General features: G+C 39.6%; 1 protein-coding gene and 1 long non-coding RNA gene across 4 annotated transcripts; both read left to right on the top strand.

The window, feature by feature from the left end:
* The first annotated feature begins 17,198 nt into the window (after positions 1 to 17,198).
* BLOS1 (GCN5L1 family protein) lies at positions 17,199 to 70,393 on the top strand. 3 transcript variants are annotated; one of them, XM_089987549.1, is made up of 4 exons: positions 17,199 to 17,650; positions 17,743 to 17,852; positions 42,981 to 43,186; positions 70,169 to 70,393. In XM_089987549.1, the coding sequence occupies exons 1-4, from the start codon at positions 17,607 to 17,609 to the stop codon at positions 70,253 to 70,255; spliced, it is 447 nt and encodes a 148-aa protein (XP_089843675.1). In that variant the 5' UTR covers positions 17,199 to 17,606; the 3' UTR covers positions 70,256 to 70,393. The 3 variants fall into 3 exon arrangements, with proteins under 3 accessions (XP_089843675.1, XP_089843676.1, XP_089843677.1); XM_089987550.1 differs by having other exon boundaries at positions 17,205 to 17,650; positions 70,166 to 70,393; XM_089987551.1 differs by having other exon boundaries at positions 17,207 to 17,654; positions 70,166 to 70,393.
* On the top strand, positions 44,080 to 62,095 carry LOC149816643 (uncharacterized). Its single transcript, XR_016427666.1, has 2 exons — positions 44,080 to 44,383; positions 61,478 to 62,095. It is a non-coding gene; the product is annotated as an uncharacterized LOC149816643 (long non-coding RNA).
* Positions 70,394 to 72,089: the final 1,696 nt, after the last annotated feature.

The raw sequence follows: 72,089 nt of genomic DNA, 5'->3' as shown, positions 1-72,089 counted from the left end.
GAAAGATAGAGTCCTGATTTTATTAGGACTTCAAGAAAGAGTCCTAATTCGACTGAGACTCTAGAATTTTGGCCAAAAACAAAGGATTTTGATAGGTTTTCTCAAAAACAGGTGAAAAGGGTAGTAAAAAGTAGAGTTCTAATCCGATTAGGACTCTGGAAAAAGAGTCCTGATCCAACTAGAATTCTAGAAAAAAAGTTCTGATTGGACTGGGATTCTGAATTTTTGGCTAAAAATGACGAGAATGAGCAAGTATATGACCACAGTTGGTTTAAAATCAGAATGGAGTTTTAAAAAAATTTAAAAAGATGAAAATACAGAGTCCTGATCCAACTAGGACTCTGAATTTTTTGAGATTTTTTATAAATAAAGGAATCCAGAAGTGACACCACCTGAATGGGTCTCATTTGAGAATTGAAATCAATTGAAATTGAGTTTAAAATGAATCTAGATTATTTTCTTGGGGGTTGGCAAATGGTAGAATGTCGATTCAAAACCCAGGTTTTGAAATTGACTTTGAAAGAAAAGTTTTAAAAGCTCGAATTTGAATTTAATATTTTAAAAACAAAAGTTCTGGATCTCGATAATGAGATGCAATGCCATGAAATGATATGTCGAATGCATGCAATGATATACAGTGACATATGAAATGTAAGCACTGGATGAGGGTGAAATTTTGGGGTGTTTACATGATGCTAACTATAGATCTGTATACTCCAATTGTATTTGAATGAACTAAGAAAGAGGTTATACAGGTCATAAATTTCAACATAGAAGGACGTGTGCAATATGAGAATATGCATAAATATCATGTTGTATGGGAGGGCGAAGAGCAACCAAAAAAGAAAGAAGACATGTTACGTACAATGTTGACAACAGAACAATTGAATGTATGTGCAAAATCTTTGAATTCAAAGGTATTTTATGTTGTCATGCATTAAAGACACTTAATCAAGAGAAGATACAAGAAATACATGAGTTATATATAATGTAAAGATGAACGAGACAAGCAAAGATTGAACTGCTAGATAGAAATAATGGCAGTCCATCTGGTGTTGATGAAAAGTACTACATAGCCATTCGTTACCAACAACTATGTAGGTCACTTATGCATGTTGCAGATTTAACATCAAAAAGCGAAGTAGCCTATGTATGTATGAGAAAAGTATCAAAAGAATTACTCAAAAAAGTGCAGTTAGATCAACATGAGTCTGTTACAGCTCATGAAGACCAATCTAAGAAAAGGGGATCGAACAGTATAGGTGAAATTCACATTTTCCCTGACTCTTATGACAAGTTGCACCGAAGCGTCAACATCATTTTCAACAAGTCAATAGTAAACCTTGTAGATTATGAAATATTTACCTAGCGAAGGGTATTAAAAGGAAACTTGCCTCTGATCGCAGTCTTTGGAGGACAAAGAGTACACTAGAATTAGTTTGCAAGAAAATGTGTAAGAAACAACCAACCCTTAAGCAACCAAGCCCTTCACATGAACATGTATGTAATATAGTATATTGCTTCCCATATAAATTATATTATGTGAAACTTATCAATATCTAATTTATGTAATTTTCAACATGCAATAATACCCTACAGACGTGCATTACAACGTTGAAACCTGTAATCCCTCCGACCTGTTTTAGTAGAACGATGACATGAGTTTGATAAGTCTTTTGGTATGTAACAATTTTGGGATGATGTTTGCATTTCTTGTTGAACTTAATATAGTGCCTGATATTGTTATGTTTAATGACAGGCTCAGTTCAATTCAAAAGTGAGCAACACAACACAGGAATTGCGTGTGGATTCTTCAGCTACAAAATACTTGTAGCATTTAACTTTCATTAGTATAAATCGTTGTAATGTTTTTAGCATTCTGTAATTCTTTGTTGTAAATTAATAATTCTTTGTTGTAATTTTATAATTCTTTGTTGTAATGTTATAATTCTTTGTTGTAATTCTACAATAGAAATCATACTACAAATATCATAAAATACATCCCTAAAAAATACATAATATCTCACAAATCGATATACAATAATTGTGCACAATATCTTACAAATCGATATACGGCAATTCAATATAATAACTTACTAATCGATATTAACAAACAAAACAATATCTCAACAATCGACACTAGAAAACACATAACATCTTACAAATCAATATACGGCAATTCAGCATAATATTATAAATCGATATTAACAAACAAAACAATAGCAACAAATCGATAATATATCGAGAAGCTTCATTCTAAAAAAAGGTGGATTGCAGATAAGGTTTCACCTTATTTCCTTGAGAGAAGAGAGGGTGTGCTGACAAAAACAGTAATCACACTGACATTAAGAAGCCAAAGATTGAACCACTGATGAACCTTTCCCTATTTCATCAATTAATGACCTAAAAGTGACTATTTCTAAGAAAGCTCGTAAGAATTTTCACTTCTCTTTGGCTTGATATCTTACAAATCGATTTACAACAATTCAGCATAATATCTTATAAATCGATATACGGCAAATCATCATAATATATTACAAATCGATATTAACAAACAAAACAATATCAACAAATCATCATTCGAAAACACATAATATCGGATAAATCAATATATCACAATTCAGTGTAACAGCTTACAAATCGATATTAACAAACAAAACAATATCTCACCAAATCGACACTAGAAAATACATAACATCTTACAAATCGATATACGATAATTCACTAATTATAGCTTACAAATCGATATTAACAAACAAAATAATATCTCACAAATAGACATTATATCGAGAAGCTTCATTCTAAAAAAGGTGGGTTGCGGAAAAGGTTTCACCTCATTAATTTTCTCAAGAAAAGAGAGGGTGTGCTGACAAAAACAGTAATCAGACTGACATTAAGAAGCCAAAGATTGAACCCGCTGATAAACCTTTTCCTATTTCATCAATTAATGACCTAAAAGTGACCATTTCTAAGAAAGCTCGTAAAAATTTTCACTTCTCTTTGGTTTGATATCTTACAAATCGATTTACAACAATTCAACATAATATCTTCTAAATCGATATACGATAAATCAACATAATATATTACAAATCAACATTATCAAACAAAACAATATCACCAAATCGTCATTCGAAAACACATAATATCTTACAAATCGATATATCGCAATTCAGCGCAATAGCTTACAAATTAATATTAACAAACAAAACAATATCTCACCAAATCGACACTAGAAAACACATAACATCTTACAAATCAATATACGACAATTCACTAGCTTACAAATCGATATTAACAAACAAAACAATGTCTCACAAATCGACACTATATTGGAAAGCTTCATTCTAAAAAAGGCGGGTTGCACATAAGGTTTCACCTCATTAATTTCCTCGAGAGAAAAGAGGGTGTGTTGACAAAAACAATAATCAGACTGACATTAAGAAGCCAAAGATTGAACCCATTGATGAACCTTTCCCTATTTCATCAATTAATGACCTAAAAGTGACAATTTCTAGGAAAGCCCATAAGAATTTTCACTTCTCTTTGGCTTGATATCTTACAAATCGATTTACAACAATTCAGCATAATATCTTCCAAATCGATATACGACAAATCAGCATAATATATTATAAATTGATATTAACAAATAAAACAATATCACCAATTTGACATTCGAAAACACATAATATCTTACAAATCGATATACCACAATTCAATGTAATAGCTTGCAAATCGATATTAACAAACAGAACAATATCTCACAAATCGACACTAGAAAACACATAATATCTTACAAGTCGATATACGACAATTCACCATAATAGCCTACTAATCAATATTAACAAACAAAACAATATCGCTCAAATCGACATTGTATCAGCATAATAGCTTACTAATCGATATTAACAAGTGTCAATTGCATAATTTTGTAAGATATTTCGATTTTTAAGATATTTGTATTATAATTTTGAAACATGTGCTTGTGCAATTGACATTGTTGCGATTTGCACGCTTGAAGTGGCAATTTGCGTATTCAACACACATGTGCCAGTGCGTAATATTGGTTTATAGATCAATATGAATTTTGAACAGTCTTACAAAATTTGTATACACTGTCTACAAAATCTGTTACAAATGTCTGTATACAAAAAAATTCTCTTGTTCAGGAAATAGAATGTCGAACAAAAAATTACTCTCTCTCTCTCTCTCTAAGCAGTAGAACGTAACCATTTTCACGTTATCCTTAAGAACAGGTAGACGTTTAAAATGATTTCCTCTTACTCCTGGGGCTTCGCATCTTTCGTTGCTTTCTAGGTATTCCTGCAGTTTGGGGTTGTGTATCCATCGCAATTAGAAAATCCATCAGTTTTTCACATAGTATCGTGCAGAATCCAGGAATATCATCCTGAAAAAATAAAAACCGATAGTCAGACCAATATAGAAATGTAGTCAACAATAATATAGGATAATAAAACATGTTTAAGTGTACAATATACAAAGTGAATTCTGGTACTCGTCCATAGTATATTGCTTCAATATACTTCATTACAAAGACGCCACAATCGACATTATTATTTTGTAAAAGAGCATCCTCGACGACGTGAATCCTCCACGGGCCAATGTCGACACCCAACATATCATTGAAAAATCCAACCTGTGGTTTATGCAAAAACAAATAAATTTTGGGCCACAGTAGAAGATATGGTAATCTTATAGATAGAAAATTACCAAATGCACAATGTCACGGTCTACACCAATGTTATAGTCCAAGGAGTTGTATAACCATATTTTTTGTTTTCGTACATCCAACACGTATAAGACCCAATGCTTTTCTGATTGCCACGATGTAGGAATCAAAATCTGAAAATCAAAGTTAAGAATCAACATAGAAATCAATATTAAGAATCAAAACAATGTCTTAAATCGATATTAGGATTCAACATATAAATCGATATTAAGAATAAAAAAAATATCTTAAATCGATATATAAATTTCTATTGATAGCTTAAAATAGATATTAAGAATCAACATATAAATCGATATTAATAATCAAAATAATATCTTAAATCGATATTAGGATCCAACATATAAATCGATATTAAGAATCAGAACAATATCTTAAATGGATATGTAAATTCCTATTGATAGCTTAAAATAGATATTAAGAATCAACATAGAAATCAATATTATGAATCAAAACAATATCTTAAATTGATTTAACATCTTGCAAATTGATATGGTCATAAACCTTTTCACTTGACGAGAAGTCTGCCATTTGGTCATCGTCACCCTAGTATTATAGTCCATCTAGAAATCCAATCACGTATGAAATTTGGTGGATGATATTTTGTTAAACGAAACAGTAATAATAGTAAGTTTAAAACACACGGGTATATTAGTAAATCAAAAAAGAAAATGAACATATAAGATAACCAATATACTATAAAATAAGGGGTGACGATGCGTATCGGCATGGATAATCCCTTGCTTTGAATATACATGATGAAATCGTGTATAGTCTGTTTACAACAAATATGCACTTGTTAATATACATGACCACGACATACGTAAATGTATAACAGATAGTGCTTTCATATATACAAAATTACTGATAGTGTGTCCTTCTGCAAATTCATCTCACATCCGGTCAATGTTCTCTTCGAGCATTTTGTTGAGTTTTTGGGCACCTTGTTTTGTGGATGTTGCACTGAAATTAGATGAATATTCAATAAAAGAACGGTTGCATTGTATTCAGTAAGTGAAATATAAACTACATAAAAAAAGATAAAGCAGGTTAAACCAATCGAATGTACCTTTTTTATGGACGGTCGACTAAATCGCAGCTTCCTTCTTCGACATCGATACAGTTTTTACGATGGCGGTGGTTAACTGAAACGTCAGGTTTTCTGTTCGTTGTTCACGAAGCTGGAAAATGAAACGTCACTTGTTCCTTCCTCTTAAAGGAAACGTCGTGTGTTCCTTGCGGAACACACTACCGAAGTTAATCATTTTACGTCATTTCACGTCCCACCCATTTTAAAAAATACCACCTCCAAAGATTATAATTAATTAATTAATTAAATTGTATATTAAATAAAAGACATTGTTTCATTTGCTAGTATCATCGGAATGACGTTAGTACGTGTAAATGAATGACATGTCGCTTAACATCAGCAGTGTGTCAGATGACATTTACCTAAATTCTAGACTCTAAACCCAAAACTAATTGTATGTGATGTTCCTTGCACTTAAAGGAAACACTACAAATAATAAACCCTAAACCAAAAATCCTTTAACGGTTGAGCAAACCTATAAACAAATCATGGTAACTTCATAATCACTCTACCCAGTAATCGCTATTACAAGAATCACTATACATAACAAACTCAAAACTAGTAATCGCTATATGATTTAGCAAACGTAAGTATAATTCATGGTAACTTTATAATCTCTATACTTATTAATCGCTATACTAAGTAATCGCTATCACATAAAACACTATAAATAATAAACCGTAAACCAGTAATCGCTATACGATTTAGCAAACGTAAGTACAAATCATGCCAACTTCAGAATCGCTATACTGACTTATCGCTATTATAAGAATTGCTATAAATAATAAATCCTAAACCAGTAATCACTATAGGAATTAGCTTCTTGTAAGTAGTAATCGCTAACTTCATAATCGCTATACTGAGTAATCATTATTACAAGATTCGTTACACATAATAAACTCAAAACTAGTAATCGTTATACGATTAACCAAACGTAAGTACAAATCATGGTAACTTCATAATCGCTATATAGAGTAATCACTATCACAGAAATCACTACAGAGTAAGCGCTATGACAGCAAACGTAAGGAAATAATTAAATAATTACACTTATTAATCGCTATCTGTGTCACACTTATTAAGGAAAAAATTATATAATTATAACAAAGAATGAATAAATTACAACATAGAATTATCGGGATACACAAATCACATAATATGTTTATTTACGACTTAGATGGACCAACAAATCATCGCTCTATTTTCCTTAATGGAGTCTCTTTATTTGGTGGCCTCTTCGTTTCCTTGATCTCATTAAACTCACTGGTAATCATCTCAACCAACGACCCAATTTATCTTTCCAAATTCTACACGTTCTTCTGTAACTCCTTATTCTCCCTCTCCATCATCGTGAACCTTCTATCGGATTATACATTCTTCTTTCGGAGCAGTGTTTGCTTCCTATCGTGTACTGCAACAAAGGGAATCACAGGAAGTGCCAAAGGGACACGAGGGACGTTATGTCTATGCTCGAAGACAACATGATCGGGGACAAGAACATCCTTACTTTCAGGTTGCTTCTTCTCAATGTGTCGATTTGGATGCATGGGTGTCCAATATTGTTTGAAATAGTTGGGGTCATATTGTTGTTCTTTATAATCATATGGTATGGTACAAACACCTCCTTTGTTCCAGTTATCCAATTGTTTCCTGAAGTATTTGTGTCAATTCACGTTCCTGCCCCACCACTATTCATTTTTCTTCTAAATAGCATAGGCTCTTTTGGTATCGACTGTCCCAAGCCAGCTTATAGGAGTACTTGACTGCCATGCTGCAACTCGGCTTCACATTTGCTAAAGAGCCAAATATCGCAAACAGACAGTCTTGCAGCCACATCAACAACCTTTTTGTTCTCGTCCTCCACATCTATATAGGGTCTCCAAAAAACCTGTGCATTCAAGATTGTGGTTTAGATATAGACATAATTATTCATGCAAAATGCTAAAATATGATAAAGATTTGTACTAAGGAAGACAAAATCCTAAAGCGATTATTATTAAAGAATACTAAACATTATAACGATTTATGCTAATGAAAGTTAGATGCTAAGGATATAACGATTTATACTAAAGAAGACAAAATCCTAAGGCGATTATTACTTAAGAATACTAAACATTATAACGATTTACGCTGATGAAAATTAGATGCTAAGGTGATAACGATTTGTACTAAGGAAGACAAAATCCTATGGCGATTATTACTTAAGAATACTAAACATTATAACGATTTAGGTTGATGAAAGTTAGATGCTAAGGAGATAACGATTTGTACAAAAGAAGACAAAATCCGAAAGCGATTATTACTTAAGAATGCTAAACATTATAACGATTTACGCTGATGAAAGTTAGATGCTAAGGAAATAACGATTTGTACAAAGGAATACAAAATCCTAAAGTGATTGTTAATTAAGAATGCTAAACATTACAACGATTTTAAATCATTTACCTTATTTAACTGCAGTCTATCTAAAATGAACTGAGCATTTTCCTCCTTGACATTTATTGAAGCCCATTGGTCGATTCTGAGAAAACCGCAAAGCGCAAAGCCACACAGAGGATGCAAGGCGAAAATATGCTCTCACGTCAGGGCCTACAAAATCAATATATTAGTAAGACTACAACCTTCAATGTGCTTAGTCCACAAGTACTAGATATTTAATAAACAAATACCTGAACAAATGACCAAAACCCGTCGATGATTTTCGTACCATTACTTGCATGGTAAAGATGATTGTACAAGTGTGCGAGCATAGCAGCACCCCATGCCCAGTTGTCGACTTCATCTAAGTCTTGCAGGAACTACAACCACAAGTAACTTATTCTCGAATCAGAACAATCGAAAAATAAAGTCCAAAAAAATAAAGAAGGAAGCCACACAACTCTTGGTCAGCTGCTTCAGATGCATATGCAGCGGACCGACCTTCCAATTTATTACAGAAAAAATGAACTTTCATCGTCGAGGAATTGCCTCCACCAAAAATACACTCACACCATTCCTCCATCGACATTCCTAGAAGGGTCGTGCACTTGTTCCTTGGGTTATAGTTTTAATCCCTTATTAGGACAACACTTCCATGGCACTTGAGACCCGTAATTCGTGTCATATTTTCTAGGGTCATGGTCATCTCAAAAACCCCAAACTAGAACATGTTAGTCTTATGGATTTACTTATTGATAAGGTGGGTCATGGTATTCCAGCAATTTTCAAAATAATGTTGGTCCAGAAGGTCGCCAAAGTGCATCATTCATAATCGGTCTTTCTGATATTCACTCAGTTTTTTGTACCACAACAGAACTACAGACCACTGACACAACCCTTTCAGTTTTTCACTTGTTGCTCTGTTTCTCTTCTAACCAACCTATAGCATAAAATATTAAATCACAATTAATCGCTACATAGTAATTGCTATCACAGTAATCGCTATACATAGTAATCACTATAAAAGTAATTGGTATACAGAGTAATCACTATTCATAGTAATCGCTATACAGAGTCATCACTATACATAATAATACATATAATAGTACATCACTACATTCAGTAGCGATGAACGTACCTTGGTCACACTTGTCTCCTCTTAATCCCCTCCTTTTCATACTATTTGTACTTCTTTCTTCCTTTGCTCTTTCACGTCCATCCTCTTTTTTTTTTCCCTTTCTCTTTCCTTCTCTTTTTCCTCCTGCTTCTTTCTTTCTCTTTCATTCTCTTACTCGTCCTTCTTATCCTTCCTTTGTCTTTCCTTCTCTTCCTCGTCCTCCTTCTTCTTTCTTTCTCTTTCCTTCTCTTCCTTGTCCTCCATCTTCTTCCTTCGCCTTTCCTTCTCTTCCTCGTCCTCCTTCTCCTTCCTTTGCCTTTCCTTCTCTTCCTTGTCCTCATTCTCCTTCCTTTGTCTTTTCTTCTCTTCCTCGTCCTCCTTCTCCTTCATTTGCATTTCCTTCTCTTCCTCATTCTGAATCTGCTTCCTTTGCTTTTCATCTTCCTTCTTCTTCAATTATCTTTGCTTCTCTTCTTTCTCCTCTTTCTTTTGAATCTGTCTTTGCTTATCTTCCTCCTCCTTCCTCTTCTTCAAATTCCTTCGCTTTTCTTCCACCTACTTATTCTTCCTTTGTTTTCCCCTCTCCTCCTCCTCCTTCTGCCTTCGCTTTCTTCGTCCTCCTTATTCTTCCATTGCTTTTCCCTCTCCTCCTTCTCCTTCTTATGCCTTCGCTTCTCTTCTTCCTTTGTCTTTTCCTCTTCTCCTCCTCCTTTTGCCTTCACTTCTCTTCCTCATTATTCTTTCTTTGCTTTTCCCTATCGTCCACCTCCTCCTTCTTTCGCCTCAATTTCCTTTGCTTTTTTGCTTTATCCTCCTCCTTCCTTTCCTTTTGCTTCTCTTTGTCATCATTCTTCTTCTTTTTCATCTGTACTTCTTCCTCATCATTCTTCGTTGGATCATCATCTTTAGTATCTGACGAATTGGCTTTGTTCTATACTTTACCAGCAATTGCTTCCTTTCTTTATCATTCTCAATCGTCAATATTTTATAGTACACTTCTAATTACTCATACAAAGCATACTATTTGATGATTTTGGTTGCAGATTTTCCCTTGAACGATGAAGTATTTCTTCTCTTACGAATGTAAGCCATTGGTAACCTGCACAACACAAAAACTCACTAAGACGGCAAAGGGTGCTCTGGGGAAGAAGACAAAGCGTTAGATTTTTTGTGGATCGTTTATGGGGTAATATTGCGAGGATCTCCTTTTATAGCAGAGGAGTTTAATGCTTATGGGACTCACCAAAGATTTTATAATAAAATAACATATACCTTTTAGCGGTTCACGTTTTAGGCGGATTACACAATGATGTCTTTATCGGCCACAAAGCGATATGAAAATTCCTGTTGATAGCTTATAAATCGATATACAAAATCACGATAGAAATCGATATTATGAATTAAAACAATATCTTAAATCAATATCATAAATCAACATAGAAATTGATATTTAGAATCAAAATAATATCTTAAATCAATATACAAAATCAAAACAATATCGTAAATCAATATTAAAATCAGCATAGAAATCGATACTAAGATTAAGAACAATATCTTAAATCGATTTGGAAATTCATATTGATATCTTAAACATTGATATTTAGAATCAAAATAATATCTTAAATTGATATTAAGAATATTATGCTGAATTGCCGTATCGATGATTAATATATTATGCAATATATATATATATATATATATATATATATATATATATATATATATATATTAATGTGTAAGTTATTAGGTATTTTCTAGTATCGATTTATAAGATGTTATACCATGTATTGTCCTATCGCGATCTTCACAATGACGTCTATGTCAGCCACAACTGAATGAAAATCGCAATTTGCATGAGTACAAATCGCGATACAAGTGCACAGACAAATCATTCTCTCATCTACCCTTCAAATTTATACATCATTATACACATCATTTAGGGTTTAGGTTTAATGTTTAGGATTTAGGTTTAGGGTTTAGTGTTAGGGTTTAGTAAGGTATGTCACAATTTGTAATATATTTTGCCATATGTACATCAATTTGTATGATTTTATGTGTTTTGTAGTATCGATTTGTAAGCTATTAGGCTGAACTTCAGTATCGATTTGTAATATATTATGTGATATGTATATCGATGTGTAAAATATTATGTGTTGTCTATTATCAATTTTGTTCACAAGGAAAGAGTTTTGGGATGAATTCTTTTTCATGAATCGTGAGCCACAAAAATAGAATTGTTAATATTTTTTTGCATCACCATTCATGAAAATGGCTTCATCCAAAAAGCACGTGAATTCTGTTTAATAATGTATCATTTACATGTACAAATCGTTATAATAGGTAACATTCACATGCATAAATTGTTGTCGCATCTAGCCTACAAAGCTATAATTTTGATACCGTAGGTAAATCGCCTTTGTCCAGTGCTTATACAACTAGTGAAAATCGATGTCTCATCAAGCCGCCACATATACAAATCGCTATACATATACTATAGTTAAATTGATTTGTACTTTACTAAGTCTAAGCATCATGTCGATTTGTGTACACATGCATAAAACCCAGCAAAATATAAAACCTTAGTATAAATATATATAAAACCCGCCCCGACTTGACCCAGTGTCCAGGTGTAAAACCCTAGTCTATTTAACCTGTCTTCCTGTTTTATGCGACAACGCAACTTCTTTTTCTTCTTTTTTCTCCTCCGCCTTCTTCTTCTTCTCATTCTTCAACATTTTCGTCAAACGCATATCTATCTTTTAGAGACTCCTATTTTTACAGAAGAGATCATCAAAACATCCATAGCATTTATCGTCAATTTTATTTCTTGCTGCAAAGCGATTCTATGTGCAACTGCGGATACATCCTCTTCAAGAAAATGAGCTTGTTAGTAATGACAGCCCACTACACCATTTTTCTTGGGTTGAGGCTGATAGAGACTCCAATAGTGGTGCACTCTTAAGAATATGCTTCACAAACTTTAGCTCAGACATTGAACCCTTGATGGAGCCGATAGGCTACATCATAAGTCGCTTTTATGTATTTATCTTCGATATACTTTATGACAAATACGTAAAAGAGATTTATGATGTAGCTCATCGGCTCTTCAAGGGGACAATGCCTAAGCTGAAGTTTGTGAAGCATATTCTCAGGGTGCACCATTGCTCAAGTCTTTATCAGCCTCAACCCGAGGGAAATGGTGCAGTGACATGCCATTACTAATGAGCTTGTTTTCTTGAAGAGGATGTATCTGTAGCTGCAAACAGAATCGCTTTGCAGTAGGAAATAAACTCGAAGATTAACGATACAGATGTTTTGGTGATCGCTTCTGTAAAAATAGGAGTTTCATAAAGACAGATATGTGTTTGACGGAAATGTCCTCCCATAAATAGTTTTTCACATTTCCGCACCTGGATTGCATTAAAAGCACATCACTATTTTGGACGTGGGTTTCATACTTGTGATGATATTTGTTTTCTTTCTTAATAATGGTCATGTATTGTATCTAAGTCAAACCATTGGTCATGATGTATTGTATCTAAATTCTAATATTTTTTGTATATGAATGTGGTTTTAAATCATGTGGATTTGTAGTTACAAAATTGCGCCGAGAACAATATGTGTTTGTAAAAGCAAATCGTGATAGCACGTGGCCTTCATACGTCATTGTGTAAATCACGGTGGTACGTGTCATTCACTTAGACAAAGCCCATTGTCTAAAAGACAGACGTCATTGTATAAATCGTGATGGCATAACGATTTACACAATGACATCTATGTCAGCCACATCTGAATAAAAATCGTGGTGCATGAGTACAGAGCGCATTTGTGCAAATCCTTTCAACCGTTTATCAAAATTTATGCAAAGCGATTCATTACTAGTAGATTGCTTTTACGATTTATAATTCACCGTTTCAGACATTTATTAACTCAACTGTATAAATCGCGATAGGAACAACTCGTAAAAGCAAATCAACAACATTTTCACTGTACACATTGCTAAACGATTGTTTGATTTTTATTTACGAATGTCGATCATTACAACGATTTGTTCAGTGACAACGGTTTAGTCCATTTGCCTTTGTTATAAAAATATTGTCGTAGCATCATACAAATCGATATGGAAATTCCTGTTGATAGCTTATAAATCGATATACAAAATCAGCATATAACTCGATATTTAGAATCATAACAATAACATATAAATCGATATTAAGAATCAAAACAATAAATTAAATTGATATCAAGAATCAACACAGAAATCGATATTAAGATTTAGAACAATATCTTAAATCGATTTGGAAATTCGTTTTAATATCTTAAAAATCGATATTTAGAATCAAAACAATATCTTAAATCGATATTAAGAATCAAAACAATATCTTAAATCGATATTAAGAATCAAAACATTTTCTTAAATCGATATGACAAATCCTATTGATATATTAAAAATCATTGTAATGTTTAGTTGATTTGCCTTTGTTACGAAAATATTGTCATAGTATAACGCAAATCGATGATCAAATATCATACAAATCGATATGAAAATTCCTGTTTATAGCTTATAAATCGATATACCGAATCGTCTTCATAATCGAGGGTTTAGTTTATTGGTTTTAGGGTTAGGGTTTAGGGTTTAAGGTTTAGGGTTTAATAATATATTAAGGGTTTATGGTTTAGCATTACAGTTTAGTAAGATATTAAGAGTTAGGGTTAAGGTTTAGTGTTTAGGGTTAGGGTTTAGTAAGATATTAAGGGTTTAGGATTTATGTTAAGGGTTTAGGGTTAGGGTTTAGTAAGTTATTAAGGGTTTAGGGTTTAGGTTAAGGGTCTAGGGTTATGGTTTAATAAGATATTAAGGGTTTAGGGTTCAGGTTAAGGGTTTAGGGTTTAGGGTTTAGTAATATATTAAGGGTTTATGGTTTAGCATTACAGTTTAGTAAGATATTAAGGGTTTAGGGTTAGGGTTTAATAATATATTAAGGGTTTAGGGTTTAAGTTTTAAGTTTTAAGGTTTATATTAAGGGTTTATGGTTTAGCATTACGATTTAGTAAGATATTAAGGGTTTAGGGTTAAGTTTTAGGGTTTAAGTTAAGGGTTTAGGGTTAGGGTTTAGGATTAGTAAGATATTAAGGGTTTAGGTTTAGGGTATAGGATTTAGGTTTTAGGGTTAGAGTTTAGGCATTAAGGGTTTTAGGGTTCCTGCTTTAAACGTACAAATCGATGTAGATATCACACCCTTAATAAGTATATATAGTTGTAACGTTTGGACTTCAACATTAAACATCATTGTATGATTTAACAAACTTGATTACAAATCTTGATAACTTTATAAATCATAAATCTCTACTGCATTAAATGTATAAATTGTTGTTGCTTTAAATGTGTAAATCATAAATCATAAATCGCCACAACGATTTGCCTTTGTTACAAAACTATGTCATTCATTTGTAAAAGAAACGTCGTTTCGCATCCCGCTCGTTGTCAAAAATCGATATGCCTTGTGAGACCTGGATTTCAGTTGTGATGTTTGCGATTTAAGCAATGACGTCTATATAAGCAACAACGATTTGCCTTTGTATAGAAAATATTGGAATAGTATAACGCAAATCGCGGTTATAGTAACATACTATCGATTTGCGAGATATTGTTTTATTTGTTAATATCGATTTGTAAGCTATTATGCTGAATTTTCATATCGATTTGTAATATATTATGCGATATGTATTTTGATTTGTAACATACTATGTGTTTGCTAGTGTCGATTTGTATGATACTTGTATTTAACATACTATTTACATTGTTGCACGATTGCGGTGGCGATGTGCATATTCAAATCACTGTTCATTTAGCGATTACAATTGAAATCGCTTCACAGCGTCGTAGATGTCATTAAATCGCGGTCTCTTGAATCACGATTGTCAACACACATATATAATAAGTCATTTCTTTTATTGGCACGATAAATATCAACTCGATGCATAGTATAGTGTGATGCAACTAACGATCATGACATATAACATGAAGAATGATGTGCATCTAGATTTAATTTTGCATGGTCGGCAAGAAGAAATCCTTTTGCCTCATAAATGCACGTAGTTTTCATTCTCCTCCTCCTTTTTGCTTTGCTTTACCTTCCCTTCGTCATCCTTCTTCTTCTTCTTCATCTTTAGTTCTTCCTCATCTTTCTTCGTTTCTTTTTCATCTTCAATATCTAAATGATCAGGCTTTGCATAATAAATATCCAACAATTTGTTTCTGTCCTTTTCATTCTCAATGTTTTTAACATAACCCTCACATATATCGAATCGGCGGATGATTTCTCCAAGAGTCATCCCCTCAAACGGAGAAGGCTTTCTTGTCTTACGAATTGTAGTCATTGCTAACCTGCACAACACATAAATTTAACTGCATCATTGTATGTTACAACCGCTTTCCCAAGTATATATTATTACAAATTATCACATTCGTTAAACAGTCACCAACATTACAAGCTGTCGTAATATTTGGCTTCATAAATAAACATTGTAGTACGATTTAACAAAATTAAGTACAAATCGAGATAACTTCATAATTACACATGGCTATTGCATCAAATGTAGAAATTGTTGCTGCTTTAAACGTATAAATCGTTATACAAATCACACCCTTCATAAGTACATATCGTTGTAACATTTTGGCTTCCTAAGTAAACATCGTAGTACAATTTAGCAAACTTAAGTACAAATCGCGGTAACTTCATAAATCATAAATACACATGACTACTGCTTCAATCATAAATACACATGTATTGAACATACAAAGCGCTCCTTCAAACGTACAAATTGTTGTAGAAATCGAACATTTCATAAGTACATATCGTTGTAAATCATAAATCGCTACTGCATTAAATGTATAAATCGTTGTTGCTTTAAATGTATAAATCATAAATCGTAAATCGCTACTGCTCGAAACGTATAAATCGTTGTTTCATCGAACAAATCGCTACTGTATTAAATGTATAACTATTTGTTAATTTCAAACTTACAAATCATTGTAGAAATTTAGCCTTCATAAATATATATCGTTGCCTTTCACGACTCTTGTTTCAGTATGAAAATAGATATTATTTAGCATGTATAGTACAACCACTTGTAAGATTTAGCATTCAGATTTACAAATCGATTTGTTTACATAACGAAAAGTTATACAAAACTCACCTTTTAGGATACAAGTTTTGCTAATCCGTCAGTGAAGAAATACACCTAGAAGGTAGATGCAGCAGACAATGACAAAGGGTGCTCCAGCGGTAGCAGACAATGACAAAGGGTGCTCCGATGACAACAAACGATAGCAAAGGGTGCATCGTCAAAAGTAGCTCATGTTACAACAAATGATGTGTCGTCAAAGGGTGATCCAGAACGTTTAAGGCGACATATTATGAGGAGCTCCTGTTAAAGCAGAGGAGTTTACTCCTTAGGGTGAAAACGATGATGATTTTAACCCTTTCTGGTGGAAGGATATTTTTGTTCTTTACTTAAAATATTATTTTATGGTGCTAATGGCGGGAAAGGGTACTTAAGTCTTTGCAAACTCTGACGGGAGGATATTTTTGTCCTTTACTCGAAACATCATTTCATAACGCTAATGACGGGAAAGGGTACTTAAGTCTTTGCAAACGCATCAGACTTCGATGCTAAGTGATGTAGACACACACGAGGAAACGAGCCTCACGTGCTTACATACGTGGCGCTCACTCAGACCCGAGAACACGTGCCTGCCTGTTCTTGGGGAGAACATATAACCTGCTTTGCACTTCTTTTAGATGAAAGACACATATTTGGGTTGGAGAGAGATATTTTTGAACGTTTGAAAGCGATTCTCCTGTTTTAAGGAAGAGGGGTTTCTGAACGTTTTTTTACTAGGTTTTTTTTTTTTTCAAGTATGAAAGGGCAAAATGAAGAAGCTTTCTCTTAGGGATGGCAGTGGATGGGGGAAAACGGAGCCATGCCCCGCTTCGGTTCATTTGGACCAACGACGGAGGACATAAAACGGGGATGAACGCAGGGAAGGAGGTTAAAATCAAAACCTGTACGGGGATGCAGGGTGGAATTATGAGACGGGGCGGGGGTTGAGACCTTATGCCCCGCCCCGCCCCGGTCCACTGCATATACCGGCTCCCTGGAACCGCTCTCGAGTTATACCGTGTCGCAGGATCCCCAAACTCGACAACTAGAAGGAGATCAATTTTCGATTCATGTTTGAGAAAGTGAAAGGGCAACGCATGACGAATCTGAACAAGTTGGTTGGTCGTAGCCTCCCGTGAGATTTCCGTTGGGGGTCTTGTCCTGATTGTGGATCGCTGATCAAGTGGGTATATTTTCTCTGTGCAGAATGAACCATCAGATGGAGATGGAGGCATCAAGAGGGAGTCTGGAGGCATCTCTTCTGCACCTGGTTCAAGATTACCATCACAACACCCATCTCATCCGTGAGAGCGCAGGTTGGCTTCTCTCTTTCGCTCACTCTGGCTGCTCAACTTGCTATCGTGCCTTCTTTCCATCCTTCCCTCCCTCAAGGGCATTCTTTGTTAAGGCCCAGCCCTTTAACAAGTTAGTGCAGTGACTGGTGTTCCCATTTTCCTAAGAAGAAATGGGAGTCACTAAGTCAACCAAATGCTTCCTTCTTATTCAATGCAAAGAGAACCAAGGTACCCATTATCCTGGTTGTGATTTTGACAAAAAGGGAACAATTATGATTCAGAAAACTAATGAAGGTAACAAATTGGTGTTGACAACCCCCTTACCATGTACCCTTTGTCCTCAAGGCTTAAATTCAAATGGCGGTTCTCCCAGGACCATGGTCTTCGTTAACAAGGAGAAACGCTTGTTTGGTCTTTCAATTTAGCATCAATCATCCCCTTTGATGTGCAGTTTGGATGTACCTTGTGTACCACTGAAAGTATTGCGATTCAGCTCTATCAAGGCAAATTGAGGTCAGCAAGACCTTTTGAACCTTTGGTTTCTTTTGAATGGAAAAAGAAATTGCTCTGCATTATTAGATCCACTTGGCACCAGTAGCAATTTTTAGGACGATTAACTTTGACTAATTGATAAACTAACTATTTAGTGACATGATGGCAGCGCACTGTTGCTTTAAAAAAAGTTATTGAGAGGTACTAATAACTGCTTAGTAGCAGGGGAGAATGTCTTGAGGCTTACTGTCATCTCAAGCTTCTTTTGAATTGAATGATCCACATGATCAATCATGGACAAGAATCCCTTTTCCAGTTTTCCCTTTTTACCATCTATCCATGCTGCAATCATACGATTTCATATAAATAGATATACTGCACTGCTATTCCCATGGGACTGCTAAACAAATTTATCATTCTACTTTTTATTGTTATTGAAATAGCTAATGATGTCTTTGGCCCTATGGTGGTGTTATAGGATTCTAGCAATATCTGCCTCTAGAAAACTAGAATCCTAAATCTTTGACAAAGCACCACTGTAACCCCCCAAAATTTCGACTTGTGATTTCGAAAACCTTATCGAAAAACCTTTCAAAGATTTAAAGTTTTAACTTTTAAAAACGACAGCGGAAGATATTTAGAAAGGAGCACAAGTCAACAATCCTGGGTACGTTAGCTGAAAATCATCATCATTCACATGTACAACAACTTAAAGGAATTGAAGAAATAAGACAATAAATTAAAAATCTGCAGTTTATTACAAAATGAGCATTTTGTTCCAAAGTTCAATAAATCTAAAGAAAACTCCAAAAAGACCCAGAGCCAAGCCGCCAGCAGAAAGAAGATAAATCTTGATCCATGTTGCACCACGCCATCGACCGCCAGTGAAGTCCTACTCCTCACCTGCCCATGAAATGGGTCAGTTTCATAACAAACCAGTAGGTGAACGAACAGGTAAGTAAAATGAAAATAAAACAGGACATTCATGAGATAAACAGTTATGATATTGAAGCTATCAATACAATTGTAATCTATTCTAACAAGTGTAATATGTACAAAGAGTTGTTAGTTGAAGCATTTCCAGCAGTGCAAGTCTCAATCATCTACAACTATTCATGAAGATATTCTTTAAGTTCTGATATTAACTGGCCTGTGGGTACGCACAGACGCGAAACGTAGAAACAGCCGAGACCGATCCGGGGGTTTATTATGTTAGGTGTTTTCATTAACCCGGATGGCTGACTGAGTCCGCTCCTAAGGGGACGGTCAGTGACCAAGAGAGTAAATCCCCAAAGGCATTCGTGGCCCATGGATGCATCAAACTGCTGCAGAAGTACCTGAGAGTTACCACCTAGGATAATTTATGGTAATCCCAATTCCCCTAACTCCGATGACTGGGGAAGCCGGGTCTTATGCCCGTGGGGTGGTTGTTAACAACCTGTCCATCGGAGTTTTTGTACCATCCATCCTCTCCCTTGATGAACCGTAAAGGTCGAATGGGTACGACGGGGGTTTCTTAACCGCCGCTCCATCCTACATGCTCTGGTCTATTAGACCCACTCGAGCATCTTGCCTGTGAAGGCGAAATGTCACCATTTATGTGATCTCAGCATTGTGCTAATTGCACGCATCGAGGTTGCTACAACCTCATCCTCCAACCATCGTAACCCACATGAGACGTACTTGTCTGAAAGTACGGTTGTACCTTCCTAGAGGTACGACTACGATGAGAGGGCAACATATAATGTTTTATGATTCTTTTGGTTCATACATGACATGTATTGCTCTTTTGAGCAATTGGCCTGTGGAGGCCGATAATATCACATCAAAACAATAAATTGTTGATTCCCACGTCAAGATACTCCATGACCTCACATAAAATTCATACCGTGCATGCCTTAAGGTTCGGTTACAATAGCAATTTCAGTGGTTTTCTCTCCATAAATGAGTCTATTCATAAAGTCTACCTTAAGTATGCAGTTCCAATAGAATAGGCATGCAGAACAGACAATCACGAGTTAAGTAATCCTACAGGTAAACAGGTATGCCAATTAAACTATTTGATTCTTTCTAGAATGAGTCTACCCAAAGAATTTACATTAAGCATGCAATTTCAAAAGGATCAAAAAGAGTAAAACTCTGACCGACCAATACTTCTTCAGATAAGCAGGTATGCAAAATAACTATTCTATCTCAGAAGTCTTATTTTATTTTGTTCATACAAACTCTTTGTGCGACTTTCCCCTACCTCGGGATGTCGTGCAGCTGCGTGCGTCTACGCGTGTAGATGATACGAGGCTCAGGCCGCGGAGCCAGAGCGGGGTTCGATACGATGTCTGCAAAAGTGTGAGTATTCAATTATGATAATTTAATTTAATGGTGCGACGGGAGCAAGGGTAGGATTAGGTGACCGGGGATTTCGGCCCCTTCCAGACAGAACAACAAAAGGCAGGGCCCTCGGCCCCTGCCTGACGAAAAGCAAGGGTAGGGGCCCCTGCCAAACAGGGTCACGCATGGCAGGGGCCTCGGTCCCTACCTGATGAACAGGGAATGGCAGGGCCTCGGCCCCTGCCTGACACCAAAAAGAATGGCAAGGGCCTTGTCCCTTGCCTGACGAAAATGGGGAAATGGCAGGGGCCCCAGCCCCTGCCTGACGAAAAGGGGGAATGGCACGGGCCCCAGCCCCTGCCAGAAGCACCTACAAATGGCAGGGGCCTCGACCCCTGCCTGGCGAAAATCACGGAGCCGCAGGGGTGTGTCCGGCCCCCTGCGTGCCGAGGATCAAGAGCAGCAGGGAGGATATTCCCTGCCCTCCCAGAAACCAAGAGGCGCCAGGGGCGAGCCCCTGCCTGCCGGGAAATAGGAAACGGCAGGGCATTGCCCCTGCCTACCGGAGATCGAGAGGCGGCAGGGGGCAAACCCCTGCCAGCGAGAGAGAGCTCGGGGGTGACAGGGGGCAACCGACCCCCTGTCGGATTCCCTATCACCCACAGAGGTGAGGGAGTGTCGCAGGGGCCTTTGGTGCCCTGCCGGCACTCCGGCGCACCCCCAGAGGGAAGAGGGGACGACAGGGGCCTCGCAGGCCACCTGTCGGCCCTCCGATAAGTACAGGAGAGGCGGGAGGGCGCGGCAGGGGCCGTGCGCCGCCTGTCGGCTTCCCAGCGAGGTGACAGAGAGGGGGGTGAGGAAGAGAAGAGGGAGGAGAAAAGGGTGGAAATGGCGTACCTGGGAGGCGGTGGCCGGCGTCGGCGGCGTGCGCAGCAGGGGAGAAGACCGGCGCGATGGGGGGCGAGGGCTGCGAGAGGGAGGCGTGACTCCCCTCGCCCTCCAACGTTTCTCTTAAAGGCACAGGGGGGCAACGAATGGGGAAACCCTTGGTGGGTTTCCCTAATCCGCCTGCAAGCGAATGGGAGGAGGTGCGACGCTCGGGAATGTTCGGGAGTGCTCGGGTTTTTAAAAATGGGGGTTTTACATCCTACCCCCCTTAAAAGAATTTCGTCCACGAAATATTTATTACCTTGAAGAATAAAAAATACAGGTCAGGATATTTTTCCCTGATATCGCTCTCAGGTTCCCAAGTACATTCGTCAATTCCATGATGTTGCCACCGAACATTTACAAAGGAAATGGTCTTTGACCTCAGCACTTGGTCACGACGGTCGACGATCTCCACTGGTCTTTCTTCGAATGTCAAGTCCCTTCTAATGTCCACGTCATCATAATGAATGATGTGCGATGGATCGTGAACGTATTTCCTCAACATGGATACGTGAAAAACATTATGGATCTGGGCTTACTAAGGAGGTAACACCACACGATAAGCTGCTTCTCCAATCCGTTCCAGGATTTCGAACGGTCCAACGTATCTAGGACTTAGCTTCCCCTTTTTCCCGAATCGAAATACGCTCTTTGTCGGAGATACCTTAATAAAAACCATCTCGCCAATATCGAAGGTAAGCTCTCTTCGGCGTCTATCTGCATAGCTTTTCTGCTGACTCTGAGCGGTACGGAGTCGTTCTCGAATCATCTGCACTTGTTGAGTATAGTGTTACAAAACTATAGGTGCTTCCAATCTTCGTTCGCCAACCTCGTCCCAGTAAACAGGTGATCGACATGGCCTCCTATACAAAGCTTCGTATGGAGCCATCCCGATGCTCGCATGATAGCTGTTGTTATACGCGAATTCCGCCAGACTGATATGGGAATCCCACTCTCCCTTCCAGTCCATCATACAGGCTCGAAGCATGTCTTCCAAGGTCTGAATCGTACGTTCCGACTGCCCGTCAGTCTGAGGGTGAAACACAGTGCTGAACTTTAACTTTGTGCCCAACGCCAACTGAAGTTGTCCCCAAAACCTTGAAGTGAATCTGGGATCACGATCAGAGATAATCGAGACTGAAACACCGTGCAATCTCACAATCTCTCTAACATAGAGATCAGCGAGACTATCCAACGATTGGTTGAGACAGATAGGTAGGAAGTGAGCAGACTTGGTGAGTCTATCGACGATCACCAAAATCGCGTCATGCTTTTTCTGCGTCCTCGGTAGACCGACTATAAAGTCCATGGTGACATCTTCCCACTTCCATAGAGGGATCTCTATCTGCTGCATGACCCCACCGGGTCTCTGGTGCTCGATCTTGATTTGCTGACACGTTAAACACTTCGAGACATACTCAGCCACGTCTTGCTTCATACCGTTCCACCAATAACTGCGTTGTAGGTCCTTGAACATCTTCGTGCCGCCAGGGTGAATGGTGTATCTAGACTTGTGGGCTTCTGCAAGAATTTCATCTCGAAGGACTGGGTCATTAGGAACCCAAAGACGCTCCTTCAACCATATACTTCCATCCTCCTTCGGACGAAAAGGTGTATCTGCTAGTATCGCTTGAGCCTTCAACTTCTCGTAGCGTGCATCTGTTCTCTGTCCATTGATGATCCTCGCTAGTAGCTCAGGTTGAGCAACAAGGTGGGATAAACCGATTGAACCTTGAGTGATAGCGAAAGGTTCCCAAGAGGCTAGGTCTTCGACCAACCTCCATCCAGCGAATAAGGCATTAATCGAAACTTCCGATGCTTTGCGGCTGAGGGCGTCAGCCACGACGTTCGCCTTTCCTGGGTGGTAGGAGAGGGTGAAGTCGTAATCCTTGAGGAATTCAAGCCAACGCCGTTGTCTCATGTTCAATTCTTTCTGCGAGAATAGATACTTAAGGCTCTTATGATCGGTGAATGCTTCAAACTGCTCCCCATAAAAGTAATGTCGCCATATCTTCAGTGCGAACACCACCGCAGCTAATTCTAAATCGTGAGTTGGGTAGTTCTTCTCGTGAATTTTAAGTTGTCGAGAGGCGTATGCGATCACTTTCCCATTCTGCATCAGCACGGCCCCTAGGCCTGACCCAGAGGCATCAATATAAATCACGAACCCGCCTTTACCCGAAGGTAAGGTCAAAATAGGAGCACTGGTAAGTCACTCCTTCAATAACTGAAAACTCGCCTCACACTTCTCGTCCCATATGAATTTAGCCTATTTCTTTAGCAACCTCGTCAGGGGTAACGCAATTTTAGAAAAATCCTGAATGAATCTTCTGTAGTAACCCGCTAGTCCAAGAAAACTCCTGATATCACGTGCGTTCTTTGGTTGCTGCCAACTAAGTACAACCTCAACCTTTGCAGGGTCCACGAACACTCCTTCCTTAGAAATAACGTGTCCCAGAAACATGACTTCCTCGAGCCAGAATTCACATTTAGAGAACTTGGCATACAAACGTCCCTTTCGCAAGGTCTCCAACATAATTGTTAGGTGCTCCCGATGTTTCTCTCGACTTTCTGAGTACACCAAGATGTCATCGATGAACACGATCATGAAGGTGTCCATAAATGGCTTGAATACACTATTCATTAAGTCCATGAAAGTTGCTTGAGCATTGGTCAGTCCGAACGGCATGACTGTGAACTTGTAATGACCGTATCTCGTCCGAAAAGCCGTCTTAGGAATATCATCATTCTTAATTCTGAGCTGATGGTATCCAGACCTAAGATCGTTTTTCGAGAAAACCTTAGCCTTCTGCAATTGATCAAACAAGTCTTCGATACGCGTCAATGGGTACTTGTTTTTTATCGTGGCCTGGTTGAGCATTCGATAGTCGATGCACAGACGCAAGGTCCCGTCCTTCTTCTTCACGAAGAGCACAAGAGCTCCCCAAGGAGAAACGCTGGGGCGAATGAATCCCTGATCCAACAACTCCTGCAACTGCTTCTTCAACTCCTCAAGCTCAGCTGGCGCCATTCTGTAGGGTGCTTTGGAGATTGGCGTCGTACCTGGTAGTAATTCAATATTGAATTCTACCTCTCGAGATGGTGGAAGTCCCGACAGCTCTTTAGGAAAAATGTCGGGATAACCGCGAACAACATCCAACTCACTGATGGGAATAGGCATTGGTTCTGATTGGATAACACTAACCAAAAAGGCACTGCATCCCTTCCGCAAGAAGTTCTGTGCCTTAAGCGCCGAGATCATCCGGCTTGCTCGAACAGGTCTGGGGATTCTGAATTCTACTCTCGAAGAGCCTGGAGGTGATAAAATGATCTTGCCATCACGGCAAAATATCTTGGCATGATACTTGTGCAACCAATCCATGCCTAGGATGACGTCAAATTTTGTCATCTCAAGCAGGATAGCACAAGCAGGATAGTGCCGCTCTGCCACAACTACGTCCAATTCAGGTATGTAAGTGGTGCAAACTGTGTTCTTCCCAACGGGGTTATACACGTCTAAAGCGTTATCAAGTGGTTTTACAGTTATATGCAATTGTTCTACGAATTTTTCTGAAACAAACGAGTGTGTAGCACCATAATCAAAGAGTGCAAAAGCTGCTTGATCAGCAACAAGAATGGTACCTTGAACGAGATCCCCTTTTGTTAATTGATCGACTGTGGCTGCATAAACTCGACCCGGCTCCCTGCCACTGCTTGGTTGTGCTCGTTGTTGCTGCTGATGAGGTCGAGGAGGCTGAGATACGTTGTCGGTTCGCTTGAGGTTGTCTGCTGCTTTCTTCCGGCAATCGCGTATGAAATGACCCATCTTACCACAGTACAGGCATCCGCCAGTGTCCCGCGGACAAGATTGTCCTACGTGAGGCCTCTTGCACCTGGGGCAGTTATCACCTGGGCGGTGGATGGCCCTGCTGTCGTTGGCGCTTCGCCGGAGGGAACTGTTTCTTCCCTCCCTCAGTCTTCACTGGTAAAGGTGGTCGTTGCCCTGGGCCGCCGGAATAGGTCTTCTTTTGATCACCACCTGACGCGGGTGACTTTTTGGCTTGCACACTTTTTGAACGCTCCCAATCCTCGTTCAGTAAGGTGGCTGCTGCTACCGCCGTAGAAAAAGTCGCGGGCATGCTGGTGAGAACCCTATGCCTGAGTCCTTCCTTCAGTCCACGAATGAACTTCCCAGCCCGCTCATGATCATCCTCGAATAGGTGAGGACAGTAGCGCTCCAACCGTTGAAATTTGGCGATATATTCATTCAGACTTAAGCTGCCTTGGCACAACTCCAAAAATTCCACCTTCTTCTTTTCCCTCGCATGAGGAGGGAAATAGTTTCCGAGAAAAGTCCTCCGGAAGGCCTCCCACGGAATCACCTCTGCGCCTGGAAACTGCACCTCCCGGGTAGTGTCCCACCATTCGCGAGCGTCGTCCTTCAATCGAAAGGACCCGAACATCGTCTTCTTATCGTCAGGGACAGACAACACTTGGAACACTCGTTCCACCTCTTTCACCCAACTCTCCGCTAAGTCAGGGTCAACCTTGCCAGAGAAGGTAGGAGGGTCCAGCTTCAGAATTTTTTCATACGTGGCGGTTGGTGCATTCCCAACAAGGGAACCCGGATCCTGCGGTGGGCGACCCTGGCTACGAATCGCCTCAGCTAAGGAGTTGAGGGTATCCATCATGAATCCCTTATGCTCACGCAACTCATCGGCCATGCTGTTGCTTGAGTTTCCCGCCATCCTTAAAAAGCAACCAAGATTAATAGTCAAAATACTAAAGAAGCACGGGAAGACATAAATATAGGAGTAAAGGCAAAAATATAGATCTTTATTACGAAAGTCATTTATTTAGAATCCAGCTGTGCTGGTACATAAGCAAAAGTTCTATTCCGTAATTATAAATGAGTTCACAGACTCCAACAAAACTGGGTAGGTGCTGCCTCCCCTTAGGGACAGCTAGAGTACTTCCTAAGATATTCCCTTCTATTTTCGGTGCGCCTGAATCTGCGCTTAGGGGTGAAGGGAAGTGGCTCCCCGTAGGAGGTCTCCTATCCGTAGAGGGGCGTCGCCAGAGTATATTCCGGTGAGCCAAGACTATAACTTGAAGAATCCGTCGCACGTGTGTATGTGGGTGATACACCGCCCACTGGGTCTGCTGGAGGTGGCGGTTGCTCGCCTGCAGTCGAAATTGCGATCTTGCCGACATGCTCGGCCTTGAGGAGGCAAGCATCCATGGTGTGCCCTGTTTCTCCGCAGAATCTACACTCCTCTGCTAACTCAGGAGGAACAAAATCTCTTGACGACTCCTGTGGTGTCTGATGGTGCACCCAAACGTGTGAAGGCGCGAAACCACCTTCTCGAGCATGCACCTCAGCCCACATTGCTGCCAAGGGTATCTTGTAGGCGATCGGTAGTGGGAATCTTTGCTCATCCGTAAAAATGGGTAGGGGAGGGCGGTTAGCCCAGTAACCATCCCCGAACATCCCATGTCCGCCCCTCTCCCTTACAGAACGGCCACGTACTCTACGCGTGCCCCTACCGCGACTACCACTAGAACTAGTAAACGGATCCATCTATCCGACGGTACTACGAATAAAACAAGAATATAATTTAGTCTAAACATGTTATGAAATATCAAAGACTTACTTACAGCGCGATGGGATGCTCAATAGTCAAGATTCACCTCTTTTTGATCTGGCTCTGATATCAAGTTGTAACGCCCCAAAATTTCGACTTGTGATTTCGAAAACCTTATCGAAAAACCTTTCAAAGATTTAAAGTTTTAACTTTTAAAAACGACAGCGGAAGATATTTAGAAAGGAGCACAAGTCAACAATCTTGGGTACGTTAGCTGAAAATCATCATCATTCACATGTACAACAACTTAAAGGAATTGACGAAATAAGGCAATAGATTAAAAATCTGCAGTTTATTACAAAATGAGCATTTTGTTCCAAAGTTCAATAAATCTAAAGAAAACTCCAAAAAGACCCAGAGCCAAGCCGCCAGCAGAAAGAAGATAAATCTTGATCCATGTTGCACCATGCCATCGACCGCCAGTGAAGTCCTACTCCTCACCTGCCCATGAAATGGGTCAGTTTCATAACAAACCAGTAGGTGCACGAACATGTAAGTAGAATAAAAATAAAACAGGACATTCATGAGATAAACAGTTATGATATTGAAGCTATCAATACAATTGTAATCTATTCTAACAAGTGTAATATGTGCAAAGAGTTGTTAGTTGAAGCATTTCCAGCAGTGCAAGTCTCAATCATTTACAACTATTCATGAAGATATTCTTTAAGTTCTGATATTAACTGGCCTGTGGGTACGCACAGACGCGAAACGTAGAAACAGCCGAGACCGATCCGGGGGTTTATTATGTTAGGTGTTTTCATTAACCCGGATGGCTGACTGAGTCCGCTCCTAAGGGGACGGTCAGTGACCAAGAGAGTAAATCCCCAAAGGCATTCGTGGCCCATGGATGCATCAAACTTCTGCAGAAGTACCTGAGAGTTACCACCTAGGATAATTTATGGTAATCCCAATTCCCCTAACTCCGATGACTGGGGAAGCCGGGTCTTATGCCCGTGGGGTGGTTGTTAACAACCTGTCCATCGGAGTTTTTGTACCATCCATCCTCTCCCTTGATGAACCGTAAAGGTCGAATGGGTACGACGGGGGTTTCTTAACCGCCGCTCCATCCTACATGCTCTGGTCTATTAGACCCACTCGAGCATCTTGCCTGTGAAGGCGAAAGGTCACCATTTATGTGATCTCAGCATTGTGCTAATTGCACGCATCGAGGTTGCTACAACCTCATCCTCCAACCATCGTAACCCACATGGGACGTACTTGTTTGAAAGTACGCTTGTACCTTCCTAGAAGTACGATTACGATGAGAGGGCAACATATAATGTTTTATGATTCTTTTGGTTCATACATGACATGTATTGCTCTTTTGAGCAATTGGCATGTGGAGGCCGATAATATCACATCAAAACAATAAAGTGTTGATTCCCACGTCAAGATACTCCATGACCTCACATAAAATTCATCCCGTGCATGCCTTAAGGTTCGGTTACAATAGCAATTTCAGTGGTTTTCTCTCCATAAATGAGTCTATTCATAAAGTCTACCTTAAGTATGCAGTTCCAATAGAATAGGCATGCAGAACAGACAATCACGAGTTAAGTAATCCTACAGGTAAACAGGTATGCCAATTAAACTATTTGATTCTTTCTAGAATGAGTCTACCCAAAGAATTTACATTAAGCATGCAATTTCAAAAGGATAAAAAAGAGTAAAACTCTGACCGACCAATACTTCTTCAGATAAGCAGGTATGCAAAATAACTATTCTATCTCAGAAGTCTTATTTTATTTTGTTCATACAAACTCTTTGTGCGACTTTCCCCTACCTCGGGATGTCGTGCAGCTGCGTGCGTCTATGCGTGTAGATGATACGAGGCTCAGACCGTGGAGCCAGAGCGGGGTTCGATACGATGTCTGCAAAAGTGTGAGTATTCAATTATGATAATTTAATTTAATGGTGCGACGGGAGCAAGGGTAGGATTAGGTGACCGGGGATTTCGGCCCCTTCCAGACAGAACAACAAAAGGCAGGACCCTCTGCCCCTGCCTGACGAAATAGTGAATGGCAGGGGCCTCGGCCCCTGCCTGACAAAATAGTGAATGGCAGGGGCCTCTGCCAATGCTAGACAATAATAGCGAATGGCAGGGGCCTCGGCCCCTGCCTGACAAAAAGCAAGGGCAGGGGCCCCTGCCCCTGCCAAACAGGGTCACGCATGGCAGGGGCCTCGTCCCCTACCTGATGAACAGGGAATGGCAGGGCCTCGGCCCCTGCCTGGCACCAAAAAGAATGGCAAGGGCCTTGGCCCTTGCCTGATGGAAATGGGGAAATGGCAGGGGCCCCGGCCCCTGCCTGACGAAAAGGGGGAATGGTAGGGGCCCCAGCCCCTGCCTGACGAATTAAGGGACGGCAGGGGCCTCGGCCCCTGCCAGAAGCACTTACAAATGGCAGGGGCCTCGACCCCTGCCTGGCAAAAATCACGGAGCCGCAGGGGGGTGTCCGCCCCCCTGCGTGCCGAGGATCAAGAGCAGTAGGGAGGATATTCCCTGCCCTCCCAGAAGCCAAGAGGCGGCAGGGCATTGCCCCTGCCTACCGGAGATCGAGAGGCGGCAGGGGGCAAACCCCTGCCAGCGAGAGAGAGCTCGGGGGTGACAGGGGGCAACCGGCCCCCTGTCGGATTCCCTATCACCCACAGAGGTGAGGGAGTGTCGCAGGGGCCTTTGGTCCCCTGCCGGCACTCCGGCGCACCCCCAGAGGGAAGAGGGGACGGCAGGGGCCTCGCAGGCCACCTGTCAGCCCTCCGATAAGTACAGGAGAGGCGGGAGGGCGCGGCAGGGGCTGTGCGCCGCCTGTCGGCCTCCCGGCGAGGTGATAGAGAGGGGGGTGAGGAAGAGAAGAGGGAGGAGAAAAGGGTGGAAATGGCGTACCTGGGAGGCGGTGGCCGGCGTCGGCGGCGTGCGCAGCAGGGGAGAAGACCGGCGCGATGGGGGGCGAGGGCTGCGAGAGGGAGGCGTGACTCCCCTCGCCCTCCAACGTTTCTATTAAAGGCACAGGGGGGCAACGAATGGGGAAACCCTTGGTGGGTTTCTCTAATCCGCCTGCAAGCGAAGGGGAGGAGGTGCGGCGCTCGGGATTGTTCGGGAGTGCTCGGGTTACTTAAAACCCTAATGAAGAAGGGGCCCGGGTGGGGTCCGGACCCGACCCGGCCCGAGTCCAAAACATTTTTTTTTTAAAAAAAATGGGGGTTTTACAACCACGGATTATGGCCATCCATTGCAAAAGGCGGTATAAACATTGCTAACTCAAGCGGAAAATATGTTTTGCATATATGGAAAATTGGGAATAAAAACATGATCTTAGAGGTGCGGAGGCTTTGAGGAAAATAGTGGTTAGAGGGCAAGCAATAATACCTTTACCTCTGCATTTTTTGGTGTATTTTAGATCAATAAGAACAATGAAAGAAGAAAAACAGTAAGGCATGCTATTATTGCTCTATCCAGCAATAGAATAGTGTGCGCAAGTCAAAGGAGTTATTCAACTGTAACTAAAACTCTGTTTGGAAACTGGTAGCTGGGATGGGAGTTTAATGCATTTGGTAAAAACTTGGTCAAACTACCTTTGTGGTTGATGTTTGGAAACTAGTAGCTGGGATGGGAATTTATGCGTTTGAGATGGGAAGTGAGGTCCTCTTCCCTTTGTATTTGCACTAATGAATGGATTTGGTAACTACCACCTCCTAGAGGTGGTAGTTACCAAATCCTAGATTTGGCAGCTGCCACCTTTTCAAATGCATAAACTACCTCGGACTACCGGTTTCCAAATGGAGCCTAAAACAAGCACCAACTGTAATGCCCTGAAATTTTAACCCTAAATTTGAGGATTTTTTTTTTAGCGGAACAACAATTAATATTTCCAGGGTTAAGCATTTAAAAACGATACAAGAAGGTAAAAGCAAACCACACCATTTATTTTTATTTCAATAATAACAGAATTCCACATCAGAGTTTATCACATCCTGAGTCTCAAAACAGAAATTTCAATCAGAAAGCAATTAGGACCGCCAGAGAACAAATAAATCCAGTCCTCATCAGCGCCTCATCCCGCTTCGCTCATGGAATTACTCTGTGCCTGAAAATGATAAAAATTATAGGAATTAGACTACCATGTCTAAGTAGGAAAAGTGTAATTATTCTTGCAAGTAGATCACGTGTCAGGTGTGTGATGTGGGTGTCGTGTTTGAATCCCAGTCTATACATAAACACATAAAGAAGTCGATGCAACAACAATAACAATCATATATCTAAGTAGAGGAGTAGATTATGCAACGGTTATAGTTAAGCACATAAAGCATGTTATGCAGCTACAACAATTAAGTAAGGAATTAAGCAATTTAAAACATATTTTGTAACAGAACTAACAGTAACATGCATAACATCTATATAACGTCCACAATATGAATTCCATTAACTCATATCTGCACAATTTATGATATCGTTTCATCATGAGCACCGAGCACGCTGAAAGAATATGCAAGTGTCTCTTTAATGACTCCAACACAGTGATACCTAACTGTTCTAGTTGATGTTTATTTTTTCTTATCCCGCGGGTACACACGGGCCAAGGCAACCATCACAGAAGAGAACGTTCGGGGGTATATTATTCAAAGTTGTTTTATTAACCAGAACATTCTAACTGTGACTGAAATCCCAAGGGAGCGGCCAGTGACCGAGAGAAACTCCCGAGGGCCAAAACCAAAACAGGATGCATCCCTAACTTCTGCAGAAGAACAAAGAACTACCACCTAGGACAAATTGGTAGTCTTGGTCCCCCAACTCCGAGGACTGGGGACCAACGAGTCACTTTAGATCGAAACCAAAATTATGTCCCCGGAGTTTTGTACCACTTACCCTCTCCAAGGTAAACCTGAATCTGAGTGAGTAAATCTTTTCATTTAGTTAACCCTTCAGGGTGTAGTGGCATTTTCCCAAACCTCGATACTATCACTGTAGTAGATTCCCAACCTTAGTCATTTTACCCAAGTGTATGAATCAACCCCATCATTTTCCATATTATTTTCATAAACTCACTCAGAGTGCTCCGGTGCCTTTAAACCGTTCAAGCAAAAAAATTAATATTTAATTTTCTTACCAATATAATTGAATCAAATCACGTACCTACATTAGGTACCTAACCCGTATCGCCCTTTGAGCAAGGTTTCCCAACAACCCCCCCCCTAGTAGAAAGGGATAACCATGACTTAATCATTTACCCATTTAGGTTACCACTAGATTATTTCCTTTCTATTCACAATGCTCCAAGGAAAAGAAATTCACATACTCGGAGTACGGGCAATATACAATGTCAATACCTAACATTTCTTTGGTATGTCTTACTCATTTTCTACATGAAGAGATCAAGGAATTATCTTAAGAATTCAAACTATCATTGGTGTACAACTGCTACTCTAAGGTAGAAGTTGGAATGTAAGAGAACTTGCAGTTTTATGTGGAATCTAATAACAAAGACTGTAAAACCCATTCAGCTTATTTCAGTAATACAAACACAAGAAAGTTCGTGCACAAGAGAAGTGACAACTAGGTATTATTCAGCTAGCATACTGAAATTCTAAAATCCAACATACCAAAACATAACCCTTTTATGTGTATCACAATACAGGCCGAAAATAATAAAACTGTAAGCTCATTCTACCTATCACAGTTATACATCCCAGGAAATTCAATGTACTAGATCACCCAATCATTACAATGTATATATTTTTTTTTTGAATAATTTAAGTATAGCATAGCATGCTGGGTTACGCAATAGACCAATAAATCCCACTAGATACGGTTCAGCCATATTAATTTAAGTATCATTTAACATTACAGTTCACTAAAATACAACATGTACAATAACTATTGGTTTAGCCAATTACCGTACTAAGTATAGCACAACATGTGAAGTTACACAAGAAACCAATGAACCTAGCTAGACACTGTTCAGCCATATTAACTAAGTATTATTTAACATTTCAGTTCATTAAATACAATAGGGTGTATTATGCATAACAAAAACACAAAAACAAACGACAGCTAAACATTCCTTCATAGTGTGATCAAGATAACTCGGCTGGACCCAAAAAAAAAAACAGCTATCTGTTAGGTTCTCCCACCGGTTAAATTAGTAAAGTCAATAACTCCTACACATATCAGTGCACACGGTAGTAAGACGTGAATGCTACCCATAAAGAAACCATTAACTGAAGGCATGCGGTGTTCATCATTTAAATATCCAAAATGATTTCAGCGATGATTCAACACAATATCAGATTCTAATTTGACATAGTCATACACATTCTCAGACTTGGAAGGATTGAAGAAAAACCCAAAGACCAAGGTCAAGAAAAACCTAATTCAAACTAGGTTTTTTGATTAAAAAGGAAATAGATTTTTCCATCTAAATTTCGGTCAAAGTATCTAATCCGAGAATGAAGGATAAATCTTCAAGCAAAACACCCAATCGGTAAGAAAAACCAGTTTCCCCCAAATCTCCGATCTTATTGACTGTCCGGCAACAAACCCCCCCCCCCCTTAAATCAGTCGCTTTGGGTTTTAGACAACCCGCACCCCACCAACCCATGATTAACCTGAAAAAAAAATCACAGAAATCCTACCATTATCCGGCGAGGGTGTTGCGGCATCCACGAGAGGGGTCGGTCAGCCTGGACAGCACCACCACCGGCGAGGTCGGCTCTTCATTGCAAGGCCTCGAGCTGCAGCAAGAGATCGGAGGGTGATTCGAGGTTTAGAGAGGTAGAAGAGAGTGAGAGAAAGAATGGGACAATGGGAGAGGGAGAAGGAAGGGTTCGGGGTCCCCCCTTTGTAGGTGGGTGGCCTCCCGAAAAGGAAGGGAGGCATACCCTCCCGGCGGCTGCGGGGTGCTTTCCCCAACTCCCCATCTCTTTGCGTGTTAGGGTTCAGCTGAACCCTAACACCCGATATATCGGGGGAGGGGTTCTCCCCCCCTCTCATGTTATGTTTATCGGGCAACCCATATCGGGTTGCCCTCCCTTTTTTATCCCTCCCTGTATTAAAACTTTACAGGGAGTGGGTCGGGTCCGGGTCCGACCCCCGACCTGCGATGCTGGACCCAAATTTGATTTGGATTCGGGTCGCTTGAACAGCAGTGGACCCAGGGGTTGGATCCACTTGGGTCTGAACCGTGGATTTGAAAAAAATCTTCTATTCTTAGATATTTATTTATATAATATTACTAAAATAGTCTAATATGCGCATTTTTCTTTTGGATCCAATAACGGATCCTAGGCCCAAATCCACATAATTTTTAAGTTTTGTATAAAATTTGTGGTTGTTACATCCTTTCCTCCTAAAAAAAAAATTCGTCCTCGAAATTTACCTGTCGGTGTTTACTCAAACAGCTTGGGGTGTTTTTCTCGCATATTAGCCTCCGGTTCCCACGTGCTTTCATCGATGCTATGGTGTTGCCATCTCACCTTGACGAGAGGAATGGTCTTTGATCTCAAGAGTCGCTCACTTCGTTCCAATATCTCCACTGGTTTTTCTTCTATTGTTAGGTCTTCCCTTATATCTACGTCCTCATATTGGATGACATGCGACGGATCTTGAAGATATTTTCTTAACATAGATACATGGAATACGTTATGTATCTGAGCATACTGAGGAGGTAGGGCTATACGATATGCCGTTTCTCGAACCCGTTCCAAAATCTCAAAAGGTCCGACATATCTCGGACTCAATTTTCCTTTCTTACCAAAACAAAACACACTTTTGATGGGTGATACTTTCACAAAGACCCGATCCCCCACATCAAAATTGAGCTCCCTACGCCTTTGATCGGCATAACTCTTTTGTCGACTCTGGGCTGTGAGCAGTCTATCTCTTATCATCTTGATCTGTTGGGTGTAATGTTGTAACACGATTGGTGATTCTACCGACCGTTCTCCAATTTCGTCCCAATACACAGGCGATCTACAGGGTCTTCCATACAGAGCTTCGAAAGGAGCCATGCTGATACTCGCATGGTAACTATTATTGTAAGCATATTCAGCTAAAACAACATGTTTGTCCCACTCACCTTTCCAATCCAGCATACATGCTCGCATCATATCTTCTAGTGTCTGGATAGTCCTCTCTGATTGTCCGTCAGTCTGGGGATGAAAAGCGGTACTCAGCTTCAGTTTCGTACCCAAGGCCTGTTGCAACTGACCCCAAAACCGAAAAGTAAAGCGAGGATCTCGATTTGATATAATAGAGACTGGTACTCCATGCAGTCTAACAACCTCTCTGATGTATAAGTCTGCTAAGCTCTCGAGGGATTGATTTATTCGTATGGGTAGAAAGTGAGTCGATTTGGTCAGTCGATCCACTATTACCCATATAACGTCATGTTGTTTCCGTGTTTTGGGCAAACCCACCACGAAGTCCATGGTGATTTCTTCCCATTTCCACTGTGGAATCTCCATTTGCTGCATCATTCCACTAGGCTTCTGATATTCCACCTTGACTTGCTGACAAGTCAAACACTTCGAGACATAACTTGCGACCTCACGCTTCATTCCATTCCACCAATACCCACGTTGTAAATCTTTAAACATTTTCGTGCCTCCTGGGTGTATGGTGTACTTGGACCTATGTGCTTCACCCAGTAGTTCTTCTTTCAACTTGGGATCACTAGGGACCCAAAGTCGCTTTTGCATCCATATACTGCCATCGTCTTTGAGTGAGAAGTGTGAATTTTCTTGTTGGGCTCGTGACTTCAGTTTCTCATACTGGGGATCCTCTTTCTGACCTTCAATAATCTTTGTAAGGATCTCTGGATGGGCAGATAAATTAGATAACTTGATACTTCCCACGACATCTGAGAACGGTTTCCAATCCATGAATTCCTCCACCAAATTCCACCCTTTTGTCAAAAGACTAGACAAACTGCAACCAGCTTTTCGGCTGAGAGAGTCAGCTACCACATTTGCTTTTCCTGGGTGATAGGAAATGGTAAAATCGTAATCCTTTATAAACTCCAACCATCGTCGTTGTCGCATGTTCAACTCTTTTTGGGAAAACAGGTATTTGAGACTTTTGTGATCAGTAAATACCTCGAATTGTTCCCCATACAGGTAATGTCGCCATATTTTCAAAGCGAACACCACGGCTGCCAATTCGAGGTCATGAGTTGGATAGTTTCGTTCGTGGATCTTTAATTGGCGAGAGGCTTATGCTATCACCTTACCATTTTGCATTAAAACACATCCCAACCCAGTACCTGATGCGTCTGAGTAGACCACAAAACCACCATGACCTGAAGGTAAAGCTAACACTGGTGCGGTGGTAAGCTTCTTCTTTAAGATTTGGAAACTCTCCTCGCACTTATCCGTCTATTCGAACTTAATTCCTTTCCTGAGGAGCTTGGTCATGGGCATAGCAATCCGTGAAAAGTCCTGAATGAATCTTCTGTAATAGCCTGCTAATCCTAGAAAACTCCTGATATCACTGATATTCTTCGGTTGACCCCAATTTAATACAGCTTCAACCTTAGCCGGGTCCACAGCGACTCCATCTCGCGATATAACATGACCCAAGAACATGACCTTCTCGAGCCAGAATTCGCACTTGGAGAATTTGGCGAACAACTGGTGTTCCTTGAGAGTCCCCAATACGATCCTCAAATGTTCACGATGTTGCTCTATGCTTTCAGAGTATATAAGTATATCATCAATAAAAACAATCACAAAAGTATCCAAGTACGCTCTAATACCCGATTCATCAAATCCATGAATGCGGCGGGCGCATTTGTCAGTCTGAATGGCATAACTACGAACTCGTAGTGACCGTACCTTGTTCTAAAGGCTGTCTTGGGAATATCATCGTCCTTGATCCGTAGTTGATGATACCCAGATCTAAGATCGATTTTTGAAAACACCTTAGCCTTTTGCAATTGATCGAACAAGTCTTCAATGCGAGGTAGGGGATACTTATTTTTGACGATCGCTTGATTCAACATCCGATAGTCTATACACAGCCTCATAGAACCATCTTTCTTCTTCACAAAGAGAACTGGTGCTCCCCATGGTGACACGCTCGGTCTAATGAAACCTTGCTCCATCAACTCCTGGAGTTGTTTCTTCAGCTCCTCCAACTCTACTGAGGCCATACGATAAGGCGCTTTCGAAATCGGTGCCGTCCCAGGCACCAACTCGATATGAAAATCCACCTCACGCTGTTGAGGTAGTCCAGGCAACTCATCCGGAAACACTTCCGGAAATTCACGAACCACTTCAAGTTCTTCTAATGGTGTGAACTTCGACTCACAGGAGAATACATTCACTAGGAATGCTCGGCACCCCTGTCGCATATACTTCTGAACCTTTAATATTGATACAATTCGGCCCTTCACTGTAGGTCTAGAGAGGCGAAACTCGACCTTTGGCAATCCTGGTCGGGATAAAACCACTTTCCCTTGGCGACAGAGAACATTGGCATAATGTTCATATAACCAATCCATCCCCAATATGACATCATATTCAGTCATATCGAGCAAGATTAGGTCAGCAGGTAAGCTCTGCCCTTCAAGTACAATTATGACATCAGGGATATAGTTTACACATATCGAATTATATCCTATCGGATTGTACACATATAATTCATGTTTCAGAGATTCAGTATGTGCACCAAGTAATTTTGCAAACTCTATAGATATGAACGAATGTGTAGCACCACAGTCAAATAGAACAAGTGCAGCACAGCCATTGACAAATACCGTACCTTGTACCAGATTTCCTTTCTCCAACTCCTCCACAGTGGTGGCATATACTTGTCCAGGCACCCTCTTCTGTGCATTTTACTGTGGTGTTTGCTGCGGCTGAGATGGTTGATGTTGCTGCCCTCCTCCGGCATTACGTTTTTGCATATCCGCCATCTTCTTATGGCACTGACGAGCATAATGACCCATCTTTCCACAGTAGAGACATGCACCGGTGTCTCTGGGGCAAGGTTGTCCGTAGTGGGACCGATTGCACTTCTGGCACACCCGATTTTGTCCCTGTTGCTGTGGAGGACGATTTCCACCATTGTACTTCTGCTTCTTGTAAGGTGGCTGGTACTTCTTGCCACCGTGGTGCTGTTGTGGACCTGCTCCCCGCTTCCCCGGTGTGTCCTTTTGGCTCTTCCTTGATCGCTCCCATTCTTCGTTCAGCATAGTAGCCACTTCAATGGCTTGTGCGTGGGTGGACGGCAGATTTATCATCACTCGTGGTCGTAATCCGTCCTTGAGTCCGCGGACATACCTAGTTGCTCTGGCTTTATCATTCGCGAACAAATTTGGGCAATAACACTCCAAGGTCCGAAATTTGGTAGTGTATTCTACCAAGTTCATATTTCCTTGAGTAAGCTCCAAGAACTCCTGATGCTTCTGATCACGGGCGTACTGGGGGAAATATGTCTCTAAGAATGTCCGCTTGAAATCTTCCCATGGAATAGTATCCACTCCGGCAAAGTGGATGGTTCGGGTTGTGTCCCACCACTTCTGTGCATCCTCCGTCAAGCGGTAGGTGCCGAAGTCCGTTTGCTTATCATCGGGGATAGACAGAACCCAAAAAGCTCGTTTTGTCTCTGCAATCCAACTCTCGGCTAGTTCAGGATCGGCCTTGCCTGAAAAGGTAGGCGGGTTCAACTTCAAGAACTTCTCATAGGTGATTGTGCTCGTATTATGCCTTTCACTTATGGCTGCGGCTAACTCCGCCTGGTGGCGCATTTGAGTGTCCATGGTTTGAGCCAGATTACCGAGAGTTTCCATCACGAAACCCCTTTGGTCCTGCCATTCGTTCGCCGTGCTCGAACTAGCTTGGGATCGACGATACATCTAATAACCATTTCAATACACACAGTTTTACTATCTTTGAATTGTAGTGTTCCTAAAATCATTACATGTATATATCTATAATTATACAGAAAAACAATGCAATTATCATACCTAATAAAGTAAAAATGATAAAAATATACTCACAGAGCGATCTCAGGATGTGGCATGACCGTGAACTTTGATTTATTGTTCCCAGGCTCTGATACCATAACTGTAACGCCCTGAAATTTTAACCCTAAATTTGAGGATTTTTTTTTTAGCGGAACAACAATTAATATTTCCAGGGTTAAGCATTTAAAAACGATACAAGAAGGTAAAAGCAAACCACACCATTTATTTTTATTTCAATAATAACAGAATTCCACATCAGAGTTTATCACATCCTGAGTCTCAAAACAGAAATTTCAATCAGAAAGCAATTAGGACCGCCAGGGAACAAATAAATCCAGTCCTCATCAGCGCCTCATCCCGCTTCGCTCATGGAATTACTCTGTGCCTGAAAATGATAAAAATTATAGGAATTAGACTACCATGTCTAAGTAGGAAAAGTGTAATTATTCTTGCAAGTAGATCACGTGTCAGGTGTGTGATGTGGGTGTCGTGTTTGAATCCCAGTCTATACATAAACACATAAAGAAGTCGATGCAACAACAATAACAATCATATATCTAAGTAGAGGAGTAGATTATGCAACGGTTATAGTTAAGCACATAAAGCATGTTATGCAGCTACAACAATTAAGTAAGGAATTAAGCAATTTAAAACATATTTTGTAACAGAACTAACAGTAACATGCATAACATCTATATAACGTCCACAATATGAATTCCATTAACTCATATCTGCACAATTTATGATATCGTTTCATCATGAGCACCGAGCACGCTGAAAGAATATGCAAGTGTCTCTTTAATGACTCCAACACAGTGATACCTAACTGTTCTAGTTGATGTTTATTTTTTCTTATCCCGCGGGTACACACGGGCTAAGGCAACCATCACAGAAGAGAACGTTCGGGGGTATATTATTCAAAGTTGTTTTATTAACCAGAACATTCTAACTGTGACTGAAATCCCAAGGGAGCGGCCAGTGACCGAGAGAAACTTCCGAGGGCCAAAACCAAAACAGGATGCATCCCTAACTTCTGCAGAAGAACAAAGAACTACCACCTAGGACAAATTGGTAGTCTTGGTCCCCCAACTCCGAGGACTGGGGACCAACGAGTCACTTTAGCTCGAAACCAAAATTATGTCCCCGGAGTTTTGTACCACTTACCCTCTCCAAGGTAAACCTGAATCTGAGTGAGTAAATCTTTTCATTTAGTTAACCCTTCAGGGTGTAGTGGCATTTTCCCAAACCCCGATACTATCACTGTAGTAGATTCCCAACCTTAGTCATTTTACCAAGTGTATGAATCAACCCCATCATTTTCCATATTATTTTCATAAACTCACTCAGAGTGCTCCGGTGCCTTTAAACCGTTCAAGCAAAAAAATTAATATTTAATTTTCTTACCAATATAATTGAATCAAATCACGTACCTACATTAGGTACCTAACCCGTATCGCCCATTGAGCAAGGTTTCCCAACAACCCCCCCCTAGTAGAAAGGGATAACCATGACTTAATCATTTACCCATTTAGGTTACCACTAGATTATTTCCTTTCTATTCACAATGCTCCAAGGAAAAGAAATTCACATACTCGGAGTACGGGCAATATACAATGTCAATACCTAACATTTCTTTGGTATGTCTTACTCATTTTCTACATGAAGAGATCAAGGAATTATCTTAAGAATTCAAACTATCATTGGTGTACAACTGCTACTCTAAGGTAGAAGTTGGAATGTAAGAGAACTTGCAGTTTTATGTGGAATCTAATAACAAAGATTGTAAAACCCATTCAGCTTATTTCAGTAATACAAACACAAGAAAGTTCGTGCACAAGAGAAGTGACAACTAGGTATTATTCAGCTAGCATACTGAAATTCTAAAATCCAACATACCAAAACATAACCTTTTTATGTGTATCACAATACAGGCCGAAAATAATAAAACTGTAAGCCCATTCTACCTATCACAATTATACATCCCAGGAAATTCAATGTACTAGATCACCCAATCATTACAATGTATATTTTTTTTTTGAATAATTTAAGTATAGCATAGCATGCTGGGTTACGCAATAGACCAATAAATCCCACTAGATACGGTTCAACCATATTAATTAAGTATCATTTAACATTACAGTTCACTAAAATACAACATGTACAATAACTATTGGTTTAGCCAATTACCGTACTAAGTATAGCACAGCATGTGAAGTTACGCAAGAAACCAATGAACCTAGCTAGACACTGTTCAGCCATATTAACTAAGTATTATTTAACATTTCAGTTCATTAAATACAGTAGGGTGTATTATGCATAACAAAAACAAAAAAACAAACGACAGCTAAACATTCCTTCATGGTGTGATCAAGATAACTCGGCTGGACCCAAAAACAAAAACAACTATCTGCTAGGTTCTCCCACCGGTTAAATTAGTAAAGTCAATAACTCCTACACATATCAGTGCACACGGTAGTAAGACATGAATGCTACCCATAAAGAAACCATTAACTGAAGGCATGCGGTGTTCATCATTTAAATATCCAAAATGATTTCAACGATGATTCAACACAATATCAGATCCTAATTTGACACAGTCATACACATTTTCAGACTTGGAAGGATTGAAGAAAAACCCACAGACCAAGGTCAAGAAAAACCTAATTCAAACTAGGGTTTTTGATTAAAAAGGAAATAGATTTTTCCATCTAAATTTCGGTCAAAGTATCTAATCTGAGAATGAAGGATAAATCTTCAAGCAAAACACCCAATCGGTAAGAAAAACCAGTTTCCCCCAAATCTCCGATCTTATTGACTGTCCGGCAACAAACCCCCCCCCCCCCTTAAATCAGTCGCTTTGGGTTTTAGACAACCCGCACCCCACCAACCCATGATTAACCTGAAAAAAAAATCACAGAAATCCTACCATTATCCGGCGAGGGTGTTGCGGCATCCACGAGAGGGGTCGGTCAGCCTGGACAGCACCACCACCGGCGAGGTCGGCTCTTCACTGCAAGGCCTCGAGCTGCAGCCCGAGATCGGAGGGTGATTCGAGGTTTAGAGAGGTAGAAGAGAGTGAGAGAAAGAATGGGACAGCGGGAGAGGGAGAAGGAAGGGTTCGGGGTCCCCCCTTTGTAGGTGGGTGGCCTCCCGAAAAGGAAGGGAGGCATACCCTCCCGGCGGCTGCGGGGTGCTTTCCCCAACTCCCCATCTCTTTGCGTGTTAGGGTTCAGCTGAACCCTAACACCCGATATATCGGGGGAGGGGTTCTCCCCCCTCTCATGTTATGTTTATCGGGCAACCCATATTGGGTTGCCCTCCCCTTTTTATCCCTCCCTGTATTAAAACATTACAGGGAGTGGGTCGGGTCCGGGTCCGATCCCCGACCCGCGATGCTGGACCCAAATTTGATTTGGATCCGGGTCGCTTGAACAGCAGTGGACCCAGGGGTTGGATCCACTTGGGTCCGAACCGTGGATTTGAAAAAAATCTTCTATTCTTAGATATTTATTTATATAATATTACTAAAATACTCTAATATGCACATTTTTCTTTTGGATCCAATAACGGATCCTAGGCCCAAATCCACATAATTTTTAAGTTTAGTATAAAATTTGTGGTTGTTACACCAACCTATTCCACACCATGTGATTTCTTGAACTTAGTATTTGTGTATCTTTTCCATTGAATTTACATTTGCATTTATATTGTACCAACTAGAACATAGTCACTGCATATTGTGCATCCCATCCAGTTTGATTTGTGCTTCAAAATTTCCTCTGTTTCCCCAGAAAATTCTAAGAAGGCAGCTCTAAGAGCTGCTCAACGTGTTTCAGAACTTCTAGTGGACACTGTTAATGGTGGAGTGCATGAGTCTTTCACAAATGAGAAACTTATTGAAACTGAGATTCATGCATTAGCAATTACTGTTACAAGATATTCAAAGCAAACCAATCAATGGCTTGCCACTTCACGTGCAATGAATTCCATCTTAAAGGTAATACATTTTGTTGCTATAATCCTTCTTTCAATTAATTTATTTAATGTAATTTGCCTAATTCACCCTTTTGTTCTTAAGGAGGTTGATGTGGTAGAAGTTTATCTTCTTACTTTCTGTTTTCCTCTTACTATAATTTGGCTATTTGGAATTTTATATGATAAGAGTTTCTTTTCTGATTGATTGATAGATTTGATCAGAAAATATCAAGTCTATCGATATCTTATTCTTAATATATATATATATATATATATATATATATATATATATATATATAGAGAGAGAGAGAGAGAGAGAGAGAGAGAGAGGATACTCCATATTTTTTGTCAAGCTGATGAATATCTCACTTTTCAAAAAAACTGATGAAATATCTCATCAAGAAAGCACCACCGATTTGATCATCAAGCCTATTTAGTATCTCCAAAACATGCTTCGAGCTAAGCAATTTTGATATTTAAATTTGTTTTCTTATAATAACAATAACATTACAGTTTAGATTGTATCTTATGACAGTCAAGAGATAGTTTTCTACATCAGGATGACTTGATTTAAGACATATTCCATACTAAATAGGCCATGATGCTTTCATCCATCATGTCCAGCTTAATGAGACATGGACACTCCATTTTGGCCCACGTATCGTGTTCCCTTATATGCTAGTCATATTGAAAACCTCACGAAAATGGCCATATCCCTGTATCCACAGCCGTATCCACGTGACATAGCTTTTAGCAGTACTATCTTGTTAAATTATATCTCCTTTTTGTATACACACACACATATATATATATATATTATTTTTACATCATGTAACCCCAGGGGTATTTCTATCTTTTCCCCTTTTTACACATATCCACATTAGTGAATATGTTTGTAACTTTTCTTTTTTCTTTTCTTTCTTTTCTCTTTTCCTTTTTTCCCTTTTCCTTTTTCTTTTTTGTTGACTTAGTCAACTCTTTGGAGGGGGTCCAACACTAGACGTTGGACCCCTCCAACGTCTAGTGGGAGCCCCTCCAAGGCTTCCTCTCCATTATATATAGGGGTGGACCTCCCTCTTAAATGTAATTCAATGCTTGAAGCATTGTTCTCCATTGTTCAATAAATTTTTTTATATTTTAGCATTTGTGTTCTCTATTTGTAGATTGTGTACATTTTGTTCTAAGTGTTGTGCCTTTGTGCACATATCCTTTTGTGGAGGTTGTGCTTATTTTGCACATTATCTCTTTTGAGATATTTTCACATGGTATCAGAGCAAGGTTTAAGATTGAAGGTCGTGTGATTCTTCGTATTTGCAAGTGCTTCGAAAAGCGTGCCCTTGGCGTCGTGGTGATTGGAGTGGGGACTTCTCTTCCCTCAATATTTTAGAAGGATTTTACGACAAGTAAGATTTAAAAGTCTTTTTGTGGTACGTATAAATTCTCCATTCTTCCCTCTCTAATGGGTGAAAAAGAGTCCCATTTTTCACTTGATTTTAAATTAAATGGCTCCAGCTACCACGTTTGGGTCGGTAATATGGAGGCTCACATTAAAGGGAAAGGTCTTTGAGGATATGTCCAAGGAACCATTCCTGAACCCGAACCTAAGATCACCATTATTGAGAAAGGTGAAATAAAGGTTCTTGATGGTGAAGAGAGAAAAAACCTTTGAAGAATACAACAAAAGACATGAAGAATGGGAGATGAAAAACTATAAAATTCTCTCATGGCTTTTTTCTTCCGTTGAAACGAAAATAAATGCCAATATATTGAAGTTCAAGAAAGCCTTTCAAGTATGGGAGTATCTTGAAAGAATGTATACTTCAACAGATTTGTCCCATAATTATTACCTCCAAAAGACGGCATTAACTCTTCAACAAGGAGAAATGACCGTTATAAAATATTTTGCCGAGCTATCCTGTAATACCCGTGATTTTTATCAGATAAATAAATTTAGATTTTAAGTCATTAAGGTAATACAAGAATATTTTATTGTTTTAATTATTTATATATATTATTTATCTATTTATTTCTAATATATGTATATGATATTATATATATGGACCCTAATTGATATGGGTCACAGGTCCGAATCGTGGATTCCAGCAATTTATTATAGATCCAACATTAAAATTTTAATTAGATTCATACAATATTTAAATCTTAGAGGTCCAGGATCCAAATGTCGTAATGTGGATCCACCCATCACATATGCTATTACGGACCCCTCTAAAGTATTATAGGTACAAAAATAGAAATTTTCTCATCAACGGGGGCTCCGCTTGTCTGGCAGGAGCAGTTAGTGCATCACCTTGTGTTGGGAGGTTGCAAGTTCGAACCCCAAATGGTATCAGAGTCTGGGAACAATAAATCAAAGATCACAGTCGTGCCACACCCTGCAAGCGCTCTGTGAGTATGAGTTATTTTGTTTTGTTATTTATCATAATACTTGTTCTTTTATTGTGATTCTCATATGAGCATATAGGTGAATTCACGCCTACAATTGATTAATTTTCACTTATTAGAGAATGATACATAACGCCTACAAATGATTAGCTTTTAGGTTGTTGACTTATCACGCCAACAAATCATTAGTGTAAACCTACTAGGTGGATGTACCACGCCTATATAGTTTCATTGTAGATGACCGAATTATGATTGTCTGAATGGATCTATCATACTTGTATAACATGATTGATGTGTGTATTATGGATATTTGACTAAATTTCTTAGTAGATATGTGCGTGTGTTTCATGTCGAAATAATTGAATGTGATATAATGTAATAATTATCAATGCACATAAAATGAGGAAATGATCTGAATGTCTCATATACATATATGATTGGAAACTTATCTGCATAACTCGAACTACGTAAAAGTTACGTGTCTTGAGGTTTAGTTGGTTCTTGATATATACATGATCTCATTGTATAGAACCCATGCTTTGGGTACCTAGGCTTCGAGGTTAGATTTGAAAAATGCAATGTTCCTCGTGGCAATGATATGATACATAGGATAATAGGTTTTTGCATGATATGATTGAAATGCCACAGCATGCAATATATGCTTAAGTTCAATAGTGAACTATGATTCATGGAACCATAATGGTGAAAGGTGTAATTTTATGATTTATGTGCCAAATGAAGTAATGGTGCATATTGATGATATATATGTTTGTGCCCATATTGGTAATTACCGACCTTGAGAGCGGTAATTTGTAGTATCACTATTTTGGCACCTATTGAGGACCTTTTCTATTAAGGATTAACTGTGAGGGTATGCTTGACCAAGATCAGGTAATCCGTCTAGAGCGGTAGATCTCCGTGAGGTAGTACATTATCCAAGACCGGGCAGCTGCAAAGACGATAAATTCCTGTGAGGAAGTGTATTGTCCAAGACCGGGTATACCATCTAGGACGGTAATTCCTTGTGAGGTCGTGCATTCTCCAGACCGGGTGATCCAACGTGGATCTTGTTAATCTTTAATTAATAAAGAGTCATGTCAAATTAGGAGAATCTGCTGAGATTAATTGATATAGCCTATTAGAGATCAATAGATTTGGCTTTAGTTATAGCAGAACTGGATCAATATTAATTTTAAATCTTGATATAACGACATGTTTGCGTCTTTTGTGAATAGAAGAGTCACTCTTTGAGAGATTCTAGACCTTGATTTGAGGATATGTTTGGGTGCTTTGTGAAAAGATGGTACCATTTTGAGAATAACATCTTGAGCGAAGTTACGACAGGTGACAACTGGCCACGCAAAACCTTGAGAATTAGGAATAAGTGAAGGTCATTCAGGACAAAAAGTCTGTTAGAAATATCGAGGACAACAAACAACGTTGTGATTATGATAAAATAAAGAAAACTCCACCCAATAATCCAGAACAAGCTAAAGGAATAGCACGTCGTGTCTATCAGTTGTGACTAAACCAGTATGAAGTAGTGAACATACACTCTAATTGTCTTAGGTTAAGACTTTCCTGTTATTTAGTACGTTTTCGCCATCAAAAGAATCATGTATGAATTTTTGACGAGACCGACTTTTAGCTCCAAACGTCCCTTAGAAACTCATTGTGCGTTGTCCTGCTCCTTATATGTTGAAATATATGTTGGGAGCTTGCATATATATGTGCATCCTTGTCGATACCAACTCCCTCAGACTACGATATCCACGGGAATACTGCAATGAAATTTCGAGGACGAAATTCTTTTTAGGGGGAAGGGATGTAATACCCGTGATTTTTATCAGATAAATAAATTTAGATTTTAAGTCATTAAGGTAATACAAGAATATTTTATTGTTTAATTATTTACTTGTAATTGGACCTTGAATAACCTATTTGGATCCTTGAAGTAAATCAGATGCTAATGAGAAAATTTCTATTTTTGTACCTATAACACTTTAGAGGGGTCCGTAATAGCATATGTGATGGGTGGATCCACATTACGACATTTGGATCCTGGACCTCTAAGATTTAAATATTGTATGAATCTAATTAAAATTTTAATGTTGGATCTATAATAAATTGCTGGAATCCACGATTCGGACCCGTGACCCATATCAATTAGGGTCCATATATATAATATCATATACATATATTAGAAATAAATAGATAAATAATATATATAAATAATTTTAATCAATTTACGGTTGGATCCATATGGATCCAACTTACAGATCCACATCGCATGGGGGACGCGGATCCAACACTCGGTTGGATCTCGGGTCTCGGATCCAGACCGAGCCGCTCCCCGCGTACGCAAGTTAAGGGTTTACATTTGTTTTACCCGATACTGGACTCCCCATATGCTGCGTAGGGTTCTGAGTGAACCCTAACGCAGGGCGATGGTGTGAAAGAGGAAGGGTTGTGCGCAGCCGCCGGGGAGGAGGTAACTACCTCCTTCCGTTTCGGGGCCACCTGCCCTATTTACTCCCCTCCCACACCTCTCTTCCTCTCATGCCCTCTGTCTTCCCCTACCTCCCACGCTCTCTCTTGTTCCCTGTCTCTCCCGTCCCTCTCCCTCCCTATCGATTCCTCGGCACGGCTGAGGATCGGACGTGGCCGGTTGCATTTCAGAAATCAGGGCTGTTGGAGGAAAGGGGTGGTCGGCAGCACCTCCATCCATGACATCTCCGAGGAGAAACGCCGGAACAGGTAGGGATTCTGTGATTTTTTTCTTGCTAGGTCATGGATTGATTTGAGTGGCATTGGGGTTTGTCAAGAAAAGGGGGGGGGGATCTCTGATAACCCTAAACTGGAGATACCCAATTTCTTGGGTTTGGGGGTTTCGGGTTTTCTTTTTTTAAAAGATTGGGGATTTCAAATTTTCAATAGTAGGGTCTCTGTATATCCTTAACATTTGCTGCAAAAGTTAAGGATGCATCCTGTGTTTTGGTTTTAGCCTTTGGGAGTTTCTCTCGGTCACTGGCCGCTCCCTTGGGATTTCAGTCTCAGTTAAAATGTTCGGGTTAATAAAATACCCTTGAATAATATACCCCCGAACGTTTTCTTCTGAGATGGTTGCCTTGGCCCACGTGTACCCGTGGGATAAGAAAAGATAAAACATCAATTAAAACAGTTAGGTATCACTGTGATGGAGTCATTAAAGAGACATTTGCATATTTTTCAGTATGCTTTATTTTGTGAAATTGTAATGATCTGAAATCCTGAAATGGGTAAATACGAGGTGATTGAACTATTACATGAAAGTTATGCATGGTATTGTTATTGTTGTTGCATCGCCTACCTCACTTGCTTATTAATGTTGCATACTATGCCTTACCTGCTCAGTTATTGTTATTGCATAATTGTTTACCTGCTCCTGTATATGACTGTTGATTTCTGTTGTTGCTTACTTGCTTATGTATACGTTAAAAATCACCTATGACACCCACATCTCATACTGGACTCATGATATACCTGCATTAAGAGTTACAGTTTTCCTACTTAGACGTGGTAGTCTAATTCCAATCAATTTACTATTTTTCAGGTAAAGAATAAGGTTTATGAGCAGCTGCGGGATGAGGCATCATATCGAGATTTTTGGATTTATTGTTCTAGGGATCGCTTGGGTTCCTTTTATGATTTTAACTCTGATGATTTTCATTGATATTGAAATGAAATAAATGTGTTGGGTTTTCTCTCCACCGTAATGTCTCGAAATGCTTAATCTTATTTTATTTCTTGTTTCCGCTGTTTAAAAAATTTTCGGGGCGTTACATATCCATTATTTGGGATGAACTTGATCTCCAAGAACCTAAATGGAGTGGAGAGGCAATTGAATTGAGGGCCAAACAATTAGAAGATGATCATTTCTTCAACTTTTAAAATGGGCTTAGACCCGAGTTCGAACAAATTAGGCCCTCTCTCTTGTCTTCTTTCTCTTCTCTTCCGTTGGAAGATGTGCGTACCAAACTAAGTGGAGAAGAAACTAGATTGGGGATGAATAAAACCAATCTAAGTGTTGGCCGTTCTCTCTAAGGATGAGGATGAGGGTGCTTATGTCGGCTAAAGATCTGGAAATAATGTCAAAACTTATAAACCCCCTCACTTCAACAAAAATCAAGGAGGAAGAGAAAATGGTCGGTAATATGGAAGAAGAGATTATAGTAAAATCATATGCCACTTTTGCAAAGAATCGGGACACATTAAACCGGTATGTCCTAAATGGAAAAAGATGGTGGCTATGTCTACAACTTTCCAATCAACCAAGGAGGAAGGGCCATCAACTTCCAACAATGCTATTTTGTCTCTAAATCAAATTATGAAAGCTCTTCAACCTCTCCTCAAAGGATCCATTTTCGGAGCTGCCATGACCACCTTCTCTCCTCCCGGTAAGACTCTTTGGCTCTTAGACTCGGGTGCATCCTTTCATATGACTCCAAATGTTTTTGCACATTCTAAATACTCAAAAAATTTGTCATTCTCTTTTGTCTCTACCGCGGATGGGGCTTCTCTTGAAATAAAAGGAATTGGGGATTTTGAAAGACAAGGTTTTTTTATTCCTAAAGTTAGATTTATCCCAAAATTAAATTTAAATATGCTTTTCGTCTCTCGACTATCGGATCATGGGTGTGATATCAATCAAATAAATGTTGGATACAAGATCACCGGTCCAAGAAGTTGATTGGGGAAGGCTCTAGGAAGGGAGATCTATACTTTGTGGAATTTCTTTAAATTCCAAAACACCCTTTTTGTAATGTTGCCCAACATAAAGATATAAATGTTTGGCATAAACGCCTTGGGCATCTAAATATCGTCAAGCTTTCTTATTTACATGTTGCTAAAACTTTAAAGACAACTTCAATTGTAATGATTGTATTCTTGGTAAAATGAGAAGCTTACCTTTTAGACAAAGAACTATGTTTTCAACTAAGCCTTTTGAAATTGTGCATTTGGATGTATGGGGACCGGCACCCGTAGTGTCTAAGGGAGTGTTTTCGTATTATGTTATTTATGTTGATGATTTCTCAAGATATAGTTGGATATACTTCCTCAAATATAAACATGATGTTTTATCTACCTTTAAGGTTTTTCGTATGATGCAAAATCAATTCAATAGTAAATTACAAATTCTTAGAACCGATTCCGGGGGAGAATATCTTTCAAATGATTTCAAAAGTTATATTGAAAATAATGAGATTGTTCATCAAAGGTCTTGCCCCAAAACACCTCAAAAAAATGGATTATCTGAACGAAAACATAAACATATAATAGAAACTACAAGGTCCTTACTCATTTCTCAAAAAATTCTAAAAAGATTTTGGGCCGAAGCGGCTCTTGCATCGATTTATCTCATAAATTGACTTTCATCCAAAATTTGAATCAAATATCCCCCTTTGAAACCTTGTATAAAAAAGAATCCAATTACAATAGACTAAGAATGTTTGGTTGTAAATGTTTTGTCCTCACCGACAAGAATGATAAACTATCTCCCAAAGCTATTCCTTGTGCATTTTTGGGATATTCAGAAACACAAAAAAGTTTTAGGTGTTATAATATTAAAAATGACAAACTATATGTTTTAAGAAACGTAACCTTTTTAGAAAACATGAGTGGTTTTGAAGAACACAAAACTCATGAAGATAATGCCGATTACTCTTTTTTGTTTGAATTATTATCTAGAAATGAGGATTTTTTTTAGCGATGATGAATTGAACGAGGATGAGGATATAAGTGAAAATATTCCACAACCCATCCAACATGAAGAAGAAATGATAGTTGTGTCAGAATTCTCCAGAACGATGAACAAGAAACTGCAGAGAAGAAAGATAATGGGGCTGCAACTGCTCACGTTTTTCCTAATTGGAAAAATCGTGATCTGTTCCTTTAGTTTATAAAACAAAACCTAATACATGGTACTTTACAGGTAACTCTAATAGGTTACAAGTATTTACAAGTATGCCCCAATATTGGCTGGATATGTTACAAGTAATTTGGATCCAGATCCGGATCCAAACTTAAATACAAATACAAATGCACGATATCTGCCCTGTCTAACAGTCCCCCTCAAGTTGTGCATGGTTTCGAATCATGCACAACTTGCTTTTTAGGAACCAAAAAACGACACTTTGTGAGTCCCTTAGTGAACAAATCAGCCACTTGGTCTTCTATTCCAACATAATGAGGCTCAATCTCTTTCTCTTCAATCTTTTGCCTGATAAAATGTTGATCAATCTCAATGTGTTTGGTCTTGCTGTGATGAATAGGATTAAGAGATATTTAAATAGCACTTTGGTTGTCACAAAGAAGAAAGCAACTAACAATCAGTTCCTTTAATTCTGTTAACAAATGTCTAGTCCATGTTACTTCTGCCGTAGCAGCAACCATCGCCCTGTATTCGGCTTCCGTGCTAGATCTAGCCACTGCCTTCTGTTTTTTACTACTCCAGGAAACAAGATTGGCACCAATGAAAACCCCATATCCTGAAACTGACTTTCGATCATCAGGATCTCCGGCCCAGTCTGCATCTGAATAAGCAATGATGTCATGAGCATTATTCACGGATTTGCTTTTGGTATACAAAAGTCCATCTCCAACAGTACTCTTCAAGTACCGTAGTATCCTTTTTACTGCATCCATGTGCCCCGTCCTTGGCTCATGCATGAATTGAGAAACTTGATTGACTGAATATGTGATATCAGGCCTGGTAAAGGTGAGATATTGAAGTATTCCCACTAGACTTTGATATTTGGTGGGATCATGATACAAGTTTCCGTCTCGTACACTTAGTTTCTGGTTAATTACACTAGGAGTAGCAAGAGGCTTGCAATCTTTCATCCCACCCTTTTCTAACATATCCAGAGTGTATTTATGTTGAGTCAAAGTAAGTTTATTTTCTTGATTATCCACTTCTACTCCAAGAAAGTACCGAAGATTTCCAAGGTCTTTCATTTTGAACCTTTGACTCAGAAGATCCTTAGTTTCTTGAACATGGTTCTCACTGTTTCCTGTAATAATTATATCATCAACATATATCAACAAGAAGGTAGTAAACTCCTTACCTTGAAGAATAGAGAGAGAATGGTCCAATTGTGATCGATAAAAACCATGTCTTTGAATTTCTAGGGAGAAGCTCTCGAACCAAGATCGAGACGCTTGTTTCAGTTCATAGAGTGCTCGATTTAGTCTGCATACATATTCCTTTGAATCTCCTTCTGTATATCCTGGTGGTTGTTCCATGTATACTTCTTCCTTCAAATCCCCATGAAGGAAAACATTCTTCACATCTAGCTGACTTATTCTCCAACCATAATCTACAGCCAATGAAAGAACTATACGGATTGTGCCAATTTTCACAACTGACTAAAAGTTTCATCATAGTCCTGTCCAAACTCTTGGGTGAATCCCTTTGCTGCGAGACGAGCTTTGTATCGTTCAACACTCCCATCCGGTTTGTATTTGATTTTGTAGACCCATCGTGACCCAACAACATTTTTATCTGAGGGTCGAGGAACAACTGTACATGTTTGACACTAGTACAAGGCTTCCATCTCTTCATTCATGGCTTGAATCCATTTTTTGGAATTAATGGCTTCATGAAAATGTCTAGGCTCAGTCTCTTTCTCAATCTGTGATAAAAATAACTGAAAGTCCATGGTAAAATTCTCATAACTGACCCATCTTTCAATGGGATGCCAAGCTCTTTCAGATCGCCTGATTGGAAGTGCTACTGTATTAGATACTGGAGAAGTAACGTCATTGGATGAATGAAGCGTAGGAGCTTCTTGTTCAATACCATCCGGAGTCAAGAGTGAGTCCCTTTCTCTTCTCCTATAAACTTGTCCAACAAACTTGTTAATCTCTGGAGGATGTTCTATTTCAAGTTCCTGTATGCCACTCTTTCCATCTTGATAGGATATTCCTTGATTACAGGAGGAAGAACACTCATTGTTTGTTTCAAGAAAAAGGTCTGTACTGAGCCATGGATCATAAAATAGCGCACTCATATTAGTTTGTGCAGAAATATGTTCTCTATCTCCAAAATCACTTTCATCAAAAACGACATTCCTAGATATCTTTATTCGTCTGCTGTCAGGATCATAACACCTGTACCCTTTGTGATGATCTGCATATCCGACAAATTTGCACTTTGATGCCTTAACTTGAAACTTATTTCGCAGAGAAGAGTCAATATGAACATAACACGTGCAGCCAAAAATTTTTAGTTCATCATAATCAGGATGTTTCCCAAACAGGGCGAAATAAGGGGATTTATTTTCTAAAAGCTTCATGGGCAGGCGATTAATAATGTAAACAACAGAGTTAAAGGCCTCTGTCCAGAGTCCTATGAGAGTACAACTTTCATGCATCATGCTCATAGCGCTCTCCACAATGTGACAGTGTTTCCGTTCTGCAACTCCATTCTGTTGGGGTGTATGCAGACAAGATACTCTACGATTTATCCCGCTATCTTGGAGATAATTGATAAAATCCCTAGAGGAGTATTCCCCCCCACCATCACATTGGAAATGTAAAATATTACAAGAAAAATGAGTTTTGACAAATGCATGAAAGCAACGAAAAATCGAGAAAACTTCTGATTTATTCTTCATGAAATATATCCAAGTGAAACAGGAGAAATTATCGATGAAGATAACATAATATTTGCTGCCAGAGTTAGAGGGATTAGGGGCTGGTCCCCACACATCAGAACAGATGAATTCAAAAGGCCTTGAAGCTCTCTCATTTATTGAATGGAAAGGAAGAACATGACTCTTACACATTTGACAACTTGAACACATTTTATTAACTGAACTAGGAATCACGCTAGATTCAGGAATAAGACCATCGTATACTAATCGCTCAACAAAGACTTGACCACAATGACCAAGACGCGAATGCCAAAAAACAGGCTTATTACATTTATTCGAAGATTGCAAACTGAACACATGAACATTCTTTGACGACATAGACTAAGGAGAGGACTTCAAGGTAGGTTGAACACAAGTAGAAGGATCCTCCTGGAAGACATACATATTTCCCTGGCGTTCCCCTCTAGCGAATGTCTCCTTCGTTTGTAGATCCTTGACATAAACAGAAGACGAAGTAAATTCAACAGAAGAATTTGTATGATCAATAAGCTTAGAAACAGAAACAATATTTTTTGTAATATCTGGAGCATGAAGAACATTGGAAAGATGAAGTGGAGATTTAGGCAAGAGAATAGAAACATTTCCAATGTGTGTGATGGGATGGTGTGACCCATCTCCAGTGACTATACTACTTTTTCCAAAATAGGGAGTTAAAGTAGAGAATTTACCCGCATTACCTGTGACATGAGTAGTTGCCCCAGAATCAATATACCGGACAATGTTGCCAAGAGAAGCTCTTTCACATCTCTACCAAACTTTGAAGAATTATCCTTGCATCCTAACGAGCTCTCACCCTTTTGAAACTTTCCTTTGTTCTGTGGATTGTGCCAACAGTTGGCTTTTATAGGGCCTCGCTTGTTGCAAATATAACATGTGGGTACGTTTTTCATATTATAAAGAGGTGAAGCATTCGGGGTAGGCAATAGTCCACGCCCCCCTGGAGTACCTCGTCCTCGTCCTCTGCCACCACCAAAATTGTTATCACCACGTCCCTGACTAAAGGAAACACCAGTAGCAAGAACCTGTCCACTAGTTTCATGTGACATCCCCTTCAGAGTCATCTCATATTGAAGTAATTTTGCTTGCAAGTCTTCAAATGATGGTAGATCAGGTAGGCATAGCAGTGAAGTTGAAAGAACATTAAATTCCGGTCCCAATCCATTCAAGGTTTGCCTGACCTTGTCTTTATCTGTTACTTCATACCCTATAACGGCAAGTTGGTCACTGATAGTCTTAACCTTGTTCAAGTACTCCATGACAGACATGGAGCCCTTAGTCAGAAGTTGAAATTCACGCTGAAGAAAGGAAATTCTAGCCTCTGATATCTGAGAGTACGTCTTCACTAGTCTGTCTCACAATTCTTTTGCTGAGCATTCGTCTGGAATCCCCACCAATACTTCTTGAGAGATAGTAGAAATAATAAAAGCAACTGCAGCCTGATCACGCTTCATCCAAATCTCGTACTGGGGATTTGGAATTTGTTGTATAGAATCAACCTCATTTCCATCCGTAGTTCCATGTTTAATAAATTCTGGAGGGCCTGGGATTGATCCAGCGAGATGTCCAGAGAGACCTTGACTTTTAATAAAAGGAAGAATTTGTCTTTTCCAGATCAGGAAATTCGAATTGGTAAGTTTTTCAGAAATAAGTTGACCAAGAAAATTAGATGAGAGAAATGACTGAGAAGGAAAATCCATGAATAAAATTTTTGGCGTATGCAATCACGATGCAATAGAATAAGACTCGTCTCCTTTTTTTTTTTACAGGAGAAAGCTCGAGTACTTAACGTGAATGAGAAATCACAGGCCTGGTGTACAGATGTAATCTGATTTCATTTTTTTTTTATGATTGCACACAACAGTAACGAATGCAAGTAAGCAGCAGCATAAATCAAGGATTAGGGAAGAAAAGCAAATCTAAACTCGATATGGAATCGTGAAACTGATAGAAAAGGTTTTTGTGAAACTGATTTGACGTAAACCCAAACCAGTTTCAGGAAACAAAGAAATCGTGGATCGTGAAACGGGTTTGTCTAGGGAAGAAAAACAAATCTAAACTCGATATGGAATCGTGAAACTGAAAGGAAAGGAAAGGTTTTCGTGATACTGATTTGACGTAAACCCAAATCAGTTTCAGGAAACAAAGAAATCGTGGATCGTGAAACAGGTTTGTCCCAGACCCAACTAGTTTGAGGGAGATAATGGTTACCGTGAAACTGGTTTGAAAAACAGACCCAATCCAGTCAGAGAAATGAAGATTACGGAATAAATTTAACGCAAATCAGAAGGGAGTATTCTGGAGAAAGAAATAAATTTAACGCAATTCAGTTTCAGAGAAAGAAATAGCAGATGGGGGAATAAAAGAGGATATTTAGAAAGGGGAAGGGGAAGGTGCAGAACAGTGAACAGATAGAAAAGAAATAAGGAGGGGAATAAGATCTCTTAGAGACGTACCTGTTGGAAAAACCTTCAGCCCTCGGATCAGAGCTGCTTTGATACCATGTCAGAATTCTCCAGAACGATGAACAAGAAACTGCAGAAAAGAAAGATAATGGGGCTGCAACTGCTCACGTTTTTCCTAATTGGAAAAATCGTGATCTGTTCCTTTAGTTTATATAACAAAACCTAATACATGGTACTTTACAGGTAACTCTAATAGGTTACAAGTATTTACAAGTATGCCCCAATATTGGCTGAATATGTTACAAGTAGTTTGGATCCAGATCCGGATCCAAACTTAAATACAAATACAAATGCACGATATCTGCCCTGTCTAACAAGTTGAACCAATTACCTATACACATAGAGATAAAAGTACCTTTAGAAGTGCAATAGAGAAATATAGTGACCCTAGTGAACCTTCCAACCACTCTCGAAGAACCGAAAGATCTAGGAAAAATCCTTCTAGATTTATATCCTATGAGTCTTTTTCTCCAAAACATAGGGCATGTGATGCAGTGAGGGAACCGATAACTCTCGCTAATGGATGCCGACGTCGACACTCGATGCAGTGTGGACATCGAAGTTTCGATCACTGTGATGCAACGTGAAGATCGGATTCGGTGATGCACTTGAGGTGTAGCAAGCAGGGGCACAAGTTGATGCAGTGAGGGAACCGATAACTCTCGCTAATGGATGCCGACGTCGACACTCGTTGATGCAGTGTGGACATCGAAGTTTCGATCACTGTGATGCAACGTGAAGATCAGATTCGATGATGCACTTGAGGTGTAGCAAGCAGGGGCACAACTTCCACGATCGTGCGAGGTGCCAAAATGAGTAACAAAGATCACCGTAAACTAACGGTGTTGGACTGTTGATTTTTATTTAATAGGCTTTGAAACAAGCAAAGGGATATAAAACCAAAGGCAACAAAGGAAGCAATGAAAAAAAAACAAAGCTGTTGCAAACTGACATGACAGAGAAATAAAGAAATGAAAAGAAAAGCTGCTGAATGAGACAAAAAGGAATAAATGCCCACAGGGAAAAATCTGCAGAAAGACAAAATAATGGAGAAAGGGGAAAACCGACTGGGAAAGAAAATGACTCAGCAAAAACCAAAAAGAACAAAAGGCAAAACCAAACTGACGGCTGCTGCAATTCTGAATTCTCTATGCCCCGCACACAACCCTAAGTTGGGTTATTTAAAAGGTTTTGGCTGGATTCGGGTCTTGGGTCTGAACCCAAACTTGAAACACGGCTGTGTGTTGTTGGGTATGGGACGTGCTCTGCATCATTCTCCCCGGGTTGGGAAGAAGTCGGCTCCGACGACTGATCTCCTCCACAGTAAGCATATAGTTCAGACACATCGAAGATAGGCGCTTCCATTTAAAATTGTGATCTACTCCTGACTCTGCAAATGTACCAATGACCACCTTAACCCAGAAGTTGCTGCCTTCCTCATCCCAGAAAGTTCTTGATGATGGCTTAATGCAAATTCCGTTCATGGTTGTAACAATAAGGTCAAGGTCATCTTCACCATCAACATTATCTACCAGAACCATGTTGTATGAGGTTTCACCAATAGAAACATTAAGATCAAGTAAAAGAACCTGATTCATAACTCTGCCATGAGTACGATAAGGAAACGGACGAACTTGAGACCCATCTTTTCCACTAAGAACAAAGATGGTCCCTGATACTGTTGGAACCACAACGTCTGTCCTCCCATCTCCATTAACATCAGCTACTGTAGGGCCCGAGGGCGAGGTGGTGGCACGAACGGGCTGACGATGCACCGGCTGGACTGCTTCCACGATGAGACGGTTCACGCAGGTCGCTGCTGATTCCAGTTGAAGGGGCGGTACCAGATGGGGAGAACTGTCACAACCTGCATCCCTGTGCAGAGTTTCTTCAACAGCTTCACGTCGCGATGTTTGTTGGAGTGTCACCGGGGCTCGATTGACGACGATAGTATCAACAGGATGGATCGTGCGCGCGCCTAACTGATTCAACGGCACTGCTTGCGCATCCACCTTGGATTCAAGCGCACCCAATCGTGCTTCGACCCCATCCATGCGCTTCGACAGACCGACTACCTCTTTTTCTAGGCATAGCATATCTTCCTGCATTTCCGTCAACATGTCGAGCATCCGCTTCATGATCTCCTCTCGCATCTTTCCGCTCGTAGGACCGTTCCTCGCTTCTTGCGTCATGCCGTTGACAAAGGAGGAGGGGATGGGCTCTGATACCAAGTTGATGCAGTGAGGGAACCGATAACTCTCGCTAATGGATGCCGACGTCGACACTCGTTGATGCAGTGTGGACATCGAAGTTTCGATCACTCTGATGCAACGTGAAGATCGAATTCGGTGATGCACTTGAGGTGTAGCAAGCAGGGGCACAACTTCCACGATCGTGCGAGGTGCCAAAATGAGTAACAAAGATCACCGTAAACTAACGGTGTTGGACTGTTGATTTTTATTTAATAGGCTTTGAAACAAGCAAAGGGATATAAAACCAAAGGCAACAAAGAAAGCAATGAAAAAGAAACAAAGTTGTTGCAAACTGACGTGACAAAGAAATAAAGAAATGAAAAGAAAAGCTGCTGAATGAGACAAAAAGGAATAAATGCCCACAGGGAAAAATCTGCTGTGTGTTGGGTCCGGACCCAAACTCGAAACACGGCTGTGTGTTGTTGGGTATGGGACGTGCTCTGCATCAGCATGTCTTAGTGTCATTCACTCATATCAAGAACCTAGAAATTTTGAAGAAGCTAAGGAAAGGATAGAGTGGAGGGACACCATGGATAACGAACTTAGAGCTCTCAACAAAGCCAAAACTTGGGTCTTTTAATATCTTTCAAAATAAAAGAAATCAATAGGATTTAGATGGGTTTTTAAAGTCAAAACCAAGAGTGATGGCACTCTTGAAAGATATAAAGCCCACCTTGTCGCAAAAGGATATAGTCAAGAATACGACATTGATTACGAAGAAACCTTTGCCCCTGTTGCACAAATGGTCACTGTAAGATGTTTGATCACCATTGCATCTATTAAAAAATGGAACATTTACCAAATGGATGTTAAAAATGCATTTTTAAATGGGGACCTTAATGAAGAAGTTTACATAGATGCTCCTCCTGACATGGACGTACATAAGGGAAAAGTCCTTCGTTTGCAAAAAGCGCTCTATGGTTTAAAACAAGCCCCTAAGGCTTGGTATGATTGATTTAATGAAATAATGGTTCAAGATGGTTTTACTTCATGTTACACTGACACTGCTCTGTTTATTAAAAAGTCTGATGCAAGACTTGTGATTTTACTGTTGTATGTTGATGATATGTTGATAACAGGTAGTGACATAAAGGGCATCAAAAGTATTAAAACCACTTTAAAAGAAAGGTTTGAAATGTCAAACTTGAGGTATCTGACATACTTTCTTGGTATCGAGGTAGCCTACTCTCATAGAGGCTATTTTTTGTCTCAAACTAAACTTGCATGTGAGATTCTTGACAGATCAGGTATTACCTGATTTCATGGAGTGACGATAAAATCTGTGAGACCCCTGAAATTATGGGATAAAAAATGAAGATCGATGATGGGATACCTTTGGAGGATCCCACTCCCTACCAGCAACTTGTGGGGTCTCTAATGTATCTTAGCATCATAAGGCCAGACATCTCACATGTGCACACTGCAAGCCAATTCCAGTATGCTCCTGCATCCGTTCATATGAGCGTCGTTCTTCGAATTGTCAGATACATAAGGGAAACTTTAAACAAGGGAGTTTTTTTTCCCTCATCTTCTGAGTTAAATTTAATTGCATATACTGACTCTGATTAGGGAGGTGACCCAAATAATCGTCACTCCACTACAGTTTTTTTCATTTTTTTAGGTGAATCCCTGATCTCATGGAGATGTAAGAAACAACAGAAGGTGTCTCTATCATCCACAGAAGCAGAATATCGAGCCATGGCTTCCACAATCATGAAAATTGTGTGGATTCATCAACTGCTATAAGACATGGGGATTCAAGTTCAAGGACACACAAAGTTATGTTGTGATAATAAGAGTGCAATCTACATTGCTAAAAATCACACGTTTCATGAACGCACAAAGCATATTGAGATGGACTGGCACTACGTTAGAGAAGCATATTTTTAAAAAGTTATAGATCTTCTTTACGTGACCTCAGAATATCAGTTGGCAAATTTCTTCACCAAAGCGTTCTGCTCTCCTAGATTCAACTTTCTTCTCGGCAAACTCTCGGTCATTGTGCCCTAAGTTTGAGGGAGAGTGTTAAATTATATCTCATTTTTGTATACATATATTTATATATATATATATAAAGAGAGATATATATATGTATATATATATATTCACATCATGTAACCCCAAGGGTATTTTTGTCTTTTTCCCTTTTTACACATATCCACATTAGTGAATATGTTTGTAACTTTTCTTTTTCCTTCTTCTTTTCTTTCTTTTCTCTTTTCCTTTTTCCTTTTTTTTTTTTGACTTAGTCAACTCTTTGGAGGGGGTCCAACACTAGACGTTGGACCCCTCCAACGTCTAGTGGGAGCCCCTCCAAGGCTTCCTCTCCATTATATATAGGGGTGAACCCCCCTCTTAAATGTAATTCAATGCTTGGAGCATTGTTCTCCGTTGTTCAATAAAATTCTTTATATTTTAGCATTTGTGTTCTCTATTTGTACCTTGTGTACATTTTGTTCTAAGTGTTCTTGTGCCTTTGTGCACATATCCCTTTGTGGAGGTTGTGCTTATTTTGCACATTATCTCTTTTGAGATATTTTTGCATATCTATCACAGCAAAGAATAAAATGTGTCTGTGTGCATTTGCATGCCTTTATGTGCATAGCAGATTTATGACTGCAGATCTAAAGCTATAACAACCGACCAAATAATTATAGGGTGCCTATATATCAATCTTCAAAATATTTTAAGAAGCATGAGTGGATTAATTAAAAAATGCTCGAAGATAGAAACTCCCTGTTCCTATTGGAAAACAGTTCAACTGTTAGATTTGACAGATAGGCCCAGACATCTAATCTGTTTCTTCTGTTAAAGTAGTGTCTGTTTTTCTCCCCAAAATTGCCACCTTTTCTGTTAATTCCAAGACTCTTCTTGCTTTTGTACAAGTGGCAGCAGATCCTGAACTTAGGCTCTATTCAAAGTGGTCACATCATTACCATGCTATGTAACACAGACTTTTCTAACAGGGAACAGCACCTGCGTTGCACCCGCACCCATGCGGGTGCGATACTTGGACACGGCTTCCTTTGTGTCAGGTGAAGTCAACCACACTGAGGTCCATTTCTGTCCAAAAGTAGGTTCAGTTAACCATAACCAAGTCCAGTTATATATATATATATATATATATATATATATATATATATATATATACCCGCCCCACACCCAAGTTTTTGTAAAGTGGGGCATCGCTTCATCCGCACCCACACCTATGTGACATAGCTACCATGTTGTTATGATGTGAGAGTCTCCATTGCAGTGATGTTTGAGCACAGTATGCATTTTTCTTCAGATATAAGCCTATATAAATTATGTCCCTGTTTTTCAGAATGGGTTGGAGCTGGACTATCTAGCAAAGCAACTTATTTCTGTCACAATCAATCAACTCATACTTTCTCATTGCTTCAGCCATGGCTCAGTGACGGCTTTTTTGAGGCAAAGAGGATTGCGTTCTTCTTTGAATTACCACCAAGAAAATCAAAATCCTAGCTTTAAGACATGCATGCACCTGCTGTATTTAGACCATAGTAAGTAGATGGGGTGGTTGCAAAGGAAGAAAGAGTGCTTATCAAAGCATTCTTTGCATGTGTTTCACAATTCAATGCATGATAAAAAGAGGACATGGTTAATTTTGTTCACCTAGTGAAGGCATGAGTAGTGTAACTAGTGGGTGACATTTTTGCAGATTAAGCTGCTTAACTGATATGTGTAGTAAATCAGACCATGTTTGAACTTGCCTATTTAAATGTCTTCAGTTTGACATTCAACTCTGTTGAAGTTTTGGAGTCTTGGAATTGGTGACACAGGATCTGGCAATAAAGTTTCTGTAACTTTTTTTTCTATTAAAGCACCCTCTAGAACCATAAATATCTGACCGATGCTCAATTTGGTTCACATCAGATGGATCATCCTGTGTGAAACTATCTTTGTCATAAACATACTACAGTGAAATGGCACAGCCATGATTAGAGCACAAAAACATGAACTGACAGTCTGAGTGCTATGTAAGTACCTTGCATACTTGCTATTTTAGGTTCTGTAGCTACGCTCATGGTGCCTTTCTGAGAATTCCTAGCCAAGTTAGGAGAGATGATGCAGTCTTTTAGACTTTTCTAGTCATTTTTGTGTTAAATGTGGGACCTAAATAGACAGTCTGAAATCTGAATTGTTGATTATGGGATCATCATAGTTTTTTTCTTCTTTTTTCATTTTCACAGTTATTGTTATAATGGGATTTAACAGTATATCATGCACTGAACTTATAGAAGAATCTTTGCTACTTAATTTTGCATAGGTTTTGTGCCCTTTGTGCTTTTGCATAAACTGAGATGTTCTGTTTGCTCAAATGGGTATACTCCAGATCATTTTTATTATGAGATATGAAATGAGCTCTATTGGGTCTAGCTGGATGGTCAAGATGAATCTTACCCTCCTGGTGACATGCCACAGACTATGGATGGGTTTTTTTCTGAACAAAGGCTCCATTCTACCGTATGTTGACCATGCAAAGCAGTTAGGAACTTTTTTGCTTCTTATCAGATTGATAGTTGCAAGCTAAGATATGAGTCTAATTTTGACCAGAATTACCGTGTATGTTAATTCAGTGAAAAATTGTCTGTTAATTTATATCAAACTGTTTCGACTTACACGGTGTAAGGTTGCTTTAGGTCATCATGAAAATGAATGGGTGCTAGTGCTGTCAGTTAAAATATGGTGACAGTTAACTTTGTTTGGTTTTGTTGATAGTAGATCTGGTGACATATTATTCACTTAAAAGAGGGTGAATATTGCAGTTCTTGTACTTTCCTGTTAGTGAATTGTTTGTGAGGCCGTGGTTTGTATAAAGGAAGTGACTTTTGTAGACCATGGTTTAGAGAATTGCTTTTTAGTGTACATTGAAATGGTCAGTTTTACATATTCTTTGTTTTTCTTCTTGACACATTATATAGTGTAAGAATTAAATTCTTCTCAAAATCTAAAAATGATGGTTTCCAATTTAAAGAAAGTATATGAGTGGGAAGCGTGAAAGGAAGCACATGGAAAACATGAAAAGCGCATGAGAATCATGTAGGAAAATAACGAAAAAACGTATGGAAAACATAGGAGAAGCGTAGGAGAATTGAGATTCCTATCAAGCTTCGGAAGCGAGAAGTTTCGTGCTTCTGAAACAAGTTTCCGGGAAGCGCGCGCTTCCCACCTATCTGTGAAGCTTCCGGTAACTCTGGGCTTGACCCTACTTTGCTCTGATCTGATCCAATAGTCGATCTAATTCCTCAAAATTCATGGATGATCCTATTACTTATTGAAAAGAAGACATTATTATCTTCATTGTATGTCTGACCCGATCCATTTGTATAATGGATCAGGTCCAGATCCAGTTCATGTATTGTAAATTATTATTTTGTAAAAGGGTATTTTCGTACCCTAATGTTTACACTTTATGTTAAATAGAATGAGAGGGCAGTCACGATGGACTGAACCCTCCTTTCAGCTGGAAATTTCTCTCTCCCTCTCTTCTCTTCTCTCATCGTAGATTAGGGTTTCATTCTTTCATGGTATCAGAGCAGGGCGTGGATCTGCGTGAATCTGCGTGAAGAAAGCAAGGCGTGGATCTGCGTGAAGAAAGCACAGCGTGTGCATCAGCGTGGATCTGCATCAACGTGGATCTGCATCAGCCATCTGCGTGAATCTGGGTGTGAATACCCAGCGTAAATACCCAGTGAAGAATGTCTGGTCGTGAATCATCGTGATTTCAGCCTGCGTGAAGAAAGAAAGCCCAGCCTGCGTGAAGAAAGTCCATCTGCGTGAATCTGCGTCTGCGTGAAGAAAACCCAGCCTGAGTTTGCGTGAGCAAATCCCAGCGTGAATCCACCAGCGTCAGCAGAGTGAACTTATCAGCCGTGAATCCCAGCGTGAATCTGTGTGCCGTGATTTGAATCTGTGTGGTAAATCTCTGTGAATCTGTGTGGTATTGTGGCCCTCAAATACCTAGCGTGAATCTGTGTGAAGAAAATCTTTGTGAAGAAAATCTGTGATTTCTTTCAGCCGTGTGTTACAGCATCAATCTGTGTTTTCTTTTCAGTCGTGATTGCTTCTTTGTGAAATCAGGTTCATCAGGTTTAATCCCTGCTGTTTTCCTGCTGTTTTTCCTACATTTAATCTCTTGATCTGTGGTTTAATCCCTGCTAACCATTGTTAATCTCTTGATCTGTGATTTCCTTTTCCTTTCTGCTGTTTTTCCTGCTAATCACTGCTAATCATTGTTAGCCATCTGTCATATCTTATCTGTCTTTTTCTGTTAGCCGAGTTCTTTGTTCTTCATACCTAAGTGTCAGTTCAAGCATATTCATCAAATGGAATTTACTCACGGGCAATCATGCCTGTCCTCAAGTTTTCTTGGTCAACTAGTCTCTGAAAAATTGAATAACTGTAATTTCTTGACCTGGAAAAGACAGATTATTCCGTTTATAAAAAGTCAGGACCTTTCTGGTCATCTGGATGGATCGGTCCCACCGCCTCCAGAATTTCTCTCGCAAGAAAAAGTGGACGATAAAGGCGAACAATCTGTTGTTCTTCACAGGAATCCAGAATATGTTGCTTGGATGAAGAGAGATCAATCGCTAGTGGCATATATCACTTCAACTCTTTCACAGGAGGTCCTTATTGCTCTTCCTGATGATTGTTCGACAAAGGAACTGTGGGATATGTTAGTTCAAACATATTCACAAATTTCTGAGGCAAGAATTATGTTTCTTAAGCGAGAATTTCAAATGCTGAAGAAAGATTCCATGTCTATTATGGAATACCTGAATAAAATGAAAGGCATCACATATCAGTTGGCGGTTATTGGGTGTCTTGTCAGTGAAAAAGATAAAGTACAACAAACCTTGAGTGGATTGGGGCCAGATTATCATGTTATGACGACAACCTTACTATGCTTACCAGAACTTCCAAAGTTTGAAGATCTTCGTGCAAAACTGTTGCAATATGAGATGAATCTGAAAGGTTCCTCTGAAGCCTTTCATGGGAATTCCGGAACACAAGATGTGCTGGCTATGGGAATGAGTTATGGTCGAGGTAGAGAAAGTTCTTTTCGAGGAAAAGGAGGACAAGGGAGAAATAACTATGGAGGTCGTGGCATACTTCCAACACCCAATGTTCAGGGACAAAGACCCATTCCCACCTGTTTCCTATGCAACAAGAAAGGGCACATTAAAGCGAACTGTTGGTTTAATCCTCAAAACAAAGGGAAAGCTCCACAAGCAGAGGCTAGAAAGGATGGAGAAGTAAAAGAGTTGTTGTTGGCAGCCTTGGCATGATTAAATATGAAACAAAATGACAAAGGAACTTGGTATGTCGACTCTGGAGCAGCTACTCATGTTACAGGTGATGTAGGTAAACTCTTGACTCTTACACCTTATGTTGGAAAGAATAGCATTGTCACAGGAGATGGATCACATCATGCCATCTCACATACTGGAAATGCCATTATACACATGTCAAAGTCCTCTCTTAAACTTCCAAGTGTCATCCATGCTCCTAATATTCAAAAGAACATTGTTTCTGTCTCAAAGCTTGTTGATGATGCAAATGCTTCAGTTGAATTTACTCCCTCTTCTGTTTATGTCAAGGATCTTCGCACGAGGAGGACATTCGCTGAAGGAAAACGATGGGGAAACATGTACATCTTCCAAGAAGATCCTTTCTTCATTCATCCCAACTATTCATCCTTGAAGCCTCACCAAGTCTTTGATTCTGATTTTTTATTTAATGTTTCTGAAAGTAATAAGCCAAGACTTTGGCATAGTCGTCTTGGCCATTGTGGTCGCCATTTTATTGAAAAACTTGTCATGAATAATCTTATTCCTAAGTCCAGTCTGAGTTCAGAAGTCGTTGATACAAAATGTTCTAGCTGTCATCTATGTAAGAGTCATGTCTTACCTTTTGCTTCCATTAATAAAAGAGCTTCAAGGCCATTTGAGGTCATTTGTTCAGATGTCTGGGGTCCTGCTCCAATTACTTCTTTTTCTGGCAGTAAATACTATCTTATTTTCGTTGATAGTTATTCACGTTATACTTGGATATTCTTTATGAAGCACAAATAAGAAGTTTTTGGATTGTTCCAGAAATTCCACTCTTTCGTTCAAAATCATTTCTCTACCAACATTCTTAATTTCCAGTGTGATGGAGGAGGTGAATTCTCCTCGAGTGACTTTGTTAATTTTCTTCAACATAATGGGATAAAGAGAAGAGTGTCTTGCCCTCATACACCTCAACAAAATGGGATTGCTGAGAGGAAGCATCGACATATTGTTGAGATTGCAATGAGCATGATGCACGGGAGCAATCTCCCTACATCATTATGGACTGAGGCCTTCCACTCCACAGTTCATGTGATAAATCGCTTGCCCATGAATATCTTAGAAAATAAGTCACCATACTTCTCTCTTTTTGGCATACAACCTGATTATCATGAATTACGTGTGTTTGGGTCTGTTTGTTATGTGCACATTGATAGCTCACTCAGGCACAAGTTCCAAGATAAAGCTTTGAAATGCAGGTTTATAGGATATGCCGAAGATTACAAAGGGTACAGGTGTTATGATCCCCTGAGTAAGCGTGTCAAAATATCAAGGAATGTTATTTTCGATGAAATGAACTTTGCTGATCAGGATAATAATTCAACTATGGTGGATACTGATAACTCAAGCTCCAGCATTGAGGTATACTACCCATGGTTAAATTCAGAACTCTTCTCCAATGGTACAGTAGAATGTCCAGAAAATTGCAGTCAGAATGAGCCACATGAGGATTCAGCCAATGAGACTCAAACGGAGGAAACTGTCACATATGACTTGGAGCCAACAAGGTATAAGGGAATTGTGTACACTCGGCGAGAGAAAGAGCCCTCATTCACTTCTTGTTCGAACACGGATATCAGAAGATCTTCACGGATTCGACATCCACTTGACAGGTGGGTAAGTTATAAATTTTTTTCAATGGATTTTCAGTTATTCTTGACATCCATAAGTAAAGAGGATGAGCCTCTTATGTTCTATCAAGCTGCGAGCTCTAGAAGATGGGTAGAAGCAATGAATGAAGAAATGGAGGCCTTACATGAATGTGGCACATGGGAGATTGTGCCTAGACCACTGAACATAAATGTAGTTGGGTCAAAATGGGTGTACAAGATAAAATATAAACCAGATGGGAGCATCGAAAGGTACAAGGCTCGACTGGTAGCTAAGGGATTCACACAAGAGGAAGGCCAAGACTTTGATGAAACTTTTAGTCCTGTTGTCAAGATGGGGACTATTCGTATTGTGTTGAGTCTAGCCATTAAACATGGATGGACATTGAGCCAGCTGGATGTGAAAAATGCTTTTCTGCACGGGGATTTAAAAGAAGAGGTCTACATGGAACAACCCACTGGATATGCAGAACGAGACGCCAAAAAATATGTATGCAAATTAAAGAGAGCACTCTATGGTTTGAAACAAGCTTCTCGTTCCTGGTTCGACAGTTTTTCTCTAGAAATACAACGGCATGGCTTTTCTAGGTCTCTTCTGGATCACTCATTATTCATTCACAATGAACAAGGAGTTACTACTCTTCTGTTGATATATGTAGATGATATCATCATCACAGGGAATTGTAAAAGCCACATTGAGCAGGTGAAGAAGTTATTAAATCAGAGATTTAAGATGAAAGATTTGGGAGAGCTGCGATATTTTCTTGGGGTAGAAGTTGATAACAAGAATGATACACTTACCCTTACTCAACACAAATATACGCTGGACATTCTCGGCAGAGCAGGCATGACAGATTGTAAGCCGTTAACAACTCCAAGTGTCATTCATCAGAAATTGAGTTCGCAAGAAGGGGATATATATGGAGATCCCACTAAGTATCGCAGTTTAGTTGGCATGTTGCAATACCTGACTTTTACTAGACCTGACATAGTATATTCGGTTAATCAGGTATCCCAGTTTATGCATGAACCTCGTGTGTCACATATGGAGGCAGTCAAACGTATACTTCGCTACCTAAAGGGTATAATGGGTGATGGGCTGGTATACAAAGGCAAGGAAGAATTAGATCCAGGTGGGGGCCATGAGATTATTACTTATGCTGATGCTGATTGGGCGGGGGATCCAGACGAACGACGATCAGTATCTGGTTATTGCAGCTTCATTGGGCCAAACTTGGTATCCTGGAGCAGTAGAAAACAAAAGGCGGTTGCTAGATCGAGCACTGAGGCCGAATACAGATCAATGGCCACTGCCACGGCCGAGGGTACATGGATAAGACATCTTCTGACTGAAATAGGAGAGCCGATTGTTCGATCACTGTTGCTATGTGACAATCAAAGTGCCATCAACATGTCATTCAATCCCATTCACCATAGTCGAGCAAAGCACATTGAAATAGATCAACATTTTATCAGGAAAAAGGTTGAAGACAAAGAGATTAAGCCCATGTATGTGTCAACAAAAGAACAAGTTGCTGATATCCTCACTAAAGGGTTAACAAAGGATAGATTTTGGTTTTTGAAGAACAAGTTGTTCATGGTCCAACACCATGCACAACTTGAGGGAGGCTGAAAAGAAGACATTATTATCTTCATTGTATGTCTGACCCGATCCATTTGTATAATGGATCAGGTCCAGATCCAGTTCATGTATTGTAAATTATTATTTTGTAAAAGGGTATTTTCGTACCCTAATGTTTACACTTTATGTTAAATAGAATGAGAGGGCAGTCACGATGGACTGAACCCTCCTTTCAGCTGGAAATTTCTCTCTCCCTCTCTTCTCTTCTCTCATCGTAGATTAGGGTTTCATTCTTTCACTTATTTTGTAATCTTTCTTATTTTGACTTGGGTCAAAAGAGTCACATCAATCTAAAAAAGAAAATGACTTTTGAAAGTTCTTCCACTTTGGTTTTTATAAATAGAACTATTTTGATAACCCATCTTATTTTTTCTTTGAATTCAGTTGAGATCTATGTGCACATGTTGAACCTAATCTGACTCTAAGGTACATATGATCACCATCGGGTTTTGGTCCTGAGGTCAGGCTGCATCTGCTTGTTTATGCACTTGCACTCTCTTTTACTGTAGATAGAAATGCTAATTCCATTTGTTGTCTAATTGTTGACAAGCAACTTATGAAGATTTCTTATTGTGTAGGAGATTGGGGACTTTGAGAATTGGATGAAGACAATGGATTATGAATGTAAAAGTATCAATGCTGCATTAGCAAAAATATGTCGCTCATGAAAGCAAAAAATCACCATATTCTTTTCTGTTATGTACCTTCCCAATGGACTACACTTTTTTTCGTTGATGATAATAATATACTTGTAAGAAATACAATATTAGCGGTGTAAACATTTTGTGCAAATGTGAATAGCGATCCTAGATTCTTGTTGGTTGCAACTGAATGGTGTGGACATGTTTCTGTCACTTGTGCCTGGAACATAATATACGTTTTACTTTTTTGGTTTTGACATGGACATATGGCTATCCATGTTTTTCATGTCTCTTAAAAGATGAGAAACGTTTTGATCATCAAGATATACTCTATTGGCTCTTTACTAGCAATGTGTAAGAAGTGCATGTTTAAACTCAAACAAAGTCAGGAACTTCCTATTTCTTTAATGAACTTGTAAACTATAATCTTATCATGTTTTAATTTGCACAACAATGCATTTACTCGTCAATCACAACAAACTTTTTACAAATATTCTTGAGGTTTATAAGCTCCCTGCGCTATTTTCTCTAGTAGAGTTGTCATACATTGCCATGATCCTCTTGGATCACCTTGTTTCTCTCGAGTAGCTAAATTTTAGGTCTAAGATTTGTGAAAAGTTAGGGCATTGTTGTTGATCTACAGAAGCTAATGTACAATAATATGTAAAACATCTAATATGCAACATCTGTTGTTTTTTGGCTCAAAATTATGGGGGTGTATCTAGCCTTTTTTTTTTCTAAAATGGGTTTTGGAGGAAAACATACAATTTGAGAAATGTTTAAATCTTATTGGCCTTGGCCACCTCTTCATCCTATTAGTTTTGTTGGGTGGCCACTTCTCTTTTTATTGGTCTTATTGAGTGGACACTTTCTAATGGCTTTGTTGGGCGGCCACCTCCCATTCTTATTGGCCTCGTTGAATGGCTACCTCTTATGAGCTTTGTTGAGTGGTCACTTTCCCTTCTTATTGACATTGTTGGATGGCCATCTTTCCTTTCCATTTGCCTTGTTGGATGGTCACTTTCTATTGGTTTGGTTGGGTGACCATTTTCCCTTCCTATTGACCTTGTTGGGTGGCCACCACCTGCTATGCGATACGAGCTTTTCCTTGGGTGGTGGGCTTAAGCCTATATATACCTATGCCCAACACCATTTTTCAAAACCATTCTAAGCTTCAAGTCCTTTCCTATTCTCTCCCTCTTATCTCTCTAATCTCCTTCTCTTGTCGTCTTGACATAGAGAATTGGTTCCTTGTGTTTTTTTGAAGTCTTTTATTTTTTTTGAAAGGCAAGCTGGGTTTAGGCAGACCCTTACCAGTTATACAACTATACCATTGGGTTTTGAACCTGCAACATCCCAACGCAAAGTGATGTGCACTAGCTGCGCTTACTAGACAAGCAGAGCCCCGTTGTTGAGTCAGGAGGATGTTCAAAGTGATCGTGTCGAGTATTACGGTCTCACCTGGTGCAGAGTGTTGACCATTATTTTGCACGAAGGCGAAGCTTAGAATGCGTGCCCCTGAGCTAACTTTGTGAGCATAGTTGCCATTTTACCCAACCCACCGGACTACCTCTTTTCTAACATCTGTTAGATGCAGTGTAAATATTTTTATTACATGGATACCAACAAGCTTCACCGTGGTCGATGTTGATCAGTGGCAGAGCCAGGGGTGGGCATGGGTGGGCGGTCGCCCACCCCAGAATTAGAAACCGAGTCGAAATATGATATGACTCGGGTCTTCTTCATTCCCCACGATTTGGAGGTTGCATTCTTTCCTTGCGAATGCTTGTTGAAGAAGATCAGAGCAGGGTTGTGCATGAGTGGAGATCACGCCTCCCTGCGATACAGAGTTGCTCTGCCT

This window comes from Nuphar pumila, chromosome 14 (assembly GCF_984573655.1).
Source record: "Nuphar pumila chromosome 14, dmNupPumi1.hap1.1, whole genome shotgun sequence".
Lineage (NCBI taxonomy): Eukaryota > Viridiplantae > Streptophyta > Magnoliopsida > Nymphaeales > Nymphaeaceae > Nuphar > Nuphar pumila.
This window is presented reverse-complemented; position numbering and strand designations above follow the sequence as displayed.

What these genes read in the sequence shown, in the direction of transcription:
- BLOS1 (XM_089987550.1), top strand. Translation starts at nt 17,607, where the DNA reads ATGTTTGAGAAAGTGAAAGGGCAACGCATGACGAATCTGAACAA. An exon ending in CGCATGACGAATCTGAACAA is followed by an intron (nt 17,651 to 17,742) that starts GTTGGTTGGTCG and finishes TTCTCTGTGCAG; the next exon opens with AATGAACCATCAGATGGAGA. An exon ending in TCTCATCCGTGAGAGCGCAG is followed by an intron (nt 17,853 to 42,980) that starts GTTGGCTTCTCT and finishes CTGTTTCCCCAG; the next exon opens with AAAATTCTAAGAAGGCAGCT.